The following is a 69,513-nucleotide window of genomic DNA, read 5'->3' on the forward strand; positions in this document are numbered from 1 at the left end:
ATTCCTGCCTTGCCTTATGGTCCTTCAGCTTCACCAGGGCCAAAGCTTGCTGCTCAGAGTCAGTACACAAATCCCTGTGGTGTTACCATCCTCTCCGAGTGAGAAAAGCACTCGAGATGGTGAACAAAGAGATGGGGCAGTTTCCTGATGCCTGAGAAGGATGTTCTTAAGATAAACAAAATTGCCCAATCAAAATTTATAAAGAAATGACATTTATTATGTGACCGAAATATCGGTTTTAAAAGCCACGATGGAGAAAAGCAGCTCCGAGCCCGGGGTCGGAGCTGGGTGAACACGCATAGATCTGATCTCTGTCGCACCAGACCTCCCAAGTTCACGGATGCTGCTTTGGTTGGTCCCTTCTTATACATTTTTTGGGCAGAGTCCGAATTAATTCTATTCTTCTCGTCATTTTAGCATATTCATGAAGTTTTCTTGTCCCGGAGTTGGGCTGCACAAAGCCTTTCCTGGATCCCAGGAATTGTCCATCCTGGGTGATGAGTGGGCCATTTCTGCTGATGAATGGGCCATCTCTGCTTCCTGGAACAGTTATTTTTAGTTCCCGGGATGTCCGATTCCTTATCAGATGAGATGTAGATATCAGAAGGTGGCAATCAAGTCGTTATGGTGCAAATGTCCCGGTGATAAGATCTAACCCCACCTGGGTGGAATCCTCACTTATTGTGAGAGAACTTCTTTTAGTGTTGTGAAATTTTTCTCTCAGCCAGGCTGCTGAAGGGATTTTGAAACTCGGTCTCTGTAGGGTCTGATTACACTCCAATTTTATACATAATAGCATGAATTACATACCTTATTTATAATGTTCTCAACTCAGTGGCACAAAGTCTGCTTTTGTTCAGACAGGAATGAAGAGGAAAAATGGCAGAAATTCATAACAGGGACAATGAGGAGAAACATTGGGCTGTGCACACATTCAGTCCAAGCAACATCAATGCCAGGTGTGGTTTAAAATTCACGTTTGTGCTTTATTAAAGCCACGCACTGTATTTATGGCTCTCAGTGAATTCTGTATCCAAAAGGGACACGTTAGCTGATTCAAAATTAGTTGGATTTCTTTCCTTCTCCTGTAGCAGTGCCAGTAGGAGAGGTAACAAAGGCAGTTCCCTGGCCTTCAGACATTGCACAGAAGTGGGATCCATAGATACAAACTCAGGCAGCCAAACTGCAGGTATTTCATTCAGGGCCTAAGACATGAAGCTAGGCTTCTTTTAATAAATCACAGACAGGGATGAGCTCCTGACATTAATATTGCACTCCTCCCTCTTTCTGCTGAGACAGTCTGGCCAACACGAATATCCCTAATACAGATCCAGGGCTCTGGTATAACAGCCACCCCAAAAAGCCATAGTTCCAGCTACCTTTCCTTTCTTTGCATCATACCAGGAGGAATCAAAAGGAATGAAACCTATTTCATTTATTATTACAGGTGAGAACCCCTCTAAGTACATAGGAAGAGAAGTTGTATTTTGTAACCTTGTTCTCCATCTAGAAGTAAAACAGGGGCTGGTGTGAGGCAACGAGGGCAACAGAGAAAATGCTGAAAAGAAACGGAGGAATGTGAAGCCAAATTTTCAAGCATTCCAGGCAATCACACCACTCAGGGACAGTCTACAGCTCAGCAAATCACATGCTGGAATGCAGTGGAGTATGGAGTAGGGCAATAGGGAACTGCTGAACCAAATAGGTGCTACAGCCTCTTGTGCTCAGGCTCTTAGCCCAAAGTATGTTTTAGCTCCAACTGAATGGCATTCTGAACCAGAAGAGCACTGACCTTTTGATTTTGGCAGTTCACAGTTCTCAGACAGCAGAACGTCTGTGGCTCCTCTCATCATTATTTTTGCTGTTTTCACTACTGGCCATCAAGTTTCCTGCAGTAGCCATCCATGAACCCCGGATCACTACTACATTAATAACACAGAACATGGCTCTCAGAGTGCATTAGTGAGGTACCAAGAGAAAACCCAAATGATGATCCTACTCACTGAAAAGGTAACAGACAAAAAAAATGAAAGTGTGAAAATACTTTTTAAAAGATGGCTGAAATTAGGCAAATTCTTAAAATTAAGTAAATGTCTGAAATGAAATTTAAGCAAATTTAACTGTTGCAAAGTATTCTGAATACACATACAGTACAATATACTAGAGTCCAGAATTAGAAAAACTTCTGGTCATGGAAATATGGGGTAAGGGATATGTTTATTTGGAACAATGAGTTCAGCAGAGGTCTCTTTGCTACAAATATCTTGAATTTAATTCTTCTGCCTTGATACAATCTCCTGAGAAAATAAAAAAATAAAATAAAAATCCTACAGGAAAAACTTGTGTTGGATGCAATCTCTTCACTCATACCTGATACAAAAGTCTAATTTATTCTCTTGATTTATTGTCTTAAGGAGAATGAATTAATTATTCTTCCACTCAGAAGTCTATGGCATCAATCCTTGAGTTGAATCAGAGAAAATTCAATCTCTCATGAGTTCCCACTCCATTTACTTTTCTTGTAAGTGTTCTGTTTTGTTGAAGTGAAAGCTCCTCTGGACTCAGGCCCAGAGGGAAGCCAAAGCACAGGGGTTGAATTAAAACCTTTGGACAAGCTGAGATACATGAAGTCACACCAAAGTGAAATAGAAATACAGATTTTTTAACCTTTAGTAGAAATATATGCTAAGTGCCTTAAACATTGAAAAGCTGCAGCAGAGACCTTAAACACAGTTCTTACTGCAGCAGGGTTACCTTTTCACAGAATTCTTTACTTTAGACAAAATATGGATAGAATGACACTGTTCACATTTTTTAGATAGAGCATTCACGTAAACAATAAGAGCTGATAGAAACTGCATCCACAAATCTGTGTAATACCTGTGTAACACTGGTGTGAGGCTTACGACTGTTAGAATTAGACCAGGATCAGTTAAGAAAAGGAAAACTGGAATCGTGTGTTAATCTTATTGGTCAATTAACAAATCTAATCCATAATTCTGCAAGAAAAAATATAGAGTCTAGAGCATATAGAGCATATAGAACATATAGAGCATATAGAGCATATAGAAGAAGAAGAAGAAGCTGTTTTTGCCTGTTGTTGCTGTTGCTGCTTGCCTTTATCATGTAACCCCCTTTGAACTCTGCCTTCAAGAAAGCTGTGAGACTATGAAATACAGAACTCAGCAGAACAGCAGCCTCCTCTGCTCTCTCACCCTGGTCCGGGAAGGAAGGGTACCCCGTCCAAAGCTCAACAGCGCAGAGCCCCAAGGCTGCTGTGGGCAGCAGGGCCCAGGGGCCGTTCCCACCCGCAGCGCTCCTGTCCTGGGCTGGGCCTGCACAGGGGCTGGGGCACCATGGCTGGGGCAGCGGGGCACAGAGGGGCCACGGAGCCGCTGCCGGGGCTGACAGCAAGGCCAGGGACACACAGGGAATTTCTGGGCATTGCCTGCGCTGGGCAGGGCTGAGTGTGGGGAAGGCAGAGCTCAGCTGGCCTCGGTGGCTGCAGGAAAAGCCGAGAGCCCGAAGAGCCCCCGTGGCTGTGCTGGAGAGCAAGGCTGGAGGAGGGAAATGCGGGGCTGCTGCGGGATGGGGAGGGGGATTGAATTCCAGCAGGCACCGACGGGGGGCTGAGAGACTCAAGGGCTCCTTGGCCTGAGCCTGTCCTGGAAAAGTCTCTCAGCCCTCTGTGCCCATGAAGGGCTCCAAGGAGGAGCAGAGCTCATCTTGGCAGGACCCTCATGGAATCCCTGAGGGACAAATGCCAGTGCCTGCCCAGCCTTCCCAACGTCCCTGACACCAGAGGCCTTTTCCACATCCCTCGGTTCCAGGTCAGTGCCCAGAACACAGCACAGCCTGTCCAGGTCCTGGGGGCGATTCCCAAGGGAGGCAGCTGTGATTTCTCCCCACAGACCCACCACTCCGGTGTCTCTCTGTGCAGCCCTTGGCTGTCCTGAGCACTTTCCCTGGAGCCTCCCTGCCCTGGACGTTTGTCTGCATGCAGTTCTCAGCACAGCCCAGCAAAGAATTCAGGTGCTGTGAAAAGTGAGGTTCACTCTCCTGTTAGAATTTAAAGAGTTTAATATAAAGACAATAAGAGACACGTAAAATAAAGCAAAGGGATAACGGCCGGGTGCCTTGGCGCTCTGCCAAGAGCACACCTGATGCCCGAGGTGAGTCTCTTTTATACCATTTTTACTGTCTGTTCTCTATTCATATTAAAACTTTTCCAGGAATTGATCTGCATGGCCACTCCTTGGGTCCGCCTTTTTAGAGCATGCGTAGTCTTCTGCCTTGTGGTTTTATTTCTTTTGATTCTTGGGGTTGGGCCCGCTAGGTAAGAGTCGATGGTGGGGTGGATCTCTTAATTCTCCAGACAGTCAGGGCTGATTGCAGCTTTGGGCCTCTTTGCCCCCCGGGCAGAGCGGTGATAGCAGCTCTCGGACCCTCCTGGCTGCCCGTTCTCCGGGCGGAGCAGCCTTTGGGCCCTTTTGTTCTCTGGACAAAGTGTTGATTAGCAGCTCCTTGGGCCTCATCCTCTGCTCCCTTGGAGGTTATCTTACTTGCTCACACTTGCTAACATTCTTGCTAAAACGAGAGAAAACTACATCCACACAGCAAAAAGCATTTCTAACATTATATAATATCTACTTTAATACTTTGCGAGAAGCCAATACTATAATATATGTTTATAACAGGTGCTTTCCCAGAGGACATTACTCTGGCAGTGAAGTGGCCTCAGGGCACAGTTTGTGCCCCTGGAATTGTGCCAGCCCCGAGTGCTGCTGATGGTGTTTGTGCTCACTCGGGTTCATCTCCCCACACCCACTCAATGCACTGCTGAAGGCTCCTCAGGACACAGCAAACACGGACTGCTGGCCTGGTCACTTGGTGTCCCTCCGTGCAGGGACAACCAACCTCCTGCAGGGGAGGGCAGAGGCCAGTGCTGGGATTGCTGGTGGCAGGGGCTGGTGTGGGACACTTGCCCTGGGCACCTTCCCAGGCTGTGCCCGGAACAAAGGCACAGCCCAGGCCCTGCTCTGCTGCTCCCTCAGGTCCATCCCAGGAGCTCTGGCAGTGCCAGGACACTGCTGCCTGCCCCCCCTGCACACTCCCCCCTGCCCCTGGGCACTGGGGTTTGCTTTGCCAGGGCATTCCTGGGGCACATTCCTGGCAGCAGCTCTGGAGGAGAGCGAAGCCTTCCTGCCCTGCCCCCAGGAGATGCCCTTTGCTGATGGAGCTGCTGTGCTGGAGCCCGGCTGTGTCCCAGCAGTGCCCGTGGCCTGTCCCTGCCTGTGCTCACAGCACGGACACGCAGCAGGACAGTGACCGAGCTGCCCGAGCACTCCGGCCTTGCACCCTCAGAAGGGCTGGGAAAGGGAGTGTGGAGCTGGGAAGAGCAGAGGTGGGAAGAGGCTGGGCCATTGTCCCTGGCCGTGCTGCTGTGCTGGGAGTCTCTTCCCTCCAGCTCTGCCCACAGGCACTGCCCCTGCAGAGCCAGAGAAGGGCTGAGGAACAAACCTTGGACACAAAGGTCAGGGCAGCCCCTTGTTTTGATTCAAATGCACAGGGAAGAAGCCTCCTGAAAGTCTTTGTGTTTCAAAAGAAAGGTAGATGTTCATGCAGAAATGCAAGGAGTAGTACTACAGTACTTTATAAAAAGCAGAATAACACCAGAAAAAGAATAAGAAAAAGCACCAATGAAAATATGGACAAAGAGGAAAAAGAGGCCAAGATTGTAAAGAGTTACATTCTGAAGGTTCTGGAGCAGAAAAGAGAGAGTTTATTGCTTCTGAGAAGCATCCCAGTCATCATTTTCCTCGCATGGCAGAAGGAAATAGAAAGATTTTAACTTGTGAAAAGTATCCAGTCCTCACTTTCCTCAGGGCATCCCTGAGCTCCTGGTTCCTCAGGCTGTAGATGAGGGGGTTCAGGGCTGGAGGCACCACCGAGTACAGAACTGACAGGGCCACATCCAGGGATGGGAGGAGATGGAGGGGGGGCTTCAGGTGGGCAAACATAACAGTGCTGAGGAACAGAGAGAGCACGGCCAGGTGAGGGAGGCACGTGGAAAAGGCTTTGTGCCGGCCCTGCTCAGAGGGGATCCTCAGCACAGCCCTGAAGATCTGCACATAGGAGAAAACAATGAACACAAAACAGCCAAACACCAAACAGGCACTGACAGTGATGAGCCCAAGTTCCCTGAGGTGGCAGTGTGAGCAGGAGAGCTTGAGGATGTGTGGGATTTCACAGAAGAACTGGCCCAGGGCATTGCCCTGGCCCAGGGGCAGGGAAAATGTATTGGCCATGTGCAGGAGAGCGTAGAGAAAGGCACTGGCCCAGGCAGCTGCTGCCATGTGGGCACAAGCTCTGCTGCCCAGGAGGGTCCCGTAGTGCAGGGCTTTGCAGATGGACACGTAGCGCTCGTAGCACATGATGGTGAGGAGGAAATCCTCTGCTGAGAGGAAGAAGAGAAAGAAAAACACGTGAGCAGCACATGCTGAGTAGGAGATGTGGCTGGTGCCCCAGAGGGAATTGTGCATGGCCTTGGGGACAGTGGTGCAGATGGAGCCCAGGTCGGTGAGGGCCAGGCTGAGCAGGAAGAAGAACATGGGGCTGTGCAGGTGCTGGCCGCAGGCTCCGGCGCTGATGATGAGGCCGCTGCCCAGGAGGGCAGCCAGGGAGATGCCCAGGAAGAGGCAGAAGTGCAGGAGCTGCAGCTGCCGCGTGTCTGCCAATGCCAGCAGGAGGAAGGGGCTGATGGAGCTGCTGTTGCACATTTTGAGCCTCTGGCCATGGAGTGCTGTTGAAGGAGGAGACAGTGAGGAGTCAGGGGAGACTTTGCTGAGCAATGTCCAAGCCCTTTCTCCTGGCCCTGCCCCCCAGTTTTCCTTTTCTCAGAGCCCTTCCCTCAGCCCCGTGCCTGGAGCTCTGCTGGGATCTGGCCCCGTTGCTGTGACGAGCAGGGGCTGTGCCCATGGACAGCGAGGAGTCAGCTCTGCTCTGCTTCAGCGGGGACATGGGAATGGGGACAGGGGCCGGTCCTGGGGCTGGACTCCATCAGCCCAAAGTGCTCCTGAGGCAGAGGAGCTGGGCAGCATCTCCTGTGCCAGGGCTAAGGAACGGTGACGGCCAAAGGCACTTTGAGAGGGTTTCCTGCTGTGCCCAGGGAGAGCAGAGAGAGCTGTGCAAGGCAAGAGCATTGGCTGTAACTCAGAGAAGGGTGAGGGGAGCTGCTCTGTTGCTCCATCTGTCCCCAGCTGCCCCTCCTGAGATCGAGGGCAGTCACTGTGTTCCCCTGAAAATCAGCCTGGCACAGCTGAGAGCAGAGGGACCCACAGCAGAGCAAAGTGGCTCAGCCTTTCTCAGAGTCTCAGCCCCACTGCTGGCCAAGGACACTCCCGGCCCCAGTGTCCCCTGGAAGGCAGCTCACAGCTGGGATGGCATCCCGAGGGCACAGCGAGGGTCCTGTCCATGGCCCTGCTGGAGGAGAGCCGGCTCATTGCCAGCCTCCCAGCCCGGCGTGCCCAGAGCTCCCGGGGCACAGGGAGCTGGGACACCCCATTGCTGTGCTCAGCCTGCACAGGAGGAGCCCCAGGGCTGGGCCTGAGCCTGCAGCTGGAGCTGCCATTCCCAGAGAGCCCCTGAGCAGCGCCAGGAGCAGCTGAGCAGGGCAAGGAGAGAGAGCCGGGCCCTGAGGAAAAGCCTTTCCCTGCGCAGCGCTGCCCAGCCCCTCCCGGGCAGCACCAGGGCAGGACAGTCGCCCTCAGGCCCCGGGCAGCAGGAACGGGCCCGCGGCCGCAGAGATGCCCTTCATCTCTGGTGCTGCTCTGCCGGCCCAGGAGGGCACCGAGGGCCCCGAGCCCCCGGGCTGAGGGCCCCGAGCCCCCGGGCTGAGGGCCCCGAGCCCCCGGGCTGAGGGCTGTGCTGGCTGCGAGGGGACACCGGGGCTGCGCTGCTCAGGGCGGTGTCTGCACTGCAGGGCAGGCCCGGCAGCTGCCACAGCTCCCCTCAGCAGGGCTGCCCTCAGCGCTGCCTCCCTCCCTCCCTGCCCACGGCTCTGCTGCTGGAGCTGTCCCAGCCGGGAGCTGCTCCTGCGGCCCGGGCTCCGTCCCTGCCGCTGCTGCCGGAGCCCAGCCCAGCCCCTGGGCCAGCCCTGCCCGGCAGCCGCTCGGGGCTGCGGGGATTAAAGAGCAGCTCCCCCGGGCCTGGGCACCATGGAAAGGTGATGCTGGCTGGATCTGGAGGCCGCGGAGGTGCAGGCACTTGCTGAGGCTCCCAGGAATCCTCAGTGGGATGGTTTAAGAGCCTCAGCCCCTGCTCCACCTGCACAGCTGAGTTTCCATTCCCACCAAGCTGAGCCTGGGAAAAGTGGGAGCACAAACTGAGGAAAGCAGAGACTCAAGCAGGAATCTCCTGCCCTGAATGTGCTCATGAAAATCCCCTCAGGAATGAGCTGGGCATGAGCTGGAGCTCTGAGCAGCCCTGGCCCCCACAGCAGCCTCTCCACAGCAGCAGGACCTGCCCTGCAGGAGTCACTCCTTGCAGCCACAGCTCCCCTGCACCGCCCATGGGGAGCTGCCAGGCAGGCTGAGAGCTGCCCCTGGCAGGTGGCAGATGCCCTGGCCTGGCAAAGAGCCCTCAGGGCTGCAGGAGCTGCTCTGCAGGACAGCCCTGGGCACCCCTGGCTGCTGCCCACCTTCACAGCCTGCAGCCGGCCCTGGCAGCAGGAGCCGTCCTGCCCTGTCCCTCTGACGGTGCCCAGGGCAGCCCCGCTCTGCAGCACATCCTCCCCCAAGGCAGGAACGGCAGCAGAGCCATCCTCACAGCCATGGCAGCCGTGCCATGGGCCAGCTCTAGAGGATCCCTGCAGTCAGAGACTCACTGTGTCCCACGCTGGGAAGGTTTCTCCAGGAATGAGTTCAGAGCTGCCCTCCCAGCTGCTTTAGCCAGCTCTCTGCTCACTCCTCCCAGGTACCTGCAAGCAGTGCCCTCAGCCCTGCTGGGCTGGCAGAGGAGCTGCTCCTCAGCAGAGCTGCCTCTTTGAAGCTCTCCTTGGTTGCCAGGAGCTTGAGAGTTCCCTCTGTGCCAGGAGCCCAGCCCAGCTCAGCAGCACAGCAGCAGCACAAGGATTTTAATGACCCTCTCGGGGCTTTGGTGTTGTTCATATCAGACTCAGTCCCTCAGAGTGTCTTCAAAAAACTTCCCAAGAACTCAAAGTCAGATTCAAAGTCCAAAGTTTCTTTAACTTTTAATGGGTCCCAGTGAGGGACACGACTCACGTGAAAGTGTCCCCAGGTTCCAGTGAGAGCAGAACTCTGGAGGCAGCGATGGCAGGGGGGGACAAGCAAGGGAAAGGTGTCTCTGGTGCTGAGCAAAGCTGGCTGTGTTCCATGAGTGCAAAGGGCCAAGGCCTGAGCCCCAGCCCCTGGCAAGGCAGATCCTGTCCCTCCCTCAGTGCTCAGGGCTCTTGCCGGGGCACTGGGATGTGGGGATGGGCAGTGCCCAGGGCAGCACCATGGGGCAGCCCCTGCCAGGCTGCTGGGCAGGGACAAGGAGGCCCTGAGGCCCCAGGGCTGCAGGGGTCACTTGTCCCCTCCTGGCCTCAGGGCCAGGGCCAGCAGCCGTGGCCAAAGGGCTGCACAAGTTGGCTCTGTCAGGGCCTTGCAGCTGCTGCCCATCCCTCTGCCCTCTGCAGCCCAGGCTGTCCCACGGTGTCCCTGCCCTGTGCCTCTGTCCCTGCAGGCTGTCCTCATCCCCCCGGCTGCCCCACCTGGCTGGCCCCTTCCTTTGCTGGCAGCTCTGCGTCCTGCCTGCCTCTGCCTGGGCACACAAAGCCTTGGGCTGCTCCAGACTCCTTCTGGGGGACGTGTTGCACCCCAGCCCTGCCTGGGAGGGAAATTCCTTTCTCCTGGTGTCCACTCTGGGCCTCCCCATCTGCCCTGTCACAAAGGCCCCTTGGTTCTTTGGGGCCAGCAGTGCCACAGTGGCCCCTTGGTTCCATGGAACGCCACAGGGTCACAATGGTCCCCTTGGTGCCACCAGCCCTGCAGGGTCACAACGGCCCCTGGGTTCCACGAGGCCACGCAGGGTCACAGTGGTCTCCAGAGGAAGGGCAGCACCGAGCCCCAGGGTTTCAGGGGCAGATGAGACACAGCCACCAGAGGCCAAGGCCAGCCACATCTGTCTGTCCTGGCAGGTTTGTCTGGGAGCAGCCCTTGGATATTGGGAATTTGGGAGGTGGAATCCCAATTTTGGCCATGGGCACCTTGTTGAGAAGGATGGGTTTATTCCACATGAAAGAAAAGCACAAAGTCCAAGAGTTTTGGAAGAAGATGAGAGGTGGCCACCATGGGCAAGGGCAGCCAGATCTGTCTCTCATGGCAGCTTTTGTCTGGGAGCAATCCTTGGATAGACAGAATTTGGGAGGTAGAATCTCAGTTTTGGCCATGGGAGCCTGGATGGGAAGGACAGTTCTCTTCTTTAGGAAGGAAAGCACGGAGCCCCAGGAGCCCCAGGGCTCCTGAGGCAGCCCCTGCTGCCCCGGGAGGGAATTTGGGGAGGGGGCAGAGGGGGTGCGCAGCCCCCGCCGGGGGATGACCCCGGCCCAGCGCCCTTCGTTCAGCACCGAGCTGGGCTTGGGGCCGCAGGAGGAAGAGGCCGATGGGAAGCAGATCCTGCAGGGGGGACAGGGCTTGGGCTCAGGGCAAGGTCCTGCCCTGCACACCTGGCTCAGGTGTGAGCCTGCCCCGGGAAGGGAGCGGGACATTGCCATCCCCACGGATCAGGGCTGGGAGCAGCGCTGGGAGCACGGACATGGAAATCCTGGGAGCCACTGGGACCGCCCTGGGGGGTGAATGATCCCCCCCAGCACCTTTCCAGGCCACCCTGCGAGCTGAGAAATGCTCGCTGGGCCTCGGCCTTGGCCAAGAGCCCCCGGGCTCAGCTGCTCTGAGCTCAGGCGCTGCCGGCTCCCGCAGCCCGCCCAGGGCCACCCTGCCCGTGCCGGGGCTGTGCTGGAATTCTCTGCTGCTGCTGGGCCACTCGGGGGCTCTGGCCCAGCAGGAAAGGTGACCCTGAGCCAGGAGCTTTCCTTGGCCGCAGCAAAGCCTCGGCACGGAAACACCTTCCCAGCGCTGGGCCCTGGGCCGGGAGGGATTGTGCCACCAGAGCTGTCCCTCCATTTCTTCTGCCAGGCAGCTTTAGCACATGAAAAGTGGAGAAGCCAGAGCTGCCTCTCAGCTTTCCGCAGTCCTGCAGAGCAATCCTGTGTGGGAAGCAGCCTGGGAACAGGGTTGAGGTGCCAGGGCAGGGGAATTGAGAGCCCTTTCCTCCGCCGTGGGCCCAGGCTCTGGCCCTTGCCCTTTGCAATGGCCCTGCAGCTGCCAGAGGGGCCTTTTTGGCTCAGTTGAGAGCAGTCCTGCTGCAAGGCTGTCCTCGAGCTACTTGGGCTGCACATGTGCCCAGGGAATGCTCATTGCTTGCAGTCTCAGGCGCTGTGGGTGTGCAGGTGTAACTACTGCAGGAGGGAACAGCTCTGCTGGGGGCAGTTCTCTTTTTCTTGGTGGTTTTTCTGTTGAATGAACGTTCCCTGCCAGCTCTGGGCAGAGCTCTGTAGCTGTATGTGCCACTTGTGTGTGGCACTGTGGCTCAGGAGGTGGCCAAGGGGAGCTTGGCCGAGGTGTGGGCAGAGGAATGGCCATCAGGCCAGGCTGGGGGGTCAGCGGCCGGTCAGTTGCGTTGCGTGGCCGCGGCTCTGGAGGCTTGTGTGGGAGCGTGTGCAGGGCTGGAAGGCTGGGGCTGCCGCCGCTGTGTCCCAGAGCCGGGAAGGCCGGGGCTGGCCCGGCCCTGGCCCAGCCCCGCCAGCTCTGGCAGCTGCCGGCGGGGACACAAAGGGCAGCTCCGAGCTGCGGCCGCTGCGCTGCGGCCGCACAAAGGCAGCGCCCGCAGAGCTCCAGGGCAAGGTCCTGGCCCTGGCTCGGGGCTGGGCCGGGGCCAGCGGCAGAAAATCAACTTGCAGCTTGGGCCCCGCAGCAGGGAGGAGCAGCAATTGCTGGCTGAGAGAGACTCTTGCCAAGGGCCTGCGGGGCCGGGCCCCAGGGAACGGCTTCCCGCTGCCCGAGGGCAGGCTGAGATGGGATGTGGGGCAGCAATGGTTCCCTGGCAGGGCGCTCAGGGCCTGGCCCAGGCTGGCCCCAGAAGCTGCGGCTGCCCCCGCATCCCTGCAAGTGTCCCAGGCCGGCTCGGCCATTGGGGCTTCCTGCCCAGGAGGGCTGGGCTGGGCTGGGCTGGGGCTGCTGAGGGCGGGATGGGCTCTGCCTGAGACAGCTGAAGGCTGCGCATGATGAGGCCGGGGGGACCCCGTTCCTCAGTGGGTTCTGGGGTATCCCACATTCCTCAAGGGATGTCAGGGTATGTCCCGTTCCTGAGGCAATTTTGGGGTCCCCCCAATGCTTTGGGAGGGGTTTTGAGAGGGGGGCTCTGGTACTTGGAAGGGGGACCTATTGTCCGGGATGCGGGGAGCCCATTTTGGGAAGGATGCTGCTGTTTGTGGCAATGTTGAGAGGTTCTGAATGGGCTGTGGGGCCCTGGCTCTCATTTTGGGACTTGAGGTGAGCCCATGGGCACAGCAAGGGCTGAGGAGAGGTTCCAAGCTCCCATTTGGGATGGAGGGATTGAGCGGGTGCCTCCAATCAACTCAATGCCAGCCCCAGTGTGTCGATGGCAGCCCCAAATGGCTCGATCCGTCGGCCCCAAGACCCGGCTGTGGGGAGTCAGGAAGCACAGAAGGGGAATTGGTGTCCAGGAGGGGTGGGATGGGATGGGATGGGATGGGATGGGATGGGATGGGATGGGATGGGATGGGATGGGATGGGGGTGGCATCGTGGGGGTTGGATGAAGTTTAGGAGGGATGGGGTGGTTTGAGCACTTGGAGTGGGGGACTCAAGGGAGGGAAACAGGAGCTGCTTTTGGGGAGGCTCCTGGTGCTTTTTCGCAGTTTTGGGGCCTCTAAGTGGCTTCTGGGAGGTTGCAGTGAATTTTGGGAAGGTGCTGTAAACCCCCCGCAATTTGGGGGCCTGAAGTGAAGTCCCCACATTTTGGGAGGGTGAGGGGATCCCAATTGGGAGGGGGTCCTGCTGCTTTGCACCCCTTCAGTGGGGTGAGAATTGAGGAAGGAATTCGGAAGGAAGGAATTCGGAATTCGGAATTCGGAAGGAAGGAAGGAAGGAAGGAATTCGGAAGGAAGGAATTCAGAAGGAAGGAAGGAAGGAAGGAATTCGGAAGGAATTCGGAAGGAATTCGGAAGGAAGGAAGGAAGGAAGGAAGGAAGGAAGGAAGGAAGGAAGGAAGGAAGGAAGGAAGGAAGGAAGGAAGGAAGGAAGGAAGGAAGGAAGGAAGGAAGGAAGGAAGGAAGGAAGGAAGGAAGGAAGGAATTCGGAAGGAAGGAAGGAAGGAAGGAAGGAAGGAAGGAAGGAAGGAAGGAAGGAAGGAAGGAAGGAAGGAAGGAAGGAAGGAAGGAAGGAAGGAAGGAAGGAAGGAAGGAAGGAAGGAAGGAAGGAAGGAAGGAAGGAAGGAAGGAAGGAAGGAAGGAATTCGGAAGGAAGGAAGGATGGAAGGAAGGAATTTGGAAGGAAGGTAGTAAGGAAGAAGGAAGGGAAGGAAGAAAAGTAAAATCGAAGAAAGAAAAGAAGAAAGAAGGAAAGAGAGGAACAAGAAATAATAAAAAAGAAAAAAAAGAAAGAAAAAAATTAAAAATGAAGGAAGGAAGCAAGAAAGAGATAATAAAAATGAAAAAAAGAAAAGAAGAAGATCAAAAGACATATAAAAAAGAAAATGAAAGTGATTAAAAAAGAAAAGAAAAAGAAAGAAAGCAAGACTAAATAACATGAAACCAACAAGGAAAAAATATTAAAAAAGAAAGAAAAATCATTAAAAAATGTAGGAAGCAAGCAAGCAAAAAGATAATAAAAATGAAAGAAAGGAAGAAAAGAGGAAAGAAAGAAAGTGAAAGAAAAGAAAAATTAACAAGAAAATGAAAAAAGTGAAGAAAATAGAAAAGAAGAAAGAAACAAAGAAATAAACAAAGAAAGCAAGAGTACATAACCTGAAGGCAACAGGAAAATAAAAGAAAAAGAAAAAAAAGAAGAAAGAAAGAAGCAAGGAAGAAAGAAAAAAAGAACAGAAAGACACAAGAAAAAAACAAAAGAAGAACAGAAAGAAAGCCAAAAGAGAAAGAAGGAAGACACAAAGCAACAAAAAAAATTTAAAAGAAAGAAAAAAAGATAAAAGAGTGAAGAATGAAGAAAGTAAGCTAAAAGAAATGAACACGAAAATTTAAAAAGCAAAGGAAAGTAAAAGATAAAGGAAAGACTCAATAATGTGAGACCAGGAAGAAAAATGAAAAAAAAAGAAATGAAGAAGAAAGCAGCAAGAAACAATTAAAGAACCAAGAGAAATATTGAAAAATGAAGAAAGAAAGAAAAAAGCAAAAAGGTAATAAAAATGAAAGAAGGAAAGGAAGAAAAAAAGAAAGACTGAAAACATGAAACCAGCAAGAAGATAAATGTTAAGAAAAGTCAAAAAAAGAAGAAAGAAAGAAACAAGGAAGAAAGAAAATGACAGAAAGAAAGACATGAGAAAAAATAAAAGTACAAGAGAACCAAAGAAAGCAGAAGAAGAAAGAAAGATGAAAAACAGAAAGCAAGAAAGACAAGAAAAAGAAAAAAGGTAAAAAAATGAAGGAAAGAAAAAAGAAGGAAAGAAAACGAAAAGAAATCAACCAGAAAATTTTAAAAGTGAAGAAAAAGAGAAGAAGAAAGAAAGACTAAGTAATGTGAAACAAAAAAACTTTAAAAAAAAAAGAGGAAAGAACCAAAAAAGAAAGAGAAAAAGAAAAAAAAGAAAGACACAAGAAAAAATAAAATAAAGAAGAAAGCAACAAAAAAAATAGGAAAAAGAAAGAAAAAAGAGGAAAGAATGAAGAAAGAAAGCAAGCTAAAAGAAATCCAGGAGAAAATGAAACCCTTGTGCCACTGCGGGACCTTGTGCAGCCAAGGAGAGCATTGTGAGAGTGCGGGGCCACGGAACCAAGGGACCATTGGGACCTTGTGGGGCCTCCTGGACTCAAGGGACCATTGCCACACTGTGGGGCCTCATGGAATGAAGGGTCCATGGTGCCACTGCAGAGCCAAGGACACCATGGTTACACTGCGGGGCCATGGAACCAAGGCACCATTGGGACACCCCGTGGCCTCATCCTCTGGAATTCCAACACATCTGAGGGATGGCAGCACCTGCAGGCAGCACGGAAGGATTCTGGGGAGAGCCTTTGATCCCTGCTCCAAAGGAAATCAGAGAAAGAGCTCTCGTCAGATCAAGGCACCTTTTCCTTTTCCTTTTCCTTTTCCTTTTCCTTTTCCTTTTCCTTTTCCTTTTCCTTTCCCTTTCCCTTTCCCTTTCCCTTTTCCTTTCCCATTTCCTTTCCCTTTCCTGGTGTAAACTGTTGACCTGCCTGTAAGGTGCAGCAAAAGCTTTGCAGGGTTTGGTTCAAGGTCCCCAAGGTGGGAAGAGGGAAGTGTTCGAGTCCCTTCTAAGAGAAGGCTTGGAGTCTTTGTGCCATGACTGCCTGGGATGCATGGAACAAGTGTGTTCTGGCAGACTCTGGGACCTCGAGAGCAATCCCATGCAGGAGCCAGCACTGGCCCTGCACCCTGGTGGGAGCAGCGTGGTGCGGATGGGAAACGGGCAGCTGGGTGTGCAGTGGCAACCTCGAGCCAGGTCCTAGAAGGCCAGGCTTTAGCTTTGAACAGAGCAGCACAAAAAGCAGAATGAATGACCTTGCCTAGAAATCCCTGAAGGACAAAGGGTGACCATATGGACTGATTTGAACTCTGGGTTTGCAATAATACACGCCCAGGGAGCCACATGGAAGGAAAGGGCACAGAGGTCTCCAGTGAGCACAAAAAGAAATCAGTCCCCTACTGCAGAGTGTGCCAAAGCCAAAAGAAGTGGCCCTGGTGCCCTTGTAAAGCCCATGGGTTTGGAGACTCCCCAGGTAATCCAGGGAATCCATTGGCTGACCAAACAGCTCAAGAGGGGGCTGCAAAAGCTCTCCTTGCACTAATACCTAGCAAAAACTGGAATGTTCTGCAACACAAACCAGATTCCAGTGATCAGGACAGGCAGTCAGCCCCAGCAGCAGCAGCAGCTACGGAAAATCCCAGCAGGTGATTGGTAACCCCGTGTGGGCAGGTAATTGTAGCTCCACAATTAATGTAGAACGGAACTAAAACATCAGGAACCACATGAGGAGATGGAGAATCTGGTGGCCAGTTTACAAAGGCATCTAGTAAGCACCAAAATGGCAAAAAATGATAGATCAGTTGTTGAGAAAGATGGGATTGGTTTTGAAGGAAGAAGGCTGCCTCCAGGGCTCGTTAAATGGGAATCACCAGGTGATTTTGGCCAACTGATTTTGCAGAAGTGCCCAGGCAGAAGGGGCACTGGCACATTTTGGTATTGGTGGATCCTTTTTCTGGAATGGCCAGAAGCTTTCCCATGTGGCACCAAGAAGACAAGGGAAGGCTCAGAAGCTTTGCAGAAATGAATATTTAATAGCACTGGGACTAACTCTTGTAAGCCTTAAAAGGTGCATGGTTCTCAACAGATCATTGGGGCTGGACTCGCCTGTGCATCCTTTCCAACCAGGAGATGCGGTGTGCATCAGAACCTGGAATTCTGGAACAATCCAGCCAAAGTGGAAGGGACCATCTCAAGTCCTCCTGGTAACCTACCCTGCACTCAAGGTAGAAGGAATCCAACTTGGGGTTCATCACATGTAGGTAAAACCAGCGAGCACACATTAAACACAGCAGAAACAAGACTGACTGACACCGTGGAGTTTGGGGTTTTACATAAATCCTATTGTTTTAGGTATTGAATATGATTTTCTAAGGGGATACTATTTATTGGATCTGGATGAAGATGATCAATCATTGTGTATCTATAATAATAATAGAAACGATGTTCCTGACTTCTGGGAAGGGAAATGCGGTTTTCAAAGTCACTGCAAGATGTTGGCAGATGACAGAATGTAACCCCTGTAACAGCTTGTTTGCCAACACCAACCTCTGCAGAAAATCCAGTGCCATGGGGAGCTTCAGTCAGCAATTTGACAAAAATCTGGGAACACGTGTGGGAAGGAAATAGCACCCAGGGCACCTGGACAGGGATGGAAGGAGAATATTCCTTACCATGGGCACATCAGAACAATAGTGCTGAGAATTGTAACATCTCCAAAGCGGATCTGGAAATTACCTCAGGAAATATTGATCAGCTGACAGATTGCACTGATACCCCCTGGGGCTGTCAAATTCCAGCAGTCTGGAATGGCCCTCAGACAGGACACTGGGAATGTTTCCAGCCAGTTCAGGTGTGTCTGGGCTGGGCAGGGAGCCCAGGCCTCCCACAGGACCCCTTAGAGGTGGGTATAAAATATCCAGATTTAACAAGGTCAAGGCCAAAGGATCCCAGGACCAAGGAAAAGTGGGATTGCCCTGGGACAGACACTTGAGCTGTTTGGAATGCTGAGGTCCAGCGGCTCCTGGCTGTGGCCCAGGCTCTGAGGCTGGGCTGTGTTTGTAGAAATGATTCTGCCTTTCTCAGGGACACGTGGGCTGAGCCAACAAACAAGGAGCCTTGGAGAGGCACAGAGTGTCAGCAGGACACGGTCAGATCCTTAGGAGCCCCAGGATGGGTGGGAAGGGATGGAATTTGGAGCACACGTTTGCCCCTGGGAGAATCAGGAGCACCATGGACACTGGGGGTATGAACGTTCCGTCCCTCGTGCAAGGAGTCACCACTGGGAACCCGACTGTGGGGAAAGGTTAAAGGGGATGGAACTGGGAAACATCCCAGTGCGGGAACTCCAGCGGGATGGATTTTAGAATCCATCTCTGCTCCGCAAAGATCTGCCTTTAGGAACAGACCAGCCCCACACCATTGGGCTCTGCCAATGGAAACTTCAGTGAATGCAGCTCCTTTGGGGTTTGCTGAAATAAAGGAACAATTGCCAGCCCCAGCTAAAATGACCTTCCAGAGCAGATTGGCTTTAGCCCCATTGCTGCTACATGGACAGGGAGTGTGTGGATTCTTGAACTGAAACAGCAACACTTGTTGTGTGCACATTCCAAATGTGATGCTGGATTGGATGATCAGGTAGAGAGGATAAAATCAGTTGCTGCATCCAGCAGGGAATTAAGGGGAGGGTTAGACTGTAACTGTTTGGATAAAATATTTAGAGGACTTGGATTTTCCCTGACTGATGGCTGGTGTCACTTTTGCAAAGTCTAACTGGGACCACAGCACTACTTGTGCTTATGACACTTGCTTTGAGCTGTGTAAAGAACAGGGCTGTGAAAGCAGCTGAGGAACTCGTGGGATGTGAGTAAAGGAGCAGAGTGAGGCTTCTGAAGGCTTGAAGGGAAGAGAAGCTTCACAGCCCTCCAAGGGGGGGAAATTTGCCAGATGAAAAACCGTTTGCACCTGGTGGGTTCATACAATGCTTCTTCTCCAAAAGCCACTGGCCATGGACCCGCCCAAGGCTGATTCTGTAGGCAGCAACCAGCCCAGGTGTGCCAACTTTCACCAGTTCACCGGGCAGTCAGGGCTGGCTTTGGGGTCAGCGACCACCAGGGACCCCCAAGGAGACCCCCAGGGCAGAAGAAGGGATGTGCAAAGGGGTGGGGGAAATCTGCAATGATTTTGGGGCAATGATGATCGTGTGTGTGTTTCTGGTGGGACAATCTGGGAATGTGTCTGTGAAGCACAGTCTGCAAACAGGAACATTCCTGAACTCGGCACCCACGGCTTTGGGAGGGGCTCTCCCCTCGTGCATCCGGCCCAATAAAGAATGCTGCTGCTTCGTGCTGCGCTGGTGCTGAGGAGGTTTTGTTTCACTGAAGTTTTGGGAACACCTCTGTGCCTGTGTCACAGACCCCCAGAGCAGCTGTGATGTCAGAAAGGGGCTGTGTGACATCACAGAGTTGGCTGCGACATCACAGAGTGGGTTGTGACATCACAGGGTGGCTGTATGACATCATAGAGTCTACTGTGACATCAAGGAGCACCTTTGTGACATCACAGAGTGGTTCTGTGGCATCACAGAGTGGTGCTGTGGCATCACAGATTGGGCTATGACATCACAGGGCAGAGGTCAGATATCATCTAGCAGACTGACATCACAGAGCACTTGTGACATCAGAAAGCAGGTTGTGACATCACAGGGTGCTGGTGTGACATCACAGAGTGGTCGCGTGACATCCCAGAACAGGCTGTGACATCACAGGGTGGCTGTATGACATCATAGAGTCAGCTGTGACATCACAGAGCAGCTGTGTGATATCACAGAGAGGACTGTGACATCACAGGTGGTGTGACATCACAGAGTGGCTATGACATCACAGGGTTGCTATGTGACATCATAGAGTGAGCTGTGACATCGCAGATAAGGCTGTGATATCACTGGGCAGAGGTCTGACATCATAGAGGAGACTATGAAATCACTGAGTGGTTGAGAATGTCCAACACCAAAGCTTCGAGCCAACAACAGCTCCTGGAGGGGATTCTGCCCCCTCTGCCTGTCCTGGGAGCCCAAGGGCAACGCCCCGGGCACAACAGCCCAGAGTGCTGGAGCACAGTGTCCCTGCGCCAGGCCGTGTTCCCTGGCTGTCCCCTGTCCCTCGGCTGTCCCCTGTCCCTCGGCTCTCTGGGGCCGGGGGTGGCAGCAGCCCTTGGGGAGAACAACCCTGAGCCCCAGCTGGGCCAGTTCCCCCAGTTCCACCCAGAGTGGGGCCCAGGTCACTCCCAGCATGGGCCCTGGGGCTCCCAGTCACCCCCAGTACGATCCCAGTCACTTTCAGTTACACTCAGTATGATCCCAGTCACTCCCAGGATGATCCCACTATGATCCCACCATGGTCCCAGGTGTTCCCATTCACCCGTCTGTGCCCCCCAGATTTCTTCTGCAGCCCCCCCGTCAGAGTGGGGGGTGGGGGCCGAGTGCTGGTGCCCCCCTGCCTGCAGCAGATCCAGCGGTGAGGGGAGTTCAGGGGTCCCTCAGCATTTGGGGTCCCCTGGGATTTGGGGTGAACCCCCCGGGCCCCCCAGGATCTCCCTGAACACGCTGACGCTGCCCGTGCGCAGCGAGAAGGTTCATACCCGGCACGGGGTCCCCAGCTCTGTCACCGGCATCGCCCAGGTACCCCAAAACCTCCCGGGAATCCCCAACACCCCCCCGGGGAACCCCAACCTCTCCTGGGACCCCGAAAATATCCCCGGGACTCTCCAAAAACTCCCCAGGACCGCAAAGCCCCATACAGACCCCCCAAAACCCTCTCAGGACACCAAAATTCCCACGGGACCTCCCAACACCCCCCGGACCCTCTTGAGAAGGTTTATACCTGGCACGGGGTCCCCATCTCCATCACCGGCAGGGACCCCAAAACAGCCTTGGGACACCCAAATATTCCCCTTGTGATCGCCCAAACCCCCACTTTGAGACCCCTGAAAACTCCCCTCGGGAACCCCAAAAAACACCGGGACGCCAAAAACCCCCGGGACCCACAAAACCCCCCCAGGAGCCCCTCGCGAATGTTCAGACCCAGCACGGGGTCCCCATCGCCATCATCGGCACCACCCAGGCACCGCCAAACCCTGCCGGGACCCACAAACCCTCCCGGGACCCCCAAACCCTCCCAGGAGCCTCAAACCCTCCCGGGGCCCCAAACCCTGCCGGGACCCCCAAACCCCCCCCCGGGGCTCCGCTGCCGGAATCAACGGGAGTGGTGTTGCCCTTTTAACGGGAGTTACAGTGGGCACCGACTTTACCGGGGCATCTTAAAGCGCCGATGGTAGAGCGAACCCCAACATTTCACCCGGGGGGCACTCTCCCGTTTGCTGCACTCGGGGGAGCCCCGAACGGCGACGGCTCCTGGGCTGAGCCCCGCACTCAGCCGGGGCTGGGGAGGGAACGGGGAGGGCTGGGACGGGGTTTGGGGGTGCTGGGCTTAACTGGGGGACCCCACTGGAAGCCCTTTGCCGCTGTCCCACCTGCCCGGATCCCCCCTCTCGCACCCCTTTGCCGCTGTTGCCCCAAAGCTCCGCTGCCCCAGCTCGCTCTGGGGTGACCCAGCCCTTTCCCATCGTGGCCCGGCCCGGCCCCGCTGCCCCGAGAGCTCCCGGGCCGCGGCCGCAGGCACGGAGGAAGGGCAGCAGGAGGAGGAGGCGGGCCAGAGGAGGAGGAAGAGGAGGCACGGGGGGAAGAAGGAGGAGCCGGAGCAGGCGGAGGAGGCTCCAGGTGCGGGCAGCGCTCTCTGGATCCGCAGCCGCTCGGGCCGGGAGCATCGCCCGCCCCGCATCCCGCAGGTGCCCGGGGAGGGGGAGCTCGGCCCAAACATGCCGGGCGGTGTTTTTGGAGAGGGGAGGGATATTTGGAGCTCGCAGGGAATCGATTTGGGGCTCGCTGTTTCATGCTGTCTGTCGGGGCGGGCGGCGCGATGTTTGGAGCTTGCGGGACTCCAAAGGCGAGCCGCAGATGCCCCGGCGGGGGCGGATATCGGGGGGTCCCGGGAGGTGTTTTTGGGGGTGGCGGTGGCGGCAGAGCCCCGGCGGGGGCGGGGGGATGCGGGTCCCCCCGCGGTGGGGGTTGGGCTTCCCGGGCCGGGCCCTCCGAGCTCTGCCGGGGCCCCGTGGGGACGGCGCGGGGCCGGCGGGGGCGGGGGGACACCGGTTTTGGGGAGCCCCGGGAGAGCCGCGGCTTCCCTAAGCGGGACCCCGGAGAGAGGAGAGCCCCAGAAGGCCAAAGCGGGGAGCCCGAGAGGGGGGACCCCTGGGATTGGCGGGACCCCGGCGGGGGGGTCTGGGGGCTGCAGGGGCGGCACGGCCGGGAAAGGGGCTCGGGGGTCCCGGGGCCGGGAAAGGGGCTCGGGGGTCCCGGGGCCGGGAAAGGGGCTCGGGGGTGCCGGGGCCGGGAAAGGGGCTCGGGGGTCCCGGGCCGGGAAAGGGGCTCGGGGGTCCCGGGGCTGGGAAAGGGGCTCGGGGGTCCGGGGGCTGGGAAATGGCTGCTCCCAGTATGAGCCCAGTTCCCTCCCCGAGTGGTTCTAGTTTCCTCATCAGTCCCAGTATGAGCCCAGTCAGGCCCAGTATGATCCTGGTCACTTCCCCTCACTCCCTGCAGAATCCCTGTTACTCCCAGTATGAACCCAGTCACTCCCAGTCACTCCCCATTATGATGCAATTTGCCCCCAGCACAGTCTCAGTTGCTCCCAGTTCTTCCCACTTTTGTCCAGTGTGTTCCCAGTTCTCGCAGTTGCCCCAGGATAGTCCCAGTCACTCCCAGTATGATACCAGTCTCTCCCAGCAGGGCCCCAGTCACTCACATTTGCTCCCAGTTGCCCCCAGCATGGTCCCAGTTTTCCCCAGCACATTCCCAGTCACACCCAGTGTGGTCCCAGTCACCACCTACATGGTCTCAGACACTCCCAGTATATCCCAGTTGCCCTGAATATTCTTGTGGTCATTCCCAGGCACTCCCAGTTAGCTCAGCATGGATCAGTTGCCCCCAGATTTATCCCAGTCACTGCCAGTACATCCCAGTTGTCACCAGCATGCATCCTATCATTCCCAGTTCCTCCCAGTGCATCCCCAGTAGGCTCTCAGCATGGGCCTGGTCGCTCCCAGTAACCCCCATTGACACCCACTATAATCCCAGGATGATCCCAGTCACCCCCAGTATGATGCCAGTGGCCCCCAGTGTGATCCCAGTTGCTCCCTGTCAATGCCAGCATGAGCCCAGTAGCCTCCAGTATGATCCTCGTGACTCCCTGTCTCTCCCAGTATATCCCAGTCACCCCCAGCATGCTCCCACTCCTTCCCAATTCTTCCCAGCTGCTTTCAGCACGATTCCAGTTGCTCACAGCCACTCCCAGTCAATCCCAGTATGATTCCAGTCACCCTCAGTATGATGCCAGTCTCACCCAGCATGGACCCACTGTGATTCCGGTATGATCCCAGTTGCCCCCAGCATAGTTCCAGTTGTTCCCAGTTCCTCCCAGTATGATCCCAGTTGCCCCTTGAATAGTCCCAGATATGCCCAGTTGCCCCCAGCATAGATCCAGTTGCTCCCAGGTGCCCCCAGCGTGGTCTCATTTCCCCCCAGCATGATCCCAGCTGTTCCCAGTGTGGTTCCAGTCACCCCCAGTATGGTTACAGACACTCCCAGTATATCCCAGTTGCCCTCAGCATGCTTGTAGTCATACCCAGGCACTCCCAGTTGCTCCAGTAAGGTTCCAGTTACCGCAGAATGATCCCAGTCTTTCCCAGTTACTTCCAGGGTCTTCCAGCATGATCCCAGTTTCTTGCAGTTGCCCAAAGTGTGGTCCCAGTTGCTCCCAGTATGATGCCAGTTGTGGTCTCAGTCCCCTCAGCGTGGTTCCAGTACCTTCCAGTTGATCCCAGTTACTCCCAATGTGTCCACATTTTCCTCCCAGCATGGGCCCAGCAGCTCCCAGTAACCCCCAGTCAGGTTCCATTCACACCCACTGTAATCCCAGTGGCTCCCAGCATGATCCCAGTAGGACCCGTAGTCACTGCCAGTATGGTTCCAGTCACTTCCAGTATGGTCCCAGTGTCCCCAAATGTGATCCCAGCTGCTCCCTCTCAATGCCAGTATGATCCCAGTTGTACCCAATCACCCCCAGTATGATCCCAGTCACTCCAGGTACTCCCAGTATTATTCCAGTCATGCCCAGAGTGCCTCCCTGTCACTCCCAGTGTGGGCCCAGTTGCTCCCAGTATGAATCCAGTCACTCCAAGTTCCTCCAAATACGATCCCATTTGCTCCCAGCATGGTCTCTGTTGCTCCCAGTCACCTCCAGTATGGTTCCAGTCATGTCGAGCACCTTTCCAGTCCCTTGCAGTCTGATTCCAGTATGATCACAGTCCCTCTCAGATACTCCCAGTATCATCCCAGTCAGTTCCAGTAGGATCCCAGTATGACCCCAGCATGGGCACAGCTGCTCCCATTATCTTCCAGTGTGGTTCCAGTTGAACCCAGTTGCCCCCAGTTCAGACCCAGTCACTCCCCACATGAGGTTGAGCGCTCCCTGAATTCACAGCCCCCCACCCGTGGGATCATCGCCCCCCATCCCGCAGGTGCCCGGGGAGGGGGAGCTCGGCCCAGATATCCCGGGGGGTTCCCTGGGTTGGGTTTTTTGGGGGGATGTTTGGAGAATGAAGAACTCCAAAGCTGAGCAGAAAATGCCCCTTGTGAGGACATTGGGGGTCCCCAGGAGGTGTTTCTGGGGGTCCCGGTGGCGGTGCCAGCAGAGCCCTGGCAGCGGGCAGGGGGATGTGGGGTACGCCCCGTGGTGGGGGTTGGGTCTGCCCGGGTCAGGCACGGCCACCTCCAGCCCGGAGCCAGGGGGCTGCGGGACCCCTTGGGAGAGCCGGAGGGGGAACCTCGGGAGCCCCAGAGTGGGACGAGCAGAGAGGGGCAGTACCGGGAGCAGGGGAGCCCCGGCAGTCTGGAGGAGCGAACCCCTGTGACCCCCAGGGCCCCAAAGTGGGGAGCCCAGAGAGGGGGGAGCGCCGCCATTTGCGGGACCCTCAACAGCCTGGAGAGGGGCAGGGGGGACTCCTTGGACCCCCTGCACCCCGAAGCAGAGAATAAGGGGAGAAGGGACCTGGGGACCCCATAACCCCCAGCATCCCTAAGTGGGGAGACCAAAGGGGGGAGCTTTTGGATTCCTGGGACTCCCAGCAGCCTGGGGAGGGTGGAGACCAAATAGAGAGGGGGACCCCAATAAAAGAGGGACCCCCAGCAGCTGGGACAGGGGGAACCCCCGGACACCAAAGGGGAGAGACCAGAGACAGGGAACTCCTGAGAGGCTTTTTCAGAGCAGATTTTTATGGACACACAGTGCCCAGTGACTTCTAGAGATGGACTTGGGCAGAGGGACCTTAAACTCAATGTGCTCATCCCTTGTTTTCCCCAAACCAGGATTTCCCATTCCCAGCCCTTGGCCAGATGGAGGAGGAGGCTGTGAGGAAGAGGAAGATGCCCCGGGAGCCCCAGGCAGGTGAGGAGGAAGTCAGTGCCCCTTTCCCCTCTCTCCTGCTCCATCTCCCAGCCCAGCATCGCCCCCGGCTGCAGGACAACCCCGCTGCCGACGCCGTCCTGCCGGGGACGGACTGGGGGGATCTCCTTGCCCTTCCCTGTGGCACGGAGGCAAATCCCATCCTCTCCTTGTCCTTCCTCCCCAGACAAGGAGCTGAGCACGGAGCCCAGGGAGGACAAATCCCTGAGGCAGAACCTGGTGGAAGAGGCCGTTCTGAGCGGCTCCACAGCGCAGGAATCCAATGGGGAGGAAAAGCCCCGGAGATCCCGCAGGAGGAGGGGCTGCAAACGCAGCCCAGGGTGCTCTGAGGAGGAAAGACCCACCCTGTTCCGGGAAGGCGGCCGGAGATGCAGCCAGAGGTCAGAGCTGGTGGTTCATGAGCAGCTTCACAATGGGGAGAAGCTCCACAAGTGTGGGGAATGTGGGAAGAGCTTCAGCCGGAGCTCCCACCTGATTCGCCACCAGCTCACCCACACAGGGGAGAGGCCCTACGAGTGTGGGCAATGTGGGAAGAGCTTCAGAGACAACTCTGACCTGATCGTCCACCAGCGCATCCACACCGGGGAGAGGCCCTACGAGTGTCCCCAGTGTGGGAAGAGGTTTCACACCAGCTCCCATCTCCTCCTGCACCAGCGGATTCACACGGATGAGAGGCCCTTCCGCTGCCCCGACTGCAGGAAGGGCTTCAAACAAAACTCCCACCTCGTCACCCACCAGCGCATCCACACCGGGGAGAGGCCCTACGAGTGTCCCCAGTGTGGGAAGAGCTTCTCACAGAGCTCTACCTTGACCCAACACCAACGGAGGCACCGCTAAGGGAAGCCCTGCGAGTGCCCCGACTGCGGGAAGAGCTTTGTCCTCTGCTCCAACTCCATCTCCCATCAGAGGAGCCACATTTGGCAGAGCCCTGGTGACCCACATTCCCTGTGATCCAGGTTGGGAAGAGCCCTGGCTGGTGCTCTCCACGTTCTCCTGGATCCCCGTAGGCACCTGGGTGAACGCAGGGGCAGGAACATCCATCGGGACTCAGATCAACATTGGAGATCCATTGGGATGAGCTGATTTTTTACCTTTACACCCTAAAATTTTCATCTGCTCTGTCCAATTGTTTTCTCTGGTGGTATCAAGCAACCCTGGATGATCTTGGAGATCTTCTGCAGCCTAAGTAATTTCTGTGTTAATCCTACTGAAACAACCAAAATTGGGGTAAAAATAAAGAAATTAAACAGAGAGATCTAAAGTTCCACCATTTTACCGGAATTTGGGGGTGACTTTACTGCTCAGGGGAATATTCGGGAGGATCTGAGTGTTGTGGGGCTGTGAAGCCAGATTGGGGCCACAATCTCGTAGTTGTGCTGGCAGAAGGTGTCCACCTGAGCCCATCTGTTCTCCAGGAATTCCAGTTGTCTGTCCCAGTCCCTGCCCTGTGTCTCCCCCTTTGGGGTGTGACCTCCAAAGTGCCCAAATCACTGCTGAAGTGCCTGAGCTGCTCTGGGCTGTGGATGTTCCTGTGCCCCAGCCTGTTCTGGTCAGTGCTATGGGGGAGGGTGGGAGGGTGTCAGGGGGCTCCTTGGGGGACTGGGATGGGCTTTTGTGTCTCTTGAGGGCATTGGTGGTGCTTGGAGGGGCCTTTTGGGGTGGTCTCTGAGAGAGTTTTGGTGATCTTGGCAGGGCTGTGTGGCTTGGAGAGAATTTTGTGGTTCTTGGGGTCATTTATGATGCAGAGTGTGGTTGGGGGGTTCCTGGCCGGGAGCTGTGGGGTGGTTTGAGGGGTCCGGGAGTGGCTGTGGGGCTGGGAGGGGGTTTTAGGGCAGTTGTGCTCTCTCCCCCAGACCCCCAAACTCGCCACCAGACCCCACCCCCAAGATGCTGCTGGGGGTCGGGGGATCCATGTTGGGGTTCATCCTCCTGGCACTGTGGGAGAAGGTGAGGGGGGGTCCCCAGGAGCCGTGTGTGTCCCCCCAGAGCGTGTGTGAACCCCCCCCTTCCCGGAGTCACCCCCTTTTCCCTGCCCACAGGGCTCCTGAGGCAGCCCCTGCTGCCCCGGGAGGGAATTTGGGGAGGGGGCAGAGGGGGTGCGCAGCCCCCGCCGGGGGATGACCCCGGCCCAGCGCCCTTCGTTCAGCACCGAGCTGGGCTTGGGGCCGCAGGAGGAAGAGGCCGATGGGAAGCAGATCCTGCAGGGGGGACAGGGCTTGGGCTCAGGGCAAGGTCCTGCCCTGCACACCTGGCTCAGGTGTGAGCCTGCCCCGGGAAGGGAGCGGGACATTGCCATCCCCACGGATCAGGGCTGGGAGCAGCGCTGGGAGCACGGACATGGAAATCCTGGGAGCCACTGGGACCGCCCTGGGGGGTGAATGATCCCCCCCAGCACCTTTCCAGGCCGCCCTGCGAGCTGAGAAATGCTCGCTGGGCCTCGGCCTTGGCCAAGAGCCCCCGGGCTCAGCTGCTCTGAGCTCAGGCGCTGCCGGCTCCCGCAGCCCGCCCAGGGCCGCCCTGCCCGTGCCGGGGCTGTGCTGGAATTCTCTGCTGCTGCTGGGCCAATCGGGGGCTCTGGCCCAGCAGGAAAGGTGACCCTGAGCCAGGAGCTTTCCTTGGCCGCAGCAAAGCCTCGGCACGGAAAGACCTTCCCAGCGCTGGGCCCTGGGCCGGGAGGGATTGTGCCACCACAGCTGTCCCTCCATTTCTTCTGCCAGGCAGCTTTAGCACAGGAGAAGTGGAGAAGCCAGAGCTGCCTCTCAGCTTTCCACAGCGCCCGCAGAGCTCCAGGGCAAGGTCCTGGCCCTGGCTCGGGGCTGGGCCGGGGCCAGCGGCAGAAAATCAACTTGCAGCTTGGGCCCCGCAGCAGGGAGGAGCAGCAATTGCTGGCTGAGAGAGACTCTTGCCAAGGGCCTGCGGGGCCGGGCCCCAGGGAACGGCTTCCCGCTGCCCGAGGGCAGGCTGAGATGGGATGTGGGGCAGCAATGGTTCCCTGGCAGGGCGCTCAGGGCCTGGCCCAGGCTGGCCCCAGAAGCTGCGGCTGCCCCCGCATCCCTGCAAGTGTCCCAGGCCGGCTCGGCCATTGGGGCTTCCTGCCCAGGAGGGCTGGGCTGGGCTGGGCTGGGGCTGCTGAGGGCGGGATGGGCTCTGCCTGAGACAGCTGAAGGCTGCGCATGATGAGGCCGGGGGGACCCCGTTCCTCAGTGGGTTCTGGGGTATCCCACATTCCTCAAGGGATGTCAGGGTATGTCCCATTCCTGAGGCAGTTTTGGGGTCCCCCCAATGCTTTGGGAGGGGTTGTGAGAGGGGGGCTCTGTTCCTTGGAAGGGGGACCTATTGTCCGGGATGCGGGGAGCCCATTTTGGGAAGGATGCTGCTGTTTCTGGCAATGTTGAGAGGTTCTGAATGGGCTGTGGGGCCCTGGCTCTCATTTTGGGACTTGAGGTGAGCCCATGGGCACAGCAAGGCCTGAGGAGAGGTTCCAAGCTCCCATTTGGGATGGAGGGATTGAGCGGGTGCCTCCAATCAACTCAATGCCAGCCCCAATGTGTCGATGGCAGCCCCAAATGGCTCGATCCATCAGCCCCAAGGCCCGGCTGTGGGGAGTCAGGAAGCACAGAAGGGGAATTGGTGTCCAGGAGGGGTGGGGTGGGATGGGATGGGATTGGTGGGGGTGGCATCGTGGGGGTTGGTTGAAGTTTGGGATTGATGGGGTGGTTTGGGCACTTGGAGTGGGGCACTCCAGGGAGGGAAAGCAGGAGCTGCTTTTGGGGAGGCTCCTGCTGCTTTTTGACAATTCTGGGGCCTCTAAGTGTCTTCTGGGAGGTTGCAGTGAATTTGGGGAAGGTGCCATAAACTCCCCGCAATTTGGGGGGCTCAGGAGAAGTCCCCACATTTTGGGAGGGTGAAGGGACCGCAATTGGGAGGGGATTCTTCTGCTTTGCACCTCTTTAATGGGGTGAGAAGCGGCTTGTGAGGGAGGGAAGGAATTCGGAAGGAAGGAAGGAATTCGGAAGGAATTCGGAAGGAAGGAAGGAAGGAAGGAAGGAAGGAAGGAAGGAAGGAAGGAAGGAAGGAATTCGGAAGGAAGGAAGGAAGGAAGGAATTCGGAATTCGGAATTCGGAATTCGGAATTCGGAATTCGGAAGGAAGGAAGGAAGGAAGGAAGGAAGGAAGGAATTCGGAAGGAATTCGGAAGGAAGGAAGGAAGGAAGGAAGGAAGGAAGGAAGGAAGGAAGGAAGGAAGGAAGGAAGGAAGGAAGGAAGGAATTCGGAAGGAAGGAAGGAAGGAAGGAATTCGGAATTCGGAAGGAAGGAAGGAAGGAAGGAAGGAATTCGGAAGGAATTCGGAAGGAAGGAAGGAAGGAAGGAAGGAAGGAAGGAAGGAAGGAAGGAAGGAAGGAAGGAAGGAAGGAAGGAAGGAATTTGGAAGGAATTCGGAAGGAAGAAAGAAAGAAAGAAAAGAAAGAAAGAAAAAGAAAGAAAGAAAGAAAGAAAGAAAGAAAGAAAGAAAGAAAGAAAGAAAGAAAGAAAGAAAGAAAGAAAGAGAAAAAAGAAAGAAAGTAGGAAGAAATAATAAAAAAAAAAGAAAGAAAAAAGAAAGAAAGAAAAAGTCCTAGAACAAAAAGCCAGTGCTGCCTTTCACAGCCCCTTTGCTCTCTAGGAACTAGAGGAAACAAGCTCGTGATACGCACTTTCTTTCTCAACTCCATCGAGCGCATCCTTCTCTCCAGGTGGCAGAGTCCTTGGTGGAAGTGAAGCATCTCCAGCTGCAGTTCAGACTGAGACATGTGCCAGGACAGGAAACATTTGCTGACCTTCCCTCTTCCCTGTGCAACATGATTCTCGCAGCCCAGTCACTTTCACACACCTTCCGTATCCCTGAGTCCAAGCACCTAAAGCTCCCACAGACAGACGTGTCAGGAAGGAAAACGTTCCAAAAGCACCCCCTTCTCTTAGCAGCATAGAAATTGTGCACAGCACGCTGCAGCACTGAACCTTCCTTCTCAGATAGACATGCCATCACACTTTTCACTCCTGCAGCTCGGGTGAAAATGTCCACCAGCTGCTCCCGCAATAGCAAAAGGTTCTCGAAGTGAAAGCCGCTTCTGGGCTGCACCTTCTCCTTGCCGCATGTAAGCCACACCAAACTCACTGATGCACTCTGTCCTTCCCTTCTCAAACGAGTACACGGCGGCCATCAGGACACACCTGTGTCCCAGCAGCTGCGTGCCCAGCCGGGACCAGGAGCAGGGCTGGGGCTGCTGCCAAAGTTGCCCCGCCCCAATGACACAGCCGGGCTGAGGGGGGGCTGGATCAGGCTTTCTTGTCCACCTGCATGCCAGGAGGGAGCACAAAATCTACCTGCATTCTCTGCAGCATGCCATCCTGGAGCAGAGCCATTCCCAAAGGAAGCCGTGAGCCCGTGACAAGCCAGTGCCGCAGGGGCATCCTAGCAGCACCTGTGGAAGCTGGGAGAGAGGAGCCCAGCTGGAGCAGGTTCCTGCCAGCATTAATCATCCCGTGGCTTCCCACCAGGGTCTCCTTGCTTCCAAAAGGCCCCAGAGTGTCACTGTAGCCCCTCCATTCCACCAGGTTCCACAGCGTCACTGTGGTGCCCAGGCTTCCGTCAGCTTCCCCAGCATCCCCACACTCTCCAGGGCTCCCTGAGCTTCTGTGGTGTCACAGTGGAGCCAGGGTTCCGGGTAGGTCCCCAGCATCACAAAGGCTCTCCTGGCAGCCACGGGTCACAAAGCACCGTGGCTTCTGTGCAGCCCCGCTGGGTCACAATGGCCGCTGGCTTCCACGAGCCCCCGCAGTGTCCCAGTGGGCCCGTGGCTTTAGGAGTGGCTGGCTGGGAGTTGGTGCCCTGCCAGCGGCTGGGCGAGAAGCAGCAGGGACAGCGTGCGGACAGTGCCATGGCCACTTCTGTGGCCACTCGTGTCTCTGTCCCAGGCACAGCCGTGGTGGGGAACACCGGCTCCTTTGGGTGTGCAGCTGGCAGTGACGGCCTGGAGCATGGCTGCTCCCGGGGGACACTCTGGGGCAGGAGGCTGCTGGAGATTCATCCCCACACGCTGCAGCTCCTTGTCATGAGGTGCTCGGAGTGATTCTAAAGGCTCCTCCCACCAGGCACTTCTCTGGCTTAGAGCTGTTGAGCTGTCAGCGGGAATGCAAAGGCCAAGCTCGGGAGCCTTTTGTCCTGCTGCCTTTCGTGTGTGAGCAGTCCCTGGTGCCGTTGTCTTTGGATCCTGACTCTGTGAGAGGGAAGGCTTCGGATGGTGCCTAGAGCTGAGAAGGAAAGTGCCCAGAGCAGCGTGTGTGCTGCTGGTTTGAGGGCTGCAGTTGAAGTTGTAGGCAGCAAGAGCTTTCTCAGCTGGCCCTTTGGTGAGCTCTGCTTTTGACAGATGGCTTCAAGTTGGTGGCCGGACTCTGGGAGAGGGAAAAGATTTGTTAGGGCAAAGGAGTTCATCTTGCTCTTGGAGTGTGGGTGCAAAGAGGAGTCTGCACTTGCAAGGGGAAGATGAGGGAAATCTTTTTGTCCTGACACCGTTGATTTGAGAGCAGGGAAGTTTCCAAGTTGCCTCTGCCCTTGGGCTGCTTTCGAGCTGGCCTCGCAGTGATTCCTTCTCCTGCAAGTGGGCAGCGCTATCGTGTGCTTGTTTCCATGAGCGCTGACAGTGGCCAGCAAAAAGCCAAGCGCTTGGCTGGCGCGGCCCCAGTCGTGTGTGAGCAGTGGGTGGAAGAGCTCGGCTGTGCATCCTGCCTCTTGGAGACAGAAAGGAATGGGATGCTGCATGGAGCGGGCAAGGAGGAGGAGGAATCGTTTTGCTGTTGGCTGTGCAGTTTCTAGGCTGCAAAAGAAAAGGCAATTCCAGCACGGCCTCTTTCTTTAGAACCTTTTCTGTGCCATCAGCTGCTCAGCATGGAACTCACAGCCTCTGAAATGCATCCAAATCCCTGAAGATAGGCTTTTTCTCTCAAGCTCAGTGTACCATCTTACCCTCTCATTTTTGCATATCTCAAACGCCCTTCCAAACATCCAGCAGCTGCTTGTCAAGAAAAAGTCCTAGAACAAAAAGCCAGTGCTGCCTTTCACAGCCCCTTTGCTCTCTAGGAACTAGAGGAAACAAGCTCGTGATACGCACTTTCTTTCTCAACTCCATCTAGCACATCCTTCTCTCCAGGTGGCAGAGTCCTTGGTGGAAGTGAAGCATCTCCAGCTGCAGTTCAGACTGAGACATGTGCCAGGACAGGAAACATTTGCTGACCTTCCCTCTTCCCTGTGCAACATGATTCTCGCAGCCCAGTCACTTTCACACACCTTCGCTATCCCTGAGTCCAAGCACCTGAAGCTCCCACAGACAGACGTGTCAGGAAGGAAAACGTTCCAAAAGCACCCCCTTCTCTTAGCAGCATAGAAATTGTGCACAACACGCTGCGGCACTGAACTGATTTTGGGGGGTCGTGTGTCCCCCCCAGCCCCGCTGTCACTCTGCCCCTGCCCGGCTGCTCCCAGTGTTCCCAGGAAGGCTTCCCAGTTCGCCCCGGTCCCGTTTATTGGGGAACAGTGGGAAGGGACTTTGGGGGATCCCGCGCGGGGACCGAGAGTGGAGGGGCGGAACCGGCCCCAGGATGGATCGGGAATGGGACCCCCGTGTGTCACCCGTGTGTCGCCCCCCCCGGGGGGTCCTTGGGAGGCACCTCAACCCCAAATCGCCACCCAGCGAACCCCAAAGGCGCAGAGACCCCCCCCCCCCCAAGCCGCCCCACAGCCCCCAAGGACCAACCAAAATTCCGCGCGAGTGTCAGAGAATCAGAGAAGGCGCTGAACAACCTTCAGCCAATCAGAGCGCGCGGCGCTGGTGACTCACCAGTTGCCAGGCAGACCCGCAGCGCCCAGCGCTCCCCCCCCGGACCCCACCTGCGCCCCCCCTCGCCCCCAGCGCCCCCCGCCAGGGGAATTTGAGGAGGGGGCGCGTGGGGGGCTCCCAGGCCGGGCCCACAGCCCAGCCCTGCCCCAGCCCGACCTGCCCCGCCTCCATCCCTGCTCCTCCCGCGGGATGCGACCGCGCTGGGAAAACGGGGGGCCAAGGGTGGGCGCTGGGCCTGGGGGGAGCAGGAGAAGGGATGGGGGAGAAGGAGAAGGAGGCATCTTTTAATGGTATTTTATTGAGTCTCATTTTTCAGAGACCAGGATCAATACTCCCCGGGCGTCAGGGCGAGTCCCTCAGGGCTCTGGGGCCCTGCTGCCGGCTCACCCCGTGCCAGCGCAGCGCCAGCGCTCAGCGGGGCTTTGGCTTCCCGTGCCCTTTCCCGTGCCCTTTCCCGTGTCCCCAGCCCACCGTCACCACCCCCGTGTCCCCAGGTCGCGCCCCACCCCTCCCCCTCTCCCGCTCTGTCGAGACATGGAGGATGAGAATTTCCCCACCATCCACCCCAAAGGTTCCCCCGAGGCCATTTCCTCTCGTGCTTTCCCTTGGCAGCAGAGCCCCAGCCCTCCTGGCTGCTCCCTCCTGTCAGGGACTTGGAGAGAGCCAGCTCCCCCCTGAGCCTCCTTTCCTCCAGGCTCAGCCCCCTCAGATCCCTCAGCTGCCCCTCAGAAGTCCTCCAGACCCTTCCCCAGCTCCATTCCCATCTCTGGACATGCTCCAGCCCCTCCATGTCTTTCTTGAAGTTTGAAGCCCAATCGCTACCCTGTCGCTGCAGGTGCCAAAACCCCAGGGAGACTCCTTGGAAATGGGAGGAGAGAGGAGCCCTTCAAAGGGAAACGTGTGCAAAAATGCCGAGCGGGTTTGGTGTGGCTGCGGGAGGAAGAGATGCTCCGGGACTCCGCCTCGGCCCCGGAGCGGAGCGGCCCGTGCTGCCCCGGGGCGCGCGGGGCTCGGCCGTGGGGCGCGCGGGGGGCAACGGACACACGGGCACCGGACACACGGACACGCGGACAAACGCTCCCAGCGCTTCAGCGGCAGCGGCAGCAGCGGCAGCAGCGGCAGCAGCGGCAGCAGCACAAGAGCAGCAGAAGAGCAGCGAGTCCACGAACCCTCTGCTAAGTCCCTTCTCCTGCTCTCCTCTCCCTCTCCCAGGGTCTCGCACCCTCTCCCGCTCTCCCTTTCGTTCCCCAACCCCCCCGTCCCGCGGCCTCCCTCTCCCCGTGCCCGGCCGGGCCATGCCCCCGGCCCGGCCCCGGCCCCGGGCGGGGCTGCCCCCTCCCCGCCCCCGGGCGTCCCGCCGCGGTCCCGCCTCCGCCCGGCTCTCGCCGTCCTGGCTGTGGCGCTGCTGGGCGGGCATCAGTGCCTGGCTCCTGGGCACCATCGCCAGCCCCTGGCTCCGGCTGGCCCGAGCCCGACCCCCACCCCGACCCCGGCCCCGGCCTCGGCTCCTCCCGGGGCCCGCCGGGGACACAGGCGGCGCGGCCGCTCCCGCCGCCTCGGCAGCGTCTTCCCCGCTCCGAACTCCGCCGCTCTTGAGCGCGGCCGCCGGCCCCGAGCCGCCGGTGTCCGCTTCAAAAGAGGCAACATGTGGGGATGGCCGGCCCGGGGCGGTTGAGCGGCGCTCGGGGGCCGTTCCTGGCCCCGGGCCGAGCGCTGACGGCCGCGTCTCGCCGGCACGGAAGGCGCAGCAGGGCCTGAAGGAGCGCTACCGGCTGGGTTCGCTGCTGGGGCGCGGCGGCTTCGGCAGCGTCTTGGCGGCGACGCGGCTCTCGGACGGAGCCCCGGTGAGTGGCGGGGCCGGCGGCGGGCGCGGGAGGCGGGGGGCAAAGGAGGAGGAGAAGGAGCATGGGGCTCGGCAGGGCGGGCGGCGAGCTCAGCCCGCTGCTCCCCTTGCCTTGCAGGTGGCCATCAAACGTGTGCCGCGGAACCGCATCCACCATTGGGGCCAGCTGGTGAGTGAGCGAGGGGCAGCGCGAGAAGCCGGGGCGCGACGGGCGGGGATGAGCCGAGGCCCGGCAGGGTGGAAGCCGCCAGAACGCCTCGAGGGAGAGCGGCCGTGGGGCCAGCGGAGCGCGCAGAGCGTCCCCGGCTGGCTGAGGGCTTGCCGAGCCCCGGCACGGCATGGGCCCCGCTGACGGCATCGTGCTCCTCCCGCAGCCCGACGGCACCCGAGCACCACTGGAGATCGTGTTGCTGGCCAAGGTGTCCGCTGGCTTCCCTGGCATCGTCCAGCTCCACGAGTGGCTGGAGCTCCCCAACAACGTGGTGATGGTGCTGGAGCGCCCGGAGCGGTCTCAGGACCTCCTTCATTTCATTCGGGCACGGGGCTTCCTGTGCGAGGAGGTGGCGCGGCACCTGTTCCGCCAGGTGCTGGAGGCCGTGCGGCACTGCACCAGCTGCGGGGTCCTGCACCGGGACATCAAACCAGAGAACATCCTGGTTGACCTGGCCACCGGGCAGGCCAAACTCATCGACTTTGGCTGTGGCACCTACCTGCAAGCCGCAGCCTACACCAGCTTTGCAGGTGAGCCCACGCAGGGGGAGGCTCCTGGTAGCGGCATCCCAGAGCCCAACAGCTCACAGCCCAAGGCGGCTGTGGCAGGGGGGATTCTCCCTTTTGCTGCCAGTCATGGCAGCCGGAGTCTTCAGCCTTGCTGCTTTTGAGCGGTGCTGGCTGAGGGGCCATCTTCCAGCCCTGCTGGCAGCCTTTGCCAGCCCCTCTGCCCAGGACTGGCGCTGGGGCTGGGGCAGCCAGCGCCACAGAAACACCCGTGGGAGGGGGTAGCAGAGAGGGGGGCCCAGAACCTGTGCTCCAGCCCGTTTGGTGTGCAGGCGAGACAGGGCTCAGACTGCTCTGCTGCCCGTGCTTGCCTCGGCTTAAGAATGGTTTCTGGGGCAGTGCAGGCAGGGAGGATGAAAGCGTGGTTTTTCCCCAGCACCAAGTGGGTTTTTCCTTTGCATGGAATGCTCGGGCCTTGCCAGGGCTTCCGCTGCCCTCTTGCGACACTGGCGGCTTCTTTTCCAACCCCCAGTCTGTACACAAGCCCCAGGTGCTGGCGAGAGGGCAGCGGGTCAGGCCGCGTGCCGCTGCTGCGGCCCCCGCATGCCCGGGGATGCTGGGGCGAGGCTCTGGGAGCAGGCAGCGTCCCCCTGAAGAACTCCATCTCTATTCCATAGGAACACCGTCCTACAGCCCGCCGGAATGGACGCACCTGGGCTGGTACCACGGCGAGGCAGCGACCGTCTGGTCCCTGGGCATCGTGCTGCACCAGATGGTCTGCGGGGAGCACCCTTTCAGGAGGGGCTGGAACAGCACCTGGGGCCGGCTCTCGCTCCCACGACGGCTCTCTCCAGGTGGATCCTTGTCTCTGCAGCACGGGGGGAATAGCAGTGCTGGGAGGCAGCAGCGGGCTCAGGAGCATCCCACCCTGGCAGCTGCTGAGGAGGTGGCAATGTCCTGCTCTCCTCCAAAAGAAAGAACTGATGGCAAAGTTTAGGCAAAGCCCTGAGCACACGCAGCACGGCCTGGCCATGGCAAGAGTGGGGCAAAGCAGACAGGAGCCTTCTGCGACTGACTGGTGCTTTCTGCTTTCTCTGCGCAGAGTGCCAGGATCTCATCCGACGGTGTTTATCCGTGCTCTCCTCGGAAAGGCCCTCATTAGAAGACCTGTCCTGTGCTCCTTGGATGCAGGATATTCGCGTGCCATAGGAGAAGGGAGAGAGCCACACGCACGCTTTGAGCCAGGGAGCCGGTGAGTTCCAGCTGCACACGCGCCTTGGCAAGGAGCAGCAAAGAAAGGCAGAGTTTTTGTCCTGCCTGAATCGCTGCGCAGGGCTCCTCAGCTGGGCACGCGCAGCCCTGCTGCTGGAGCTGAGCTGCTCTTCCCAGCTCTGGTGGCCCCCGTGCCAGCTGCTTTTGCTTGTCCTGCTTCAGCAACAGCCGGGGCCCTGGGCAGAGCACTGACAGCCTGCTCCAGCCCCAGGGAAGAAGAAGCCCCTGGAGAAGCTGTGCCAGGTGCGGCTGCTGCTGCTGGAGACATGGAGGGTGACATCAAGGATGACAAGCTCTTCCTCCACCTGGCAAGCTGAAGATGATGGACTTCAATTGTGGCACCTTCTTCAAAGCCAGGCTCCACAGCGAATTTACAGATGAGTCCACACCCAGGGGGATGCTCCCAGATTTGGGCATTGCACGGCCTGGCCAGGAAGCAAAGGTTCCTCCCTTTGCTGGGGCGGAGGCAACCAATCCTTCAGCCGGCTGCCAAGCTGCTTTTGGGCAGGGTGGGCGGGATGGGCTGGGGTGCTTACGAAATGGGAGTCAGCCCCTGGCCCTGCCAACAGCCCCCACCACCCACTGTTCCCTGGGCTGGGGCTGGGGCTGGGGCTGGCAGCCCGACACAAACAAGCCCCCATGGCAGGAGCAGAGGTGGCACTCCAGGAGCTGTGCACGGGCTGCTTTGTTTTGCAGGAAAGGAAGGGCTTGGGCTGCTCCACTCCCCTTGTTTGCTTTGGGCTCGCCGTGCCTGTTGGGGGGCAGTGCAGGGGGGAAGGGAGAAAGCGTGGGCTTCCCTCGCCCGTGGGTGGGTTTTTCCCCAGCATGTAGGGAAGGTTGGGCCTTGCTCAGGCCCCCGACAGAGAGAAGATTTTTTAGCTTTTTTCTTGTTTCTCCTTTTTGTCTGTAATGCCTTTTCTTTAATTTGCTGTTTGTTTTTCTTCAAGGAAGCGTTGTAGGTGGTGTCCAGTCTGGATCGGGAAGCGCTTGGGAGCAGCTGCGGTGTGGATGGGACGTGGCCTTGGAGAAGGCCGAGGACATGGCTTGGGAGCAGCTTTTCTTCCGGCGGCGGGTGGCGTGCGGTGGGTCCCCGTCTTCTTGGCACGGCTGGGATAAGGGCTTTTGGGAGATGGCAGCGAGCACAGGAGCATCCCGCTCTGGGCAGCTGCTGAGGAGGTGGCTGTGCCACGGCCGGCTGCAGGCTGGGCACGTGTCCTGCCCTCCTGCTCTCCTGCCAAAGGCAGCAGGGACGGGCGGCTTCGGGCACCGCTCTGAGCACGGCCAGCACGGCCTGGGCACCGCGGGCGGCTGGGACAAGGGGGACGGGAGCCTTCAGCTGACGGGCGGTTTCTGCTTTCTCTCCTTGCAGCCGGGCTCTGTGGATGCTGAGGCTGCTCTGGGCTCCGCCAGGGCTCTGCTGCGGCTCAGCACCGGGCCGGAAGAAGCCAAAGAAGAACCGGTGTGAGCTGCAGCAGAGACGTGCCCGAGCATTTCGGCAACGCAGCTCAAGCCTGCAGAGTGCACGCCTCCAGGGGAAAACATGACACCCCCCCGCCCAAAATAAACTTGTTCAATAACTTGTGAAATGAAATCAATCTGGGATGACCCCAAATGACATTTTTCAGCTTGCTCAAGCTTTAGCTCAGCCCTTCTCTGCACAGTTCTCTGCCCCACCTGCCTTTACTTCACAAGTGCTCCCTCTTTTCCCCCAGTGAGTTGCCAGCTCAGGGCAGTCTCTGTCGCACTGTAGCCTTCCTTGATGCCCCTGACCACGAGGAGGAGCGAGCCCCAGGTTTAGGGACTCATCCTTTCACTGGCAGAAGAACAGCAATGTCTCAGAGGTCCGGTGAGATTTGAGCGTCATTCAAGAGCTGCTCTCCAGGCCTCAGCTCTCCTCACTGTTGGCTTCCCACTGCCACTTTTCCTCGTCCTTGCAGCAGGATGAGCTCTGGGAATGCCCTTGACCCTCGCCACTCCTGCCAGCCCAGCCACCCAGCTCAGTTTGGCTTAAGCTGAAGCTTCTCTGTCTCCTCTGGCACGGCAGTGCAGTTCCCTCTGCGGGGAGCAGCAGCCTCAGAGCACAGCAGGCAACAGCGCAGGCCGTGATGCCTTTCCCTGGTCTTAAAATCAAGAGTCATACACGGTTAGAAGGGGAAAAGGGATTTTACCTTGGTATTTATTTTTAAGGATCCGTAGGTGTTCACGTCCAGGTCATATGCATCGAGATGCACCCCGCCGAGTCTTTCCCTGTGTCTCTGTGTCTCTCCTCCTCTTCTTCTCCCCCCAACATTGGGTATAACATTATAGGTGTTACTAATTAGCAGATCTATCAAAGATTCCCCAATGAGAGGCTCAAGTGAGCTCCTCCCTCCCCCAAGGAAGCTTCCCCTGGATGGTTCTATCTTGGTTTACAGAATATGTTCTGGAGAGGACCTTGGGCTCTGGGGCACACTGATCCCTAGCTACGAAGCTTCTAAAATGTTTAGCCTCTTAGCTTGACTAACAAGTCCAAGAATGTAGGCAAAAAGCACTGGGAATACAGAAGTTGTAAAAAGGTATAACGGGTAAAAAAGAAAAGGCAAAAATCTTCATGGCATCATTTCCCCCCTTTTAGAGACTAACAAAACTCTACCTTGTCTAGTCTCTACTCTACTCTACCTTTCTAACCACAGAACCGGTTTACACAACCGGCTGCTCCACAGGAAATTACACAGATAATAACTACAATTACAACTATTATGAATATTTCTTTTACCCAGGCCCAGTTTGGTAACCATGAGGTGAGGGTATCAAAAATATGATCAAATTTTAAAGTGTTATTTTTAGAAGCCACTTCATGTAGAATTTGAGTTCCCTTCCAAATTTCATCCAAATCTTTCTTAATTCTTCTATTAAAATGCCAATCAATGGCCAGTGACCCTTCCCATCTAGGGGTGGTAACTGAGTACAGATCCAGCAATCGCTCTTATTAAGAATTTTGGACACATTTTGGACCACAGTCTTATGTAAATCATGGGGTGAACCCTGAACCATGGTTACCAGTTGGGCAAACAGCAAACATGTAAAAAACAGTTTAGACTGCATCTTTCTGATTTGAATCAGTCTCTGTCTTCTTGGTGATTTTGGGAGCAGAAGCTTTCTTCACCCTGGAGTAGTGAATCCACGGTCCCTTGCCAGCAACCTTGACCGCAGTAAAAGTGGTCAGCAAAACTTGGACTGGTCCCTTCCACTTGGCTTGCAAGGGGTCGCTGTCCCAGCACTTGATGCAGACCCGGTCTCCAGGCTGGAACGGATGAGCAGCTGTGTCCAATCCTATTGGTTTGGATAACACAATGAATCTCTGGAGCTTCTGCAAAGTGGAACTCAGAGCCATTAAATACTTTTGCAAATCAGTTTTACTTCTCGTATGAATTTCCCCTGGGATATGTGGAACCTGGTACGGCCTGCCATATAATATTTCATAGGGACTGATGTTGTCCCTTTGCCTTGGCTGTATGCGGACTCTCAGCAAAGCTACAGGCAGGGCTTGAACCCACGTCATGGATGTCTCTTGACAAATCTTGCAAATCTGGGTTTTGAGGGTCCCATTTCTACACACATAGCTACTCTCTCTGGGTTGTCCCTGTACTTCCCAGTTGAGTTTTTCCACTGCTGTAATTCTCGATGCATATGACCTGGACGTGTGCACCTAAGGATGCTTAAAATAAATACTGAGGTAAATTCCCTTTTTCCCTTCTAACCATGTATGACTCTTGATTTTAAGACCAGAAAAAGGCATCACCCTGAGCGTAGAACTGCAGCCAGGAGCCACCCGGCGAGGAGAAATCCACCCCCCTCCCACCGGGAGCTCTTTAGGGAGCGCTCCAAGTGCCCCTCTGAAAGTCATCCTGGAGAGCAGCAGCAACCAGGGATCCTGAGCCAGCTGCGCTGCCTTTGGCAGCACTTTGGCAAAGGGTCTGGAGCAAGGGCGAGGGAACAGTGAGTGTAACTGCTGCAGGGCAGGGATGAGGGAAGGGCCATTGACCCAAGTGCTGAAATGCTCCAAAATCCAGAAGGATGCTGCAGAACTGGGAAGCAACAAGTTCTCACAAGTGCTAAAGTGATGGAAGCCCTTTGAAGTGCCCTGAAGGAACTCGCAGGGGAACTGATGCTATAATAAGTAGGACCAGAAGGCAAAAATGTAGCACTGCTAGGAGATGGTCTATAAGCCCCACAGGCAATGGCTTAGGAAAAGATCAAGTATATATTTTACATATTCTATTTATTATATCTATTAAAATATATAGTATATCATACTATATAGGATAAATTGAATAGATGATAAATTAGTATGGATTATTTGATACCTTTTGATAAATTTTGAGAAATATTTTCAATTCATGTAGATTTGAAATATTTTTCCAACTTGGGAGAGTGAAGATGTACTGCTGTCCAAAGTCTTCTGCCCACACAGCAATCAGCCCACAGGTGTGTCTGTGCACACCCACCCACTGTCCTTGCTCTTCTCGGCACCTCTGGGCTGCTGTTTGCACACAATTAGGGTGAATTCAACTCGACAGACCTACGAGTGGGGTGTCCAGCTTGTCACGAACGCTGATGTGGCAAGGCACAACACACAGCTCTCAAATCACTTACATTATCTCACGTGCTCTCTTTCCTGCTGGGGACTGAGGAACTCTTAAAAGCACCAAAGATACAGAAAAGAGCTGCAAAGAATTGGCATCTTACTACTGCTGGTATCCTCAGGTAGGAAAACCTGTTGGGTTTTTTAAGGTTGCAACTTTCCAAAAACTAGGAAAGCTGCTCAGCATCAATACCCCCATTGTAAATGGTTTTATTGACTTGGCGAAACTGGAACGTTACCTTTGGACTCCATCCTTGGTTAAAATCACCTGCCCTGACCTGCAGACTAAAGCACCAGCAGCAGCAGAAGCTACGTCAGTCACTTCTCTCAAAAAGATGTCTTAAATTTGCAAGAAGAAAGGAAAACACGTCAGAATCTATGGATTAATGACTCGAAGAAATAGTCCAAAGAAGAACTCGGAAGAACTACTGGGAGAAATAGTTCCAAAGCAAAGGGCCGCAGCTTCTCTGCGATGCTCCTGGTGCTCCAAGGCAGCCGGGCTGCCCTGGCTGCCCAGGACGCTGCGCACCACGGGCCCCGCAGAGCTGCGCAGCAGGGAGGCAGCTTCGGGCACCTCAGCCCCTGGGCAGGAGCGGCCTCCTTGCTCTGCACGGCTGCCTGTGGGCAAACGCAGCGTGCCGGCCTTCTGCTCTTGGCCCCAGCCCGGCCTGGCAGGGCTAATCCCGTTCCCTGTCTGCAACGTGCTCAAGAGAGACTTGTTCGTTTCCAGCCCTCCAGGGCATTCATTTGCAACACAAAAACACTGAAGGACTGAGGCCTCAACAACAGGCCCTGAGCCAAAGTTGCCCTCTAGATGGCCCTTCCGACCAAATGTTCTTCGGGTCTGCTCCTTAGCAGGCATTACCATCAATGGGATCTGTGCATCCCTTCATTCAAGGAACGTGTCTTTACCTTTTGGCATCAAGAAACCGGACAAGGCCACATCTGGCCTCGGTTCCTCCTTGAGGCCTGGCTGGGCTTGGGAAGAAAACCAAGAGGAGAATGAAATCAGGTGTCCCTGCACTAGAAGTTCTGTCAGATGCTCCTGCAGCACTGTCCAAGCCGGGCTACTCTCACAGCGCCCTCGCAAGCCTCGTGGCCGGCAAAGGTGGAGGCACCGCAGGATGTCCCCGTTCCCAGCCGTGGCTCTGCAGGGCTTTGCTGGGACAGCTTCCCCCAGCTGATGTGCAGATCTGGATGAAGGGGAAAGGATTAGGGTATCTGGTGATGTATCCCTCTTAATCACTAGAGGCAACCTTTTGTAACAATGATGAGCTCCACTGCTTAGCTTGTCCTTTCCTGATTGTTTCCTTGTACTTCTGCATTAGAGTAAATGACACTGTTCCTTCAGCTGGTGTCTGTGTCTGTGTCTCTGACCCTCCCCATCATCCAAACAAACACACAGCCAGTTCAGCACAAGACCTGCCTCTCTGCCAGCCCATTTCTTGGAAAACACTCCTGTTCGCCATCTCTGCCAATGAAAGTGCCCCAAAAAGAAGGAAAAGATTCTCTGGAAGCAAAAGATTATGGCAATAGTTGTGCAGAAAGAAAAAAAAAAGAATGGAAGCATTTCAAAACGTTCCCAGACACAAAGTTCTGCCTCAACACAAAAACCCCTAAGTCTCTGTGGTGTGTCAGGAAGCTCATGAATGAACCTGCAAGGCTTGGATACACATCATTTGTGTCCGTCCCCCAGAGCACAAGCAGCTCCCCAACAAAACTTCAAGTGACCAAAGGACAACGCTTCCCCCTTCACCTCTCCACACCAGCTCTAGGGAGGCTCTGTCCATTGCAAGATCTCCTTTGTGTCTGCATAGACAAGAGCTGGCTGCAGGAGGGGTTTGCATTGGAACTCTCCCCAGACTGGGGAAAAAAAAAGAAGTGATTCCAGAGAAAAGAAAATGTGATTCCCTTTGGGAAGACACCGGCATGAGTTCACTCCAGCTGCAGGCCATTAATCCCTTGCGGAAAGCACCATCCGTCCATGGCGCAGCACTTCAGCTTTGATGACAATGCTGACAAAATTGCTGCCCCTTCCTGCTGCTGCTGCTGCTGCTGCTGCTGACCCCAAATCATGAGAAATGTGCCAAATCTGCCAACAACAGGCAGAGATGGCGAGAACACAACAGCGGGTCTGCTGAAAAGGAGGCAAAACCAATGTTTTCTAATCTCCCTTTTTCATCCTTTCTTTAGCCAACACAGAGCAATGTCCTTTCCCTCTGGCACCGATGCTGACCCAGGCACGGCATGCAGCGTGGGGACACAGCCCGCCGCTGCTCCCAGAGCCCTCGCCAGGGGCTTCCCGTGTCATGCCATGCCGGTCCATGCCGTGCCGGTCCATGCCGTGCCGGTCCGTGCCGTGCCGGTCCGTGCCAGTCTGTGCTGGTCCATGCCGTGCCGGTCTGTGCTGGTCCATGCCGTGCCGGTCCGTGCCGTGCCAGTCCGTGCCATGCCGGTCTGTGCCATGCCGTGCCGGTCCGTGCCGTGCCATGCCAGTCCGTGCCGTGCTGTGCCGGTCCATGCCGTGCCATGCCGGTTCGTGCCGTGCCTTGCCGGTCCGTGCCGTGCCTTGCCGGTTCGTGCCGTGCCTTGCCGGTCCGTGCCGGTCCATGCCGGTCCGTGCCGTGCCGGTCCGTGCCGTGCCGGTCCATGCCGGTCCGTGCCATGCCGGTCCGTGCCATGCCGGTCCATGCCGGTCCATGCCGTGCCGGTCCGTGCCGTGCCGGTCCATGCCGGTCCGTGCCATGCCGGTCCATGCCGGTCCATGCCGGTCCGTGCCGGTCCGTGCCGGTCCGTGCCGGTCCGTGCCATGCCGGTCCGTGCCGGTCCGTGCCGGTCCATGCCATGCCGGTCCGTGCCGGTCCATGCCATGCCGGTCCGTGCCGGTCCATGCCGGTCCGTGCCGGTCCGGTCCATGCCGGTCCGTGCCGGTCCGTGCCGGTCCATGCCGGTCCGTGCCGGTCCGTGCCGGTCCGTGCCGGTCCGGTCCGTGCCGGGCAGCGCCCCGGGACGCCCCGCCCGCGCTGTGCCCGCAGCCCCGGCTTTGTGCCGCCCGTTCCCGCGCGGGGCCGAGCGCAGCGCCCCCCTCAGGCCGCGCGCCGCCGCTGCAGCTGCGGCCGTTGCGCTGCGGCCGTTGCGGCGCCAGTGGGCGACAGGCGCGATGGCCGAGCTGCCGCTGCCCGCCGGGCTCGACGCCCGCACCTTCCCCGCCAAGCTGTGGCGCCTGGCCAACAGCCCCCGCGTCCGCTCCGTGCGCTGGGACACCCAGGGCCGGGGGCTGCTCATCGACCGCGCCCTCTTTGAGCAGGAGCTGCTCAGCCCGGCTGGCGTCCAGGGGCCGGCCCCGCGCACCTTCAGAGCCACGCAGTTCCGCAGCGTCGTGCGCCAGCTGAACCGCTACGGCTTCTCCAAGGTGCCGGGCCGGGCTGGCGCGGCTGTGCCGGGCGGTGCCGGAGCCTGGCTCCACTACCGCAACCCCTGCTTTCGCCGCGACCGCCCCCACCTCCTGCTGCGCATCAGGCGCCGGAGCACGGCCAACAAGCACCGCCTGGTGCCCGGGGCGGAGCGGCGCAGGCGCTCGCCCTGCGGCTCCCAGCAGCGCCCCCGGCAGCGGCCGCGGCCGGCGGGGCCGGAGGGGCGCGGGCGGTTCCGGCCGCTGCCTCGGGAGCGGCCGCCGCTGCCGGCGGGGCGGCCGCCCAGCGGCTTCTTGCTCCTGCACAGGGAGCGGACGCTGCCGGACGGGCGGGAGCTGCGCAGCCGGCGGCCCAGCCGCTTCCAGCAGCCCCCCAGGGAGCGGCCGCTCCTGGCCCGGCGCCCGCCCTGTGGCTTCCACCTCCTCCACAGGGACCGGCCGCAGCCGGCCCGGCGGGACGGGCCCAGCCGCTTCCAGGAGCTGTACGGGGAGCGGCCGCTGCCTGCCGAGCGGGAGGTGCCCAGGATCCCGCCCTGCGAGCTCCTCGGGCTCTACGGGGAGCCGCTGCTGCCGGTCAGGCGGGAGGGGCCCAGCCGCCTCCAGGAGCTGTACGGGCTGCAGCCGCCGCCGGCCGGGCTCCCGCCCTGGGCTTTCCAGCAGCCCCACACGGAGCGGCCGCCTCCGGCCGGGCGGGAGCTGCTCAGGATCCCGCCGTGCAGCTTCCAGCAGCTCCAAACGGAGCAGCAGTCCCCAGCCTGCAAGCCATCAGGTAGGAAAAGTGTTCTCCCTTTGCTTTTCCAAAAGGTCGTGAAAAGTGACCGTTTGAAGTATTTCCCCACAATGCTCTGTCATTCTCAGACAGAAATTGTCAAACCTACTAGGAAGGGGGACCTGGAAAGCCAGAAGAATCTCTGTCTGGTTTTCCTGTGTGCTTCCTGTGATGTTTGCTGCAAGGCAGCAGTAGAGCTCTGTGTCCCAAAGCCACATTCTGGAGCCTGACCAATGTGTTTGGATTCTTGCAGCCACACCGGGCAGTTCAGCCTCCAGTGCTCCTCCTGGCAGTGCTGCTTGTGCAGCATGGAAGGCCTCCAGCAAGACACGGAGTGCACCTGGGCAAGAGGAATTGCCTTCAGTGGATCTGGGCCTTCAGGTCGAGGCAATGATTCGGGAGATCAGGAGATCCATGGCTGAAAGGTCTCCCTTTGCTCAGGTAACCCCACTGGATGGGAATGAAGGGGCTGGGCTGAGAGCTTTTGAACGTTGCTGCAAAGGCTTCTTTAGTTGATTTCATGATTATTTAGTGATTGAATTCTTGTTGATCAAGCAAGATTTCTAAAAGAAGAGGGATGACAAAGTCTCCCCCCTTAGTGAGGATGAGAGGTGTGATCCTGTGCTGGCCACGTTTGGGTGCTCCTTTTGCTGGGAAGAATCCCTGGTGCAGGGGCCTTTGTGGTGATGCTGTGTAGGTTCTAAGAGGCTTTGTTTGATGGGAAAGAAGAGAAGAGTGTGGGGAGAATTGCCACTGAAGGCAAAGTGTCCCCTGCAGGGAGGGGCATGCGAGAGGTGCCTCTATTAGAGCAGCAGACGTGGGCTCTGCCTGTTTTGGCTGGGAAGGCCAAGGCAAAGCAAGGGCTGGGCTGCAGCTGCTGCTGCTGCTGCTGTGTGAGCCGTGCCGAGCGTGCAGGCGCTGCCAGAGCCGTGCTTGGGGATGGGCTGGAGCTGCAGCTTTCTGCTCCTTTTGTTTGACAGATGCAGTCTTGGGATTAGGAATCCCATTTCTCTTAACTCTTGCCTCTTCCCAGACTTGCCTGGAGTGTCTGTGTTGGCACAGGCCTTTTTGCAGGTTGTTCTACATGTTGGCCAGAGAATGTCTCTTTCTAGTCATGTGCAGCCCCACTGCCTGCAGTAGATTTCTGGTTGAGGAAGGGCAGACTCAAGGTGGGGAGTGGGGCTTTTTGGATTTACCAATATGTTATTCTCAAGTGTGATGTCTTCTGTCTTCTGTAAACTCCCACACAGCAGTTTTCAAAGGCATTTTATTCCCTAATAAAAGGAAACATTGCAGGCTCTGAACCATCTTTAGAATCTTTAAGATTCTGATGGACAGGCTGTTGCAGAGGAGATGAATATTCTGCAAGTGGTCATAGTGAGAATATCTTTCTGTCTAAAGGTAACTTGCAGGTGGTTAATCTTGGGCATTTCCTTCCTCCGTGGAATTAGGAAACACAACTTGGTCGTCTGGCTTTTCTTGTCTTTTGGGTTGGTTTTTTTTGTACCCTCCAGATTTACAGACTTTTGGCACTGGAAAATTTGATGCTGGAAATACCCTAGGTCCATAAATGTTTGCCCGGATCATCCATATGGGACAGCAGCAGAGGGCTCCAAAAAGCACCGCCTTGTGGTTGATGGTCTGAGCGGCTGGGTGGGGGTGGTGAGAGTGCCAGGCAGAAATGTGTGCTTTGTGTGCAGGTTGGCAGCACCCAGCCCTGGGCAGTGCTGGCAGCGAGCTCTGCCCCTGCCGACGGCCGTGTTGGGAAGCAGGAGGGCCCCTGGCTTCCTGCTGGCTGATTTCTTACAGCTGGTGGGAGAAGCCAGGCTCAGGGTGTGAGGGCACGTCCCCTCCCTTGGTGTCTCCTGGTTTTCTGAGTTCATGGTTTGCCTCCAAGGTCATTTTGTAAGAGCTTCAGTTGCACCTTGGTCACACGAATCCTGAGTTTCAAACAATTGTCACGTGAATGGTTTGGGCAGCGTTCCCCTGCTGTTGGGAGTGGAGAAGAGCTGTTGTATCCCCGATGTGATTCCAAGAAAATATGGAGTGATCTTTGGGTTTCTTTCTTTCTGGTTCTCTTTCAAGGGGAATGCTAATGTTGTGGCCGAGTCTTCAGGAGGAGAGGCTGGGAACAGGGCTGCAGCAGAGGGAGCTTCACCTGGCACCGAGAGCTGCAGGAACAGTTCCCCAGAGCCCGAGGAGCCTGGTAAGGAGAGAGCCCACACTGCTTTAGAGAGCTCTGAGGCGGCTGCTCTGAGCCTGCCTCTGGCAGGAAGGGAGATGAGAAGAGGTGAGTTCTTGTCTGCAGGGTTGGTGCTCCCTGGTGCCTTTAGGTCAAATCCTGCCCTGGCACAGCCTCGCCGAGCCCTGCCCTCCACGCTTCTCCAGAGGCACTGACACCGAGTGCTGTGGCCAGAGAGCAGTGAATAAACCCAACCTGTGGGAGTTGTGTCACCAACCTGGCTGTCCCAATTCTGTCCTGAAGTCCGTGGATGAGTTTGCTGCAGGGTGACAGCACTCTGGAAGCAACACTGAGGGACTCTTGAATCAAGAGAGCAAAACCTCAGCAAGAAGTCAGTGTAGAAGTCTGAGCTTTTTGTCTCAGAGCATTAAATCAATGTAGTACCAGTCTGCTGATGGCTCTAGTGAGACACATTAAAAATACAAGCAGCAGAGGCCAAACAAATAATAAATCACAAGTATTTATGATTTGGAAAGGAAAAACTTAAATTACCCCAGATTAGCGAGAACTAATAGGAGAGAGGGAGCACCTTGGATCTGCATTCTTGAGCAAAGCTGGTGCTGCCTGCAGGCCTCACAGGGAGCTCTTTCCCTCCCAGCTCTTCCTGCCAGAGCTGATGGTTGTGTTGGAGGAGCTGTTGCTCACTGCAGAGGGCAGTTTGTAGATGGCAGGGAACGGTGCTGGTTCGTAACTCAGCTCACAGCACCCGTCAGCTTCAGCCATTTCAGTGAGGACTGAGGTGTCTCTGTCAGCACAGAGAAAGAGCAAGGCTGGGCTTCTGTGTGGGAGTTGGGACTGTCTGTGCTTCAAGCTCTCGTGGGTGCCATTTGCACTGCGGGTGCTGAGACTCTATTGGGATACTTCAAACCTTTGGAGGTTTTGAAAACTTGAAAGGATCCCTGTTCTTTAAAGAGCAACCTTCAAATTCCCAAGTGAATTCCCAAGTGATGGCCCTTTCAGGCCGTCTTTTACAGTCCTTGATAGAAGGACAATTGCTGCCCAAGGGAAACGTGCATGAGGGCCGATATTGACTCAGTGTTCCCTTTGCTTCCCAGATTCCATCTGATCGACCTCTCCAAGAGGGCTGTCCTGCATGGGAGAAAGAGACAGAGGGAGAGCTTGTGACCATCCGGCAGATGCAATCCCTCTGTCTCTAGTTGCATTTGTAGGTATGTAGTTATATTTATAGATTTATGTAGTTGTATTTAAATGTCTAGATAGTTGTAGTTACAGATCTGAGTAGTTAAATATATATTTGTAGTTGTAGATGTATATAGGTTTTTTTATATGTAGTTGTATTTATAGATGTACAGTTGCATTTAAAGATGTGCAGTTACATTTATATATGTATATCGTTATAAATGGGCGTAATTATATTTATATAGCTATAGGTATATGGAGCTTTAGATAGGTTGATATTTGAATAAATATAGGCTGCTTTTTAAGCTCTTTCCCTGCTCTGCTTCCTCTCTCACCTCTTGCTTTTGCCCCTGTGCCCCCTCTGTCCCCTCTTCCTGTGCTGGCTCCGAGCTGGCGGCCGGGCCGGGCGGAGCAGCAGCTGCAGCCCCGGTGTCCCTGGAGCGGTGGGAGCTGCCGGTGGCCGCAGGCACGGTGCCCTGAGGAGCTGCTGGAGGACGGTGAGCCAGAGGGGCTGGGGAGAGGTGACACTGAAGGGACGGTGATGCTGAGGTGCTGGTGGGGCTGAGGGGATGGTGGGGGAGCAGAGGGGAATGGTGGGGGCTGCGGTGACAGAGAAGTGGCACAGGCTAAGGAGGGTGGTGGGAATGAGGGAACTGGGAGAGCTGAGGGGGATGGTGGAGCTGAGGGGTGTGGGTGTGCTGAGGTGACAGGGAAGTGGCACAGGCTGAGGAGGACGGCAGGTCTAAGGGCACTCAGTGGGTCTGAAGGGACTGACAGGGGTGAGAGGACTTTGAGGGGCTGAAGGAACTGGGGGTGCTGTGGGTTTGCCAAGGGGATGGCGGGGCTGAGGGGCTGGAGGGGGCCAGCAGGGAGCACAGTGGGGTCCGGCCCTGTGGCTCTGCCAGCCCTTGGAACCAATTCCAGAGCCTCCACTTTTGCCACAGCTGCCCTGAAGTCCTTGAGAAGACCCAGGACTGACGAGAACCAGCAGGAAGAAGCTGAAGGCCGCCGGCAAGAGCAGCGAACGGGGACCCGGTGCTGCCGCCCGAGACCCTGGGTGAGGCCCCACGGCTGCTGAGGCAGGGTGGGCATGAGGCTGGCGTGGGCTTTGGCCGCGGGCACTGGCCGGCCGGGCAGGAGCGGGCACTGGCCGGCTGGGGCCGCTCAGCGCGGCTGCCCCGGGCGGCACAGGGGCTGTCCTTGGGCACGGCAGCTGTGCCGGCAGGGCCCGGCAGCGGTGCCGGCTGTGCCGCGCTGCCGGGGCTGCGGGACGGTCCCGCCGGGGCTGCGCTCGCCACAGCCTGGCCCACTGGGCCTGGTTTTTCTTTCTAACCCTCCTGGGGAGGCTCTGAGATTTCCTCTTCCCTGATGGAAGCGCAGGTGCTGCCAAGGGAAACGTCCCGATCCGGACTCAGTGTTCCCTTTGCTTGCCAGGTGTCCCATCTGCTGTCCCCGTCCAGGAGAGCTGCTCTGCACGGGAGGAAGCGACCGAGGGAGAGGCTTTGAAGATGGGGCGGCTGGAATCCCTCTGCTTGTAGTTCTGCTTATAGATGTATGGAGTTGCACATAGAGAGTGATAATTGTATGGATATTTACATACATACATATTTTTATAGGTATAATTCTATATGTGTATGATTATATTTATGGATGTACTATGTATAGATGTATGTACAGATATATACATACGTGTTTGTAGTTCCATATTTCTATATATATGTCTTTAGCTTTGTATGTATGTTGTTATATCTGTGTTTAGTTCTATTTCCATATGTATACAGTTTTCTAAGTATCTATTTCTCTTGATGTAGTTGTAGACATATGGCTCTTTAAATAGGTATAGTGCTATTTGTATAGGTATATTATGTCTATTTTTATAGTTTTGTATGTATCTCATTCTATTTCTGTATCTAACTGTATTTACATGTGTCGAGATGTATAGGTGTGTATTTGTATTGATGCAGTTGTATGGATATTTAGATTGGTACAGTTGTCTATTTACAGATAGGTTTGTTTGATGTATCTATTTTTATATGTATTGTATGTAATATGTCATATTTAATCTATATTTACATCTGTATATTGTGGTGTTTAGATATGTATTCATTTCTATTTAAATATGTATGTGGTTGTATAATTCTGTTGATTGAGTTCTTGGCATAGGACTATTTAGAGAGCGATATGATATTTTAGTATTTATATATGGGTGTACAGTTGTAGTATGATGCAATAAATTAAGTTGTTAAACACCTAATTGATCTTTGTATATAGTACGTTGTAGAGGTTTGCAATAAATTAATTTTTGTTAAAGAAGTTGATATTTGATTGTTGTAATAATCAAATAAATTAGTTTTTTTAACTTGAGATTTGTATCATTTTATATTGTCAGCGCAGGTGTAGCAACCGGCAATAAATGACATTTGTCAACTGAGATGAGTGTTCTGTGATTTGTGCTCTCCAAAGCAATGGGCAGATGTAGACGTGAGGACGCTGGAGGATTTTGGCCATGAAAATCCCCAGCCATGCCCAGCAGATCCCCCAGCTGCAGCCAGGCTGGGCAAGGGAACGGCACCTTGGGCATGGCAGCAGAGCCACACGTTGGCTACAGACTCGCTGCAGAGGCCTGCTGAGAAAACGGGACTCCCCTGAGCGTAGAACTGCAGCCAGGAGCCACCCGGCGAGGAGAAATCCACCCCCCTCCCACCGGGAGCTCTTTAGGGAGCGCTCCAAGTGCCCCTCTGAAAGTCATCCTGGAGAGCAGCAGCAACCAGGGATCCTGAGCCAGCTGCGCTGCCTTTGGCAGCACTTTGGCAAAGGGTCTGGAGCAAGGGCGAGGGAACAGTGAGTGTAACTGCTGCAGGGCAGGGATGAGGGAAGGGCCATTGACCCAAGTGCTGAAATGCTCCAAAATCCAGAAGGATGCTGCAGAACTGGGAAGCAACAAGTTCTCACAAGTGCTAAAGTGATGGAAGCCCTTTGAGTGAAGTGCCCTGAAGGAACTCCCAGGGCAGTTGCTGCTGGGATCAGCAGTACCAGGAGACAGCAGGATCTGCTCGTTTTGCTGGATCTGTTTCCAGGACACGGGCTGTGATCGCCCTGCTCACACAAACCCCGTGCCCGTGGAGCCTGCAGGGTAACAGCAATGCCGTTCCAAAGAGAGGCTTTGCAGCTGAAGTCCACTGCCCTCGTGTTTAGGGAATGAATGCCTCCCGTGCCAAAGCACTGGCAGGTCACCAGGGCTCCGTGAGGCAGAGCCTTTAGAGGGAAAGAGAGATGAGGCACTCACACGCCAGAAACTCCTTCAGCTCTCTTGTGGAATGAGAAATAAGAAAGCTGAGGAGAGGGAAATGCAGTCCTCTCAGAAAACATTGGGACAAACAAGTCTTGTGGGAAAAGAGAAGTAGGTAAGAACTTTGCCTTGTTTTCATGGGCTGTGTCTTTGCAGAGGAGACAATGGGATGTACAGCTACCAGGAACAGGAGGCACTGCAGGGAACTGTGCACGTGCTCAGCAACTCAACCCTACTGGTGCACTTTGATGCGCCAAAACTAGGCCAGAAAACAGTACTCCATAGTATAAGGCCTGCAGAGCAGGTATTTGTTTATTCAACGGCGGGAGTGAGGGGGATAACTCCACCACAAACTCACTCGTCCTCACTGGTTCCCATAGTAGTAGCTTTTATACTTTTTTCCTTAATGTGCACATTCTACTTTCCTATCCTTCCTATTGCAACACATTTTCTAATGACATGGTTATGCAAGCCCTTGCAGCACATGCGTGGTTTCTGCATGAGGTGGTCATCAGCCTCCTGGTGGTTGTTTCTGATGAAGGCTCCTAAGTCTTCCTCGGGCTTGAACTTCTCACCCCTGTTCCCTGTGCATGCTCTCTAAGATTGTCTGCTCAAATAGCCAGTGGTTAGCTTTTGCAGTTAGCCTGTTCTGCTGAATGTGCTGATTACTACAAGTGCTTCATGCACATACCCTGTTACAGACCAACTACTTCTTTCTGCATAGCTACAGCTTGTTGCAGAGCTCAAGCAGTATCTTGTTGCCTTGTCTTCAGCTTTGTAAGGACACAGGCTGCAATTGGATCTGTGTATCCACACATTAATCAAGTATTGTTAGCAATAGGATCTACGTATCCGCTCCTTGGGGAAACAGGTATTACCTTTGGCATTTAGAATCCGGACAAGGCCACACCTGGGCCTGTCTGGGGGTGTAGGATCCAAGACAACTCCTTTGCTTCCTCCTTGAGGCCTGGGCAGGCTTGGGGAGAAAACCAAGAGGAGAATGAAATCAGGTGTCCCTGCACTAGAAGTTCTGTCAGATGCTCCCGCAGCACTGTCCAAGCCGGGCTACTCTCACAGCGCCCTCGCAAGCCTCGTGGCCGGCAAAGGTGGAGGCACCGCAGGATGTCCCCGTTCCCAGCCGTGGCTCTGCAGGGCTTTGCTGGGACAGCTTCCCCCAGCTGATGTGCAGATCTGGATGAAGGGGAAAGGATTAGGGTATCTGGTGATGTATCCCTCTTAATCACTAGAGGCAACCTTTTGTAGTAATGATTAGGTCTAGTGCTTAACTTATCCTTTTTGGATCATGTTTTGGCAGTGCTGCATTAGAGTAAATTGCACTATTCCATGCTGGGGTCCGTGCTGGCAGCGGGGCCGGGCCGAGCAGCGCTTTCAGCCCCAGGTCCCGGCTGGCCGCAGCTGACGGGAGCGGCGGGAACCGGCGGTGGCACCGGGCACCGTCCCCCTCAGGGGCCGCGGGGCTCCAGGCACCGGGGAGCCGCTGAAGGGCCGGGAAGGCTGAGGGCACCGGGGCTGCCGCAGGGACAGCGCCGCCCAAGGCCCCGCGCTGCTGAGCTGCTGCTGGTGCCTACGGCACGGAGAGGGTGGGGAGGCGGTGGGGGCTGAGGGGAAGCAGCGGAGCTCTGCGGGAGCTGAGGGCGATGGCGGGGGCTGAGAGGACAGGGAAAAGGCACGGGCTGAGAGGGCTGGCGGGGCTCAGGGCACCCCGGACACTGAGGGCGATGGCAGCACTGGGGGGCCGATGGGCTTGGAGGGTCTGAAGGGACTGGGGGGGCCGCGGGTGTGCTGAGGCTGTGGCGGGGCTGAGGGCACGCTGCAAGTGACTCAGCATTCCCTTTGCTTCCCAGATCTGCGTCTGCTCTGCGTTTCCAGAAGGGCCGCTCTGTGCAGGACAAAGCCACCCCGGGGAGAAATGGGGGCCGGGGGGAAACAGAGCGGGCACGTTCTCTTTGTAGCTTGTCCTACCCCTCTGCTTTCATCCTCCTCTTGGCTTCCTCCTAAGCCTGGCCAGGGCTCAAGGAGGAGCCAAGGCAGCTGACTTTGACCATACAGCCCCAAACAAGGGCTGCCATCCTCTAGGGCACATGAACACCCTGCAGCCAAGGCTCACGGAAGAGCTCTTCCAAGGGCGGCCTGGCCAAGGGCTGCATGGACAAGCACCTCTTCAGAACATCCTGGCACTCTGGGCACAGAAAGCAGAAGCCACCAGGCAGCTGCAGAAGGATCCCGCCCGCTTTGCCCCCCGTTCCCGTGCCCAGGCCATGCTGGCTGTGCCCAGAGCTGTGCCTAAACTTGCCCATGCATTCTGTGCTTTGGAGGGCAGCAGGAGAGCAGGACATGTGCCACCTGCTCAGAGCTGCCACAGCGGGATGCTCCTGAGCCCGCTGCTGCCTCCCAGCACTGCTATTCCCCCCGTGCCGCAGAGATGAGGGATCCACACAAAAGGAACCACACCAGGAGCCCACACTTTCAGTGCCTGCCAGAAATGGGTCTCATTTTGCTCTGCATTCCTTTCCTAGCAGGTGTTATCTATTAAAAACAAGAGAAAAAAGAAAAGAACCTGAAGAAGTAGGAGAGATAAAAACAAAAGCCAAATGTGGAGTGAAAAGTCTTCTGCAACTTTGGATTCAGAGGGAATTGATATTTTTTAAAAGAGAACTCAGTTATTTACCTTTGTTTTTTTGGTTTCATTCAGTAATTACATTCTTTTCACTCCTTCCTTCCTTCCTTCCTTCCTTCCTTCCTTCCTTCCTTCCTTCCTTCCTTCCTTCCTTCCTTCCTTCCTTCCTTCCTTCCTTCCTTCCTTCCTTCCTTCCTTCCTTCCTTCCGAATTCCTTCCGAATTCCTTCCTTCCTTCCGAATTCCTTCCTTCCGCATTCCTTCCTTCCTTCCTTCCCCGATTCTCACCAGCAAAGGGGGAACCTTTGGTGCCCGGCCAGGCCGTGCCATGCCCAGCTCTGGCAGCATCCCCCTGGCTCTGGACTCACCTGCACACTGGCCGTGGAGCGTGTCTTTGGAGAAGGTGCCACAATCAAAGGCCATCATCTTCAGCTGCCGCTGGCCAGCTCCAGGAAGAGGTTGTCGGCCTTGAGCTTGTCCTTGGTGGCTCCAGCAGCAGCAGCCCCACCTGCTACAGCTTCTCCAGGGGCTCCTTCTCCTTCCCTGGGGCCACACCAGGCTCTCAGCGTTCTGCCCAGGGCCCCACAGCCATCAGTGAACCAGACAAGCAAAACCAGGGGGGACGGTGGCCACCAGGGCTTGCCAGAGCAGACCCCAAAACTGCCTCAGGACCGGGACATACCCTGACATCCCTTCAGGAATGTGGGATACCCCAGAACCCACTGAGGAACGGGGTCCCCCCGGCCTCATCATGCGCAGCCTTCAGCTGTCTCAGGCAGAGCCCATCCCGCCCTCAGCAGCCCCAGCCCAGCCCAGCCCAGCCCTCCTGGGCAGGAAGCCCCAATGGCCGAGCCGGCCTGGGACACTTGCAGGGATGCGGGGGCAGCCGCAGCTTCTGGGGCCAGCCTGGGCCAGGCCCTGAGCGCCCTGCCAGGGAACCATTGCTGCCCCACATCCCATCTCAGCCTGCCCTCGGGCAGCGGGAAGCCGTTCCCTGGGGCCCGGCCCCGCAGGCCCTTGGCAAGAGTCTCTCTCAGCCAGCAATTGCTGCTCCTCCCTGCTGCGGGGCCCAAGCTGCAAGTTGATTTTCTGCCGCTGGCCCCGGCCCAGCCCCGAGCCAGGGCCAGGACCTTGCCCTGGAGCTCTGCGGGCGCTGCCTTTGTGCGGCCGCAGCGCAGCGGCCGCAGCTCGGAGCTGCCCTTTGTGTCCCCGCCGGCAGCTGCCAGAGCTGGCGGGGCCGGGCCAGGGCCGGGCCAGCCCCGGCCTTCCCGGCTCTGGGACACAGCGGCGGCAGCCCCAGCCTTCCAGCCCTGCACACGCTCCCACACAAGCCTCCAGAGCCGCGGCCACGCAACGCAACTGACCGGCCGCTGACCCCCCAGCCTGGCCTGATGGCCATTCCTCTGCCCACACCTCGGCCAAGCTCCCCTTGGCCACCTCCTGAGCCACAGTGCCACACACAAGTGGCACATACAGCTACACAGCTCTACCCAGAGCTGGCAGGGAACGTTCCTTCAACAGAAAAACCACCAAGAAAAAGAGAACTGCCCCCAGCAGAGCTGTTCCCTCCTGCAGTAGTTACACCTGCACACCCACAGCGCCTGAGACTGCAAGCAATGAGCATTCCCTGGGCACATGTGCAGCCCAAGCAGCTCGAGGACAGCCTTGCAGCAGGACTGCTCTCAGCTGAGCCAAAAAGGCCCCTCTGGCAGCTGCAGGGCCATTGCAAAGGGCAAGGGCCAGAGCCTGGGCCCACGGCGGAGGAAAGGGCTCACAATTCCCCTGCCCTGGCACCTCAACCCTGTTCCCAGGCTGCTTCCCACACAGGATTGCTCTGCAGGACTACGGAAAGCTGAGAGGCAGCTCTGGCTTCTCCACTTCTCCTGTGCTAAAGCTGCCTGGCAGAAGAAATGGAGGGACAGCTGTGGTGGCACAATCCCTCCCGGCCCAGGGCCCAGCGCTGGGAAGGTCTTTCCGTGCCGAGGCTTTGCTGCGGCCAAGGAAAGCTCCTGGCTCAGGGTCACCTTTCCTGCTGGGCCAGAGCCCCCGAGTGGCCCAGCAGCAGCAGAGAATTCCAGCACAGCCCCGGCATGGGCAGGGCAGCCCTGGGCGGGCTGCGGGAGCCAGCAGCGCCTGAGCTCAGAGCAGCTGAGCCCGGGGGCTCTTGGCCAAGGCCGAGGCCCAGCGAGCATTTCTCAGCTCGCAGGGTGGCCTGGAAAGGTGCTGGGGGGGATCATTCACCCCCCAGGGCGGTCCCAGTGGCTCCCAGGATTTCCATGTCCGTGCTCCCAGCGCTGCTCCCAGCCCTGATCCGTGGGGATGGCAATGTCCCGCTCCCTTCCCGGGGCAGGCTCACACCTGAGCCAGGTGTGCAGGGCAGGACCTTGCCCTGAGCCCAAGCCCTGTCCCCCCTGCAGGATCTGCTTCCCATCGGCCTCTTCCTCCTGCGGCCCCAAGCCCAGCTCGGTGCTGAACGAAGGGCGCTGGGCCGGGGTCATCCCCCGGCGGGGGCTGCGCACCCCCTCTGCCCCCTCCCCAAATTCCCTCCTGGGGCAGCAGGGGCTGGCTCAGGAGCCCTGTGGGCAGGGAAAAGGGGGTGACACCGGGATGGGGGAGGTCACACACGCTCTGGGGGGACACACACGGCCCCTGGGGACCCCCCCTCACCTTCTCCTGCAGCAGCAGGAGGATGAACCGCAACATGGAGCCCCCGACTCCTGGCAGCATCTTGGGGGTGGGGTCTGGGGGCGAGTTTGGCTATCTGGGGAGGAGGTCACATCTGCCCTAAAACCCCCTCCCAGCCCCACAGCCACTCCCAGACCCCTCAAACCACCCCACAGCTCCCAGCCACGACTCCCCCAACCACTCCCTGCAATAGCAATGGCCCCAAAAGCCACAGAATTCCCAACCCATCTCCCCCAACACCCACCCAAATTCTCTCCAAGCCACACAGCCCTGCCAACACCCCAAAACTCCCACACAGACTGCCCCAAAAGCCCCCAAACCCTGTCTCAGCACCTCAAACCGCTCCAAGGGCCATAAAAGCCCATCCCAGTCCCCCAAGGCGCCCCCAGACCCCCTCCCACACCCCATGGCACTGACCAGAACAGGCTGGGGGACAGGAACATCCACAGCCAGGAGCAGCTCGGCACTTCAGCAGCGATTTGGGCACTTTGGAGGCCACACCCCAAAGGGGGAGACTCAGGGCAGGGACTCAGACAGACAACTGGAATTCCTGGAGAACAGATGGGCTCAGGTGGACACGTTCTGCCAGCACAACTGTGAGACTGTGGTCCCAGTCTGCCTGGCTTCGTGGCTCCACAACACTCAGATCCTCCCGAATATTCCCCTGAACCCCAAATTCACCCCCAAATTCCAGTAAAATTAAGCAGCTGTCGACCTCTTTGCTTAATTTCTTTATTTTTACTCCACTTTTGGTTGTTTCAGTGGGATTAACACAGAAATTACTTAGGCTGCAGAAGATCTCCAAGAGGTTTTGAGGGGCTGTGAAGGGCTGTGAGGTGCCTTGAGGGTTTGTTAGGGGCTGTGAAGGGTCATGAGGAGTCGTGAGGGCCCATGAGGGGCCCTGAGGTGCTGTGAGGGGCCATGAGAGATTGTTGGGGGCTGTGAAGGGTCATGAGTGGCCATGAACTGTGAGGGGCTGTGAGGGACTGTGAGCTGCCATGAGGGGCCATGGGGAACTGTGAGGGGCAATGAGGGGTCATGAGGGGCTGTGAGGGGCCTTGAGGGGCCATAAGGGTCTCTTAGAGGCTGTTGGAGGCCAGGCACCTGATGGAACCAAGGGTCAGTTATGACACTGTGCAAGCAAGGAGATCATGGTTGACAGTACAGAACTTCATGGAAGCACAGGCCCATTGTCACACAGCAGGGCCGCAGAACCAAGGAGATCCTTGTGACACTCCACAACCTCATGGAGTCAAGGCGTCCATGTTACGCTACGGAACCTCATGGAGCCAAGGGTCCATTGTGACACTGCAGACCCAAGGAGACTGTTGCTGACAGTACCAAAGTTCATGGAACCAAAAGTCCATTGGGACATTGTGGCGCCTCATGGAACTGTGGAGAGCATTATGACACTTTGTTACTATCTGATTTACACCCAGAAGGGCAAAGAAAACAAAATCTTTGAGTATAAAAGGAAAGAACTTTGAAGGTTCAAAATATTCCCAAAGACCAGATTAAAACCAAACGAGATTAAATGTTGGTGCCAAAAAAATGGGTATCTGTTTATCTAATGGTAAGAGAGGCAAAGAGAAAGAAGGAGAAAAGTAGAGAAAAGTTAGAAAAAGCCAAGGTTACTCTAAAAAGCATAGGATAAGTCAGCACCACACTGTGCTACCTTTGTTGCTGCTGAGACAGGGTGGGGGAAGTGGAGAGGTTTTTGCCTTTTTTTTTCTGCTGTTTGAAGGGTCTTATCTGCCTCTTCTGATGTCTGGAGCAGTTTGGCTGGAAAGCGGCGGCCCATCCTCCGAGATGCAGGCTCGATGCTTGCAGCTGAACCTGGGTCCGCCTGGGACGAAGGAGCAGGGCTAGGGGTTGCACAACTCCCTCGGGATTTCAGTGCAGGGGTGAAGGATTGGGGGGTGCTCCCCAGGCGGGCGGCGTCGGCTCCCGGAGGCCTCAGGGTGTCTGGCAGCAGGCGATGATGGTGGTGGGGGGAAAGGCAAAGGGCGGGGATTCTACCTTTTGCTTTCGCCTCCACATTTTGCACCAGTTTTGCCTTCCTTTTTATGGGCCTCCAGGCGGGCTATGCACGGCCCATACGGCACGTAGTTTCCAGGCGTTCAAAAGTGATTATGATAAGCAGCCATCATGACGAAGCACTTTTGAAGCCTTTCAGGTTTGCGCAGTGATAATGACGAAGTGTTTTTTGGAGCCTTTCTCTTAGTATTCGGCTCTTGCACACTTCAGAACCAAGGGGCCATTGTGACACTGCAGGGCCTTGTATAACCAAGGGGTCATTGTAGCACGGCAGGGCCTGGTGGAATCAAGGGGATCGTAGTGACACTGTGGGGCTCCAGGAGGCCCCGGGGCCATTCTGACTGTGTGGAAGCAAGGATACCATTGTTACGCTACGGGGCACCATGGAACCAAGGAGGCCATTGTGAAGCAGCGGGGGAACCCGCTGAGACTATTATGGCACTCCAAGGCCTTGTGAGACCAAAGGGCCATTGTGGAACTGCAGGGCCTCGTGGAACCAATGAGACCATTGTGACATCACAGGGCCTCATGGGAGCCAGGGGCCATTGTGACACAGCCGGGCCTCAGAGAACCAAGGGGCTGTTGTGACACTGCGTGGCACCATGGAGCCAAGGAGACCACTGTGACACTACAGGGCCTCACGGAACTAAGAACTATGTAACAGTAAGAGGCCCAATGGAATCAAGGGGCCATTGTGACATCACAGGGCCTGATAGAACCAAGGAAACCATTGTGACACTGCAAGGTCTCACGGAAGCAAAGGGCCAGTGTGACACAGCCAGGCCTTGTGGAAGCAAGGGGCCATTGTGATCCTGGGAAGCCCAATAGAACCAAGGAGCCACTGTGACGCTGCAGGACCTTATGGAATCATGGAGACCGCTGTGACACTCTGTGACCTCATGGAACCAGTGGGCCATTGTGTTATTTTGCAGCCCCATGGAACCAAGGAAACCGTTTTGACACAGCAAGGCCTTATGGAAGCAAGGGGCCTTTGTGCCGCTGTAGAGCCAAGGAGACCACTGTGATATTGCTGGGCCTCAGGGGAACAAAATTGTGATGCTGCAGGGCCCCAAGGCTGCAAAGAGCGTGGAACAGGTCTGGTTGGCCTGGCTCCTGGGGGCCACCTGCCTGGTCCAGCTGACCTTGGCATGTTGAGGGTTGCTTCTCCTCTGCCCCTGAAACGCTGGAGTTCCGTGCTTTCGTTTCTGTGGGAAAGAGCTGTCCTCCTCCAGGGACCCATGGCTGAAATTAGGATTCTACCTCCAAATTGGATTCTATCCGAGGATTGTTCCCATGTGAAACCTGCCAGGACAGACAGCTCAGGCTGGCCTTGGCCTCTTAGGGGCCACCTCACATCTGCCTTCAAAACACAGGGGGGCTGTGCTTTTCTTCCCATGGAAAAAAACATCTTTCAAGTCCAGCCATCCATGGCCAAAATTGGGAATCCACCTCTGAAATTCCATCTATCCAAGGAATAGCTCCCAGACAAAAGCTGCCAGGAATGTCCCAGCTTCCCTTGGCTTCCTGAGGGCCAGCTCTCATCTGCCTTTTGTAGGAGCAGGGGGGGTGCTCGGTCGGGGACGCTCGGTCGGATGGGTGGTGACGGATGGAGACGGGTGGGTACGGTGAATGGAGACGGGTGACGACGAGAGATCTCTGAAGTCCGGGGGTCTTGGAACATGCGGTTTATTGCGAAGGGCGTGGGTACAGGGGCACTGCTTAGAGCTGCAGCTGGCAGCTCTGAGCAGGCCCAAGAGAGCAAGAGAGTACGCGGGTAAGCAAAGAGAGAATAGTAAGAGTCTACAGTAAGAGTGTATAGTAAGAGTGTAGTAAAAAGAAGTGTAGTAAAAAGTGTGTGAAGTCCTGGTTACAATACAATAAATCATCTTCTGTACTGAATATTCTAATTGTCACTAACCAATCTAATACAAGATACAAATCCTATAGCATTTACATACAGCCTATAAGAGTTCTTATATTACCATAGAGTGTTACATCTTAACTTCTAAAACTACTCTTTGGACCCCTTCTGCTGAGCTAGTAGGGTCTGCTCTGACCCTTGGACCTGCCTGCAAGCAGAGGGTATTGTTCAATCAAGAGGGGATTACATTCAGTCGGCCATACCATTGTTTTCCAGTTGTTCAGTAACTAAGACTTGGTATCTCAAAGGTGGCTTTCATTTCGATGTCGCTTATAGTTTTCATATTCCCAAAATCTTTTGTCAGGCAATCATATTTATAAGGCCTTCCTGTTTCGTCTTTCCCAACATCTCCCCCGTTCCGATGAACAACTAAGATATTAGACACAGTCCTACTCGTCATTTTTTGCACACACTGAAGTATACAAGATACTGCTACTAGAACTATAATTATTACTACTAGAATAATCAAGCCTATTTTACAGAGTTCCCTTAGCCAAGGTGCAAAGCTCCAACCATTAAACAAACTGTCTAGCCAAGACAGGTTATCTGTTGTAATTTGGTTAGCTAGGTCCCTTAGGTTTTGTAACTGTACGAAAACCTTCTGGGAAAGGCACTCTATAAGTTGAGAAAGGTTTGTCAGGGCTTGTGTCAGACAGACAGATGGTATCGGAGCCTGCAGATTTGGCTAAAGCAACCCAGACATTTGTCTTTGGTTGATTTACAGGTAAAGCTTCACTGCAAAAACAAAAACAAAAGGTTAAAAATAACATGCATCTACACAAATAATACTAGAACTCCATTCTTTTCTTGAGCCGTTTCTGGCAGATGATCTTCTCTCAGTGGTTCTGCCTAGTTCACATTTGGGTGACGGCTTCTCGGCTTCCACTCGCAGGGTCACTGGCTGAAGTGGAACCGACAGCAGGCTTTGATGCATGGTACAGCTTCACCTTCTTTGCTGGAATCCACTTGGTTCCTTCACCTGTGGAGAGACATGCAAATCCCTTTCCCCACATTATGAGATTGTATGGTCTTTCTATTTTTCCTGATTCTAGAATCTTAATTAAAACTGGGGGGTGTTTTTTCAGTTTTGCTTTTTTATTGTTCAAGAAATATCTGAAAATGGGGGGATCAGGCTCTTCTGCAGAGCTGTTCAAGAAATTAAAAACATACAAGGCTTTATTCAACCTTCTTTGAGGTGTAGCCTGGGCTTTTCCCCCTTTCTGTTGATTTAAAATGCGTTTTAAAGTTTGATGTGTTCCTTTTAGGGTACTTTTTAGCAGTTGTTTAAGATACGGTGAGCAAATGCCACTGTATCTTACAGCCTTTTTTAGTTTTTTAATTTCGAGAGTGGGGATGGGAGCGCATGTTTTAAGACTGTTAGGCTGTTGGCTAGCTATCACAGGCTTAGCTAATAGACTAAGACTTCCATCTTTATAGATTTGGAGTCTTATTTCATGCCAATCTGTTAATTGAAAATTATTAAAACATTTTTGGGAGTTTTCTACTTTTGGGATTAACGCAGGCGAATTTTCAGGGTTTAGTGTCTCTTTTTGGGTTGAGGAGTCTGTCCCAAACACTGGGGGGACAGTGAACCTGTTTGGGAACAGACTTAATTCTTTTTTGGAATTGTTTTGTATTGGGATTAAGGTGTTGGCATTTGCAGGGGCAAAATAGTTCTCAGTCTGTCCTGTATTTATAAAAGCAGGTGTCATATTCCACCCTCCCCCTCCTCGTTGCACGGCTTGTGTGCCTGGCCGCGGCAGTGCGATCGATTGGTGATACAAAGTAGTCCCATTCGGTGCCAGGAGCGCGGAGGGCGATAGCGCGGCTGGGTGTTCGAGGGAGTGCGGGCGTGATTCGGTGCTGCTTGGGTTGGCTCCGGGATGCGGCGGCGGAGGCAGGGGGGCAGGCGGCGGAGCCGCGGGAAGATGTGCGGCTGGTCCCGGGAGCGGTGCTGCGGTCGGAGGAGTGTGAGCGGAGTGATATCGCTGGTCCGGGAGTTGCAGCGATTGCGCATGCGTGGGTTGCGTCATCAGGGCAACGTGGCAGGCTGTGATGGCGGCAGTCCGTGTGGCGGGCGGTTCGGGGAGAGCGGGAGATGGCAGGACTGCAGAACCAGGGGCTGGGGCTGCGGCCGCGGTCGAGGGAGGGGGCGATGGGACGATCATGGATGCCGGTGGCGGTGGGACTGCACTATTTGGCAGCTGAGAAGCGGGAGGCTGCGGTGGATACAGCAGGGTGCGGTCTGGGGCCACGGAGGCGGGCGGCGGCGGCAGAGCTGCTCTGTCGGCAGGAGATGGTCCCGGGGCGGCGGGAGGCAGGAGGGCCGGCGGCTGGATCGCGGCGGGCAGGAACGACGCTGCCGGAGCGGCGGTGCCGGGAGACGGGGCTGGGACAGCGGCAGGCACGGAGGGGGCTCCAGTCATCCGTGCAGACGCTGCGGCACCAGCAGCAAGTGGCTCGCAGGGCTGGGGCGCTCCGCGTTCCAGCGCGAGCGATGGTTTGCCGGGATCGGGGGATTGCGCAGGGACGCCGGCAGGGACGGGAGTAGACATAGGCGTCTGTGCTGCCGCGGGGCCGGGGGACAGCTCGGGGCGTGCTGTGTGCGCTTGAACGGTAGGGTGAGGGAGCAGGGTTCCCGCGGCAACGTGTACAGGGGGCACCGGGGGCCCCAGCGCGGTCGTGACAGGCGCTGTCGGTACTGGTGGTTCGGGAGCGGCAGGAGACTGTGAAGACGCAGCAGCGACGGACGCGGATGGGCTATCAGCTACCACCGGCGCCGTGTCGGTGGCGGCAAGGGGGACCTGGGGGGCTGGAAGAAGGGTCGCCGCTTGGCTTTGCGGGGGGCCGGCTATAATGGCAGCCACGGCCATAACCGGCGCGGCTGGGGGAGCGGTAGCACCCGTAGCTAGCAGGGGGGTGGCCGCTGCCCCCGCCGGGGTATCGCCGGGGGGCGGGGCCACGAATATGCCAGCAGTGGGGGGTGGGGTAACAATGACGGCAGCAGCGGGGGGGCACGTGGGGGCAGGGGCAAGGGGCGGGGTCGCGGAGACGCTGGCGGACGGGGTGATAGAAGCGAGGGGCGGGGCCGCGAAGACGCTGGAACCGAGGGCGGGAGCCGGGACAGCGGGGACGAGCGGGATGGCGGGGGCGGGGATGGTGGGAGGGGCCGTAGGGTCCGGTGGGGTGGCTGGGGCCGGGGCAACGGGTGCCGGGACCGCGAGCGCGGGGGGCGGGGCGGCGCGAGTCAGCCGGACCGCGGGTACTGGAGCCGCGAGGACCGGCGGAGAGGCGGGGGCCGTGCCCCATTGCAGGCTCGCGGCGGCAAGGGGCGGGCTCGCAGCAGGAGCCGGGCTCGGCGGGGTGACTGCTGCGGGCGGCGCCTTCGCAGCAAACAGCTCCACCAGCGCTCTGCAAGCTGGGAGCAGCTGCGCGGCAGCCATATCCCGGTAGGAGATATTATTAAAGAGCTTAACCCCAACTGTGTCCCAGAAGTCTCTTGTAAAGACGGCTGAACGGTCAGCATTTGGGAAATTAATCAGAGTCCATTCTAAGAGGTTTTTTAGCTCCTGTTTAGGTAATTGTCTTGAACTAGAGCTTAGTAAATGCTTAAGTTGCTTATAGAGATCTCTGTCATGGGCAGAGTGCATTTGTCCCATTATCAGACCAGTATGATACTCACTTAGATGTTGTCGTAGGAGCAGTGTCCTTGCTCAGGGGTCCGTCGTGGGGGGCTGGCCAGGCACGCCACTCGGCGCTCAGGACGCTGCTTTTGGGTCCTCTCTCAGAGCTCCGGTTTTAGGCGTCGCTTGGCAACGGCTTTCCGTGCTCAGGACCTCACGGGTGGGTCACACTAAGAGCTCCAGTGCGGGCGGTGCTGAGCACTACTCGCCTGTGCTCGGGGCGCGCGGCAGGGTCCCTCCTTAGAGCTCCGGTCGGCACTGCTTAGCAGCGTGTCCGTGCTCGAGGGGTGCCACGGCAAACTTCCTCACAGAGCTCCAGGTAGCCGCTGCGCAGCAGTGGCCGCCTATGCTCGAGGACTGCCAGGCAATTCCCTCCAAGAGCTCCAGGTAATCCCCGTGCTCGAGGGCTGCCTCGGCAGAATTATAGAGCTCCGGCTTTTACGATGCTCAGCAACGGTATGCCGTGCTCACGACACGTTCTAGGTGGCTATAACTGGTCTTTTAGTTACCGTCCATGGAGAAGTCTCCCACAGATGGAGAAAGCTGAACCGAGCGTTCAATCACGTTGTGCGCCAGGCTGAAGGTTCTTGGGGGGTTCGGCAATCACGATGGGCGCCAGACTGTAGGAACAGGGGGGACACTCGGTCTGGGTTCGGACGGTCGGATGGTGACGGATGGAGACGGGTGGTGACGGACGGTGAATGGGTGCTGACGAGAGATCTCTGAAGTCCGGGGGTCTTGGAACATGCGGTTTATTGCGAAGGGCGTGGGTACAGGGGCACTGCTTAGAGCTGCAGCTGGCAGCTCTGAGCAGGCCCAAGAGAGCAAGAGAGTACGCGGGTAAGCAAAGAGAGAATAGTAAGAGTCTACAGTAAGAGTGTATAGTAAGAGTGTAGTAAAAAGAAGTGTAGTAAAAAGTGTGTGAAGTCCTGGTTACAATACAATAAATCATCTTCTGTACTGAATATTCTAATTGTCACTAACCAATCTAATACAAGATACAAATCCTATAGCATTTACATACAGCCTATAAGAGTTCTTATATTACCATAGAGTGTTACATCTTAACTTCTAAAACTACTCTTTGGACCCCTTCTGCTGAGCTAGTAGGGTCTGCTCTGACCCTTGGACCTGCCTGCAAGCAGAGGGTATTGTTCAATCAAGAGGGGATTACATTCAGTCGGCCATACCATTGTTTTCCAGTTGTTCAGTAACTAAGACTTGGTATCTCAAAGGTGGCTTTCATTTCGATGTCGCTTATAGTTTTCATATTCCCAAAATCTTTTGTCAGGCAATCATATTTATAAGGCCTTCCTGTTTCGTCTTTCCCAACAGCCTTTGAAACACTGGGGCTCCTCACTTTTCTGCCAGTGGAAAAGAACTGTCCTTATGGGTCAGACGTCCATGGACAAAAGTGGGATTTGGCCGCCCAAGATCCGTCTATCCAAGGATTGCTCCAAGACAAAAGCTGCCAAGACAAACAGGTCTGGCTGGCCTTGGCCTCCTTGAGCCACCACTAATCAGCCTTTGAAACACTGGGGCTCTGCCCTTTCCTTCCTGGCGAGAAGAACTGTCATTCCGGTCCAGGCACCCACAGCTGAAATGGAATTCCACCTCCAAAACTCCCCATATGTCCAAGGGTTGCTTTCAGACAGAAGCTGCAAGGACACACAGGTCTGGCTTGCCTTGGCCTCTGGTGGCTGCCTCTCATCTGCCTTCAAAACACTGGGCTTCTGTGGTTTCCTTCCTGTAGAAAAGAACCGACCTTCTTGTCCAGGTGCCCGTGGCCTCAAGCACATGATCACTACACAGGGACAAAGGAGCTCTGTGCTCAGTGGAGTGGAGACTGAGGACAGCGGAGGAGAGTCCTGGGAGGGCTTGAAGGGTGGTTTCAGAGATGGTGGATCCTTTTGACACAGTAGAGAACAGCCGGCAAAAGAAAGAATTAATGCAAAGGGCAGCTGGGGAGGTCCAAACTGGACACGAGGAGAAAGGAATTTCTCTCCCCGGGCAGTGCAGTGGTGCAACGTGTCCCCCAGAAGGAGTCTGGAGCAGCCCAAGGCTTTGTGTGCCCAGGCAGAGGCAGGCAGGACGCAGAGCTGCCAGCAAAGGAAGGGGCCAGCCAGGTGGGGCAGCCGGGGGGATGAGGACAGCCTGCAGGGACAGAGGCGCAGGGCAGGGACACGGTGGGACAGCCTGGGCTGCAGAGGGCAGAGGGGTGTGCAGAAGCTGCAAGGCCCTGACAGAGGCAACTTCTGCAGCACTTTGGCCAGGGCTGCTGTCCCTGCCCCTGAGGCCAGGAGGGGACAAGTGACCCTTGCAGCCCTGGGGCCTCATTGCCTCTTTTTTCCTGCTCAGCAGCATGGCAGGGGCCACCCCATGGTGCTGCCCTTGGCATTGCACATGCCCACATCCCAGTGCCCCGGGAAGAGTCCCGAGCAATGAGGGAGGGACAGGATCTGCCTTTCCGGCGGCTGGGGCACTGCCTGCAGCCAGCCCGGGCACAGCACAGAGGCACAGAGGGGTTCCATCAGTTAGGGCTGGGAAGATGCTGAGAAGTGACCGGGGGAGAATCATTCCCAGCCCTTGACACAGGAAGCCTCTGGCTGCAGGACAGTGCAGCTGCAGTTCCTGGAGTGATCTCCTCAAGCTGGAACATGCCACTGACTGTGGATTCAGGAAGTGCATTCTCTGAGTATCTCTGGTGTAGAACATGAGGACATGCTCAGGCCTTCAGCTCAGTCCAGTAGTATTTCCAACACAATCCTTTCTATAGGGATGAAATTTCCTGAGACTGTTTTCAGTCTCCTACTCTTGGGGAATGGGAGGGGGGAAGTGATAAAGGCATTCATCATTTTTAAGAGTCCCTAAGGCATCAGAACTGTAACTTGAGTGCTCTGCAGGAGTTTCCTAAAGTGCTTTCAAGACACTCCTCTGCCCATGCACCGCACCGGCATCACCTTTGCTGGACCCACTGGGCTCAGTCTGAGCTGTCCTTTCTCCCAGCTGCAAACAGAACCTGTCCCCAGCCAGTGCCCTGCACACAGGCAGGTTTCTGTAGGGCCAAGGAGAGTGCACAGAGATATGGGGTCTGTGAGTGCTGGCAGGGAGAGATCAGGCACAGGGAAACACCTCCAGGAGGAAGATCTTCAGCAAGCAGAGAGAAGATCAGGCAATGAGAGAAAACAAAAGGCAGAAATGTTGTGGCAGGGAGAGCTTAGAGACCTCCACAGGATGCCCTGGAGTGCAGCCCCTCCCTCTGAACAAGCCCCCTCCCCTCCTCTCTCCCTCAGCCAAGCCTCTGCCCTCAGGGCCGGGGGTCCAAGGCGTGAAGCCCCTCCTGGGCAGGCAGAGCTGCAGCAGAGCCGTGGGGCAGCTCTGCAGCCCCGGGCCCAGTTCCCTCTGCAGAGCACAGGGCTGGGAGCAGCTGCCCGGCCCTGGGGGCTCTGGGAGGGGGCACAGCTGGCTCAGGGTGACGCTGGCCCCAGAGCCCGGCTGTGGGCAATGCAGCCAGGGAAGGAGCTCCATCTCCCTACATCCAATGCCATCATTAGGACACTTGGCTTTCTTCTTGAGGATTCCCCCTAAGCTCTGAGCTTGCCTCCAGGGCGCAAACAGGTCGTGTAGCATCTTGGTGTTACCTGAAAGCCCCACAGTGAGACACAAAAGTTTTATGATGGAGAAAGGGCTGTTGGGTTGGTGAAACGAGCCATGTGTGTATTTGGCTACCAGTGTAGGGCTGAGAGCTCGAGAAGGGGATGGACATTTGATGGGCTGTGGTGGATCGATCTGCTCTCAGCAGCATTGGGATGGTTTTTAAGGGAAATATGGGAGGGTGATTATCCTCTGTCTGAGGAGGGTGAAAGGCCAGAGGATCTTGGAACAGGACAGAGTGACAGAGTGACCTCCCCTCACTCTCCACTCACCACCTTGCCTCACAGAACTCGCTCTATTCTCCCCGAGGGCAGCAGAAATGCTGAGTGTTTCTGACATCCAAAAACAGTCAGCAGGGGAGATGAAGAGGAGCTATAAAAACCTCTAGAACACTTTAACAGCTTTTGCCATTCCTGTTCTTGGGCCCTGGGAGTGCCCTTGTGTTAGCTGGGCTTTCAAAGTGGAACACCAGGACAGGTCCCTGTCCCCCTCCCACTTCTGCACAGCAAGGCTGAATTATAAAAACCCCCGGAGCAACTGCCCTGAAACTCATGTCACA

The 69,513-nt window shown here is 56.3% G+C and overlaps 1 protein-coding gene and 1 pseudogene across 2 annotated transcripts in view; one reads left to right on the plus strand and one right to left on the minus strand.

Annotated features, from left to right (window-relative positions):
• Window positions 1-5,810: 5,810 nt before the first annotated feature.
• On the minus strand, window positions 5,811-6,779 carry LOC309585580 (olfactory receptor 14J1-like; the record flags this gene model as incomplete). Its single annotated transcript, XM_082303530.1, has 1 exon — window positions 5,811-6,779. One exon carries the CDS (start codon window positions 6,777-6,779, stop codon window positions 5,811-5,813), a length of 969 nt encoding a protein of 322 aa, XP_082159656.1.
• A 56,936-nt stretch (window positions 6,780-63,715) lies between these two features.
• The window catches only part of LOC309585581 (olfactory receptor 14J1-like), a 7,263-nt pseudogene continuing 1,465 nt past the window's right edge, over window positions 63,716-69,513 (plus strand). Inside the window, exons 1-2 of the transcript in view lie at window positions 63,716-64,117; window positions 64,307-64,400. The product of the transcript in view is annotated as an olfactory receptor 14J1-like (transcript). The remainder of the gene's footprint in view (window positions 64,118-64,306; window positions 64,401-69,513) is intronic.

This window comes from Coloeus monedula (assembly GCF_965178545.1).
Source record: "Coloeus monedula genome assembly, contig: HAP1_SCAFFOLD_73, whole genome shotgun sequence".
NCBI lineage: Eukaryota > Metazoa > Chordata > Aves > Passeriformes > Corvidae > Coloeus > Coloeus monedula.